At 32.6% G+C, this 72,089-nt stretch overlaps 4 protein-coding genes and 1 long non-coding RNA gene across 9 annotated transcripts; 1 reads left to right on the plus strand and 4 right to left on the minus strand.

Moving 5' to 3' along the window:
- Positions 1–1,045: 1,045 nt before the first annotated feature.
- LOC125056092 (leucine-rich repeat-containing protein 40) lies at positions 1,046–9,219 on the minus strand. 2 transcript variants are annotated; one of them, XM_047659028.1, is made up of 4 exons: positions 8,922–9,219; positions 2,087–2,230; positions 1,721–1,888; positions 1,046–1,485 (listed from the first exon to the last, which is right to left on the minus strand). In XM_047659028.1, exons 1-4 carry the CDS (start codon positions 9,079–9,081, stop codon positions 1,319–1,321), a joined length of 639 nt encoding a protein of 212 aa, XP_047514984.1. In that variant the 5' UTR covers positions 9,082–9,219; the 3' UTR covers positions 1,046–1,318. The 2 variants fall into 2 exon arrangements, with proteins under 2 accessions (XP_047514984.1, XP_047514985.1); XM_047659029.1 differs by lacking the exon at positions 8,922–9,219 and adding an exon at positions 2,511–2,794.
- Positions 3,922–4,672, minus strand: LOC125056093. Its single transcript, XR_007118004.1, has 2 exons — positions 4,401–4,672; positions 3,922–4,307 (listed from the first exon to the last, which is right to left on the minus strand). It is a non-coding gene; the product is annotated as an uncharacterized LOC125056093 (long non-coding RNA).
- A 3,155-nt stretch (positions 9,220–12,374) lies between the features above and the next one.
- LOC125056155 (PDZ domain-containing protein 8) lies at positions 12,375–31,783 on the minus strand. Of its 4 annotated transcripts, XM_047659124.1 has the most exons (16): positions 31,187–31,783; positions 29,803–29,881; positions 29,242–29,402; positions 25,227–25,409; positions 23,826–24,018; positions 23,547–23,757; positions 22,739–22,904; positions 22,237–22,437; positions 21,468–21,665; positions 20,642–21,261; positions 20,293–20,518; positions 19,091–19,199; positions 16,300–16,413; positions 14,692–14,815; positions 13,800–13,989; positions 12,375–13,674 (listed from the first exon to the last, which is right to left on the minus strand). In XM_047659124.1, the coding sequence occupies exons 3-16, from the start codon at positions 29,392–29,394 to the stop codon at positions 13,534–13,536; spliced, it is 2,829 nt and encodes a 942-aa protein (XP_047515080.1). In that variant the 5' UTR covers positions 29,395–29,402; positions 29,803–29,881; positions 31,187–31,783; the 3' UTR covers positions 12,375–13,533. The 4 variants fall into 4 exon arrangements, with proteins under 4 accessions (XP_047515080.1, XP_047515078.1, XP_047515081.1 ...); XM_047659122.1 differs by lacking the exon at positions 29,803–29,881; XM_047659125.1 differs by lacking the exon at positions 29,803–29,881 and having other exon boundaries at positions 13,546–13,674; positions 13,800–13,985.
- A 519-nt stretch (positions 31,784–32,302) lies between these two features.
- Positions 32,303–38,580, minus strand: LOC125055821 (phosphoglycerate kinase). Its single transcript, XM_047658446.1, has 10 exons — positions 38,400–38,580; positions 38,118–38,321; positions 37,787–38,013; positions 37,564–37,681; positions 37,144–37,282; positions 36,586–36,720; positions 36,215–36,336; positions 35,749–35,849; positions 34,278–34,376; positions 32,303–32,622 (listed from the first exon to the last, which is right to left on the minus strand). The coding sequence occupies exons 1-10, from the start codon at positions 38,459–38,461 to the stop codon at positions 32,582–32,584; spliced, it is 1,248 nt and encodes a 415-aa protein (XP_047514402.1). The 5' UTR covers positions 38,462–38,580; the 3' UTR covers positions 32,303–32,581.
- A 298-nt stretch (positions 38,581–38,878) lies between these two features.
- Positions 38,879–46,109, plus strand: LOC125055822 (WD repeat-containing protein 5). The gene is made up of 8 exons (XM_047658447.1): positions 38,879–39,233; positions 39,348–39,444; positions 39,973–40,118; positions 40,554–40,698; positions 41,152–41,254; positions 42,663–42,894; positions 45,177–45,367; positions 45,823–46,109. Exons 1-7 carry the CDS (start codon positions 39,105–39,107, stop codon positions 45,363–45,365), a joined length of 1,041 nt encoding a protein of 346 aa, XP_047514403.1. The 5' UTR covers positions 38,879–39,104; the 3' UTR covers positions 45,366–45,367; positions 45,823–46,109.
- Positions 46,110–72,089: the final 25,980 nt, after the last annotated feature.

A 72,089-nucleotide genomic window follows, 5' to 3' on the forward strand; every position in this document is an offset into this window, starting at 1 on the left:
AATAGAATATTTTTATTATTTTAATGAATTTAGGAAAATATATTAAATTAAGAAGACAAAATCTATTAAATTATTTTATTTACATAAAGTATTTTTTATGAACCACCATAAAATACAAACACATTCTTATAAAAAAGATTGTAATGCTTGATATTATGCCAAATAATAATAAAATCTACAAAAAGCGTGAATAATTCAGATTATAAACAAGCTATAACAAAAAAAAACTTTGTTAGTGATTAACTAATTTGAACTTAGTAACTAATTTTTGTGAGTCAGAAAATTATTTTATACAATATTATTAAAATAGGTATTTTAGAAAAATAAAATACTTTAGTGTACTTGTCATAAGCCATAATACTAATAACTTTCATATCTTTCACACTTAAAATAATTATTGACATCTTTCCCATCTTTATTTTAGGTAAACAAGGTTTCAAGTGATTGTAAAAATCTACGGGCTCTGAATGAACTCTGAAAATTGTTATAGCCTAGATGATGTTATGGTTGACTATTGCTTAATTATACTTATCACATCTCTTAAGTACAAAAATCTTTGAGCTTGACACATTAAATCTATGTAACTAGGATTACTATGTTCATTTACATAATCACAGTTAATGAGGACCATCCTTTCCTAGGAAGCACCAGGTTATTGTAACCTTAAAAAACTACATTTCTTGTTTTTGAAGTTATACTTCTTTAGGCGCGTTATGAAAAATTTATGAGAGTGAAATTTTACGATGCGCATGCGCGCGCACTTTGACACAAAATTATCAGTATGAAGTTGCCCACGGAAGATGTTACGGCATTGGACATAATTTAAAAACAACATTCGAATAATAATAGAATTTATGTTACACTTAATGTAAGAGAATAATAATAAATATTTATTTAATTTATCAAATGTAAACTGAACTTTATTGACGATAATGACTCCTTTTCCAGTCTTTGATTATTTAATTGTAATTAATTATTTGCATGCAATCAAAAACTATTTTTAATAATGCCAAAGAAGTATCACTTCTTACGCGCGTACATACACGCACCCTTTTTTATTTTTGTTTAATCACTTTGTAAAGAGGAACAGCTCAATAAAGCATGCTTAATATAATATAGCAATAATAGTTTTGTAGTCTGCCAAGCTGCAAACCACTATAGTTTAAATAATGTATATTACATTATTTGAATTAAAATAATATACAATACAAATATATCAAACATTTGTGCTAATGTCTAAATAACTTCATAAAAGCACAGTTTTTTGTTACATTAAGGTCACAATCTCCATATTATCTATTTCCATTAAGGAAAATTCTTAAAGTATAAGATCCTCTTCCCAATCTTCTTTCTGTCGCTCTGACATAGATAGGCGAGGGTGGGTGAGCTGTTTAAGTTCTTCATATGTCCGTGGTGGAAGAGGGTTATCACTAAGATCCACGTATTCAAGTGCCCGAGACCTCTCTAATCTATTAACATCAACTTCTGAAATTTGAAAAAAATACAGTATAATATACTGAAAGAACTATCATATTTGTTGGAATCCAAAGCTTATGTAAAAAGATTAGTTACTTTCCATTTCCATAGATAACAAGAGGTCTCTTTAAATGAAATAATCAATTAAAATTTCTATCATATAAAACAGTAGTGGGGAATTAGCTTAAACTTATAAAATATAATATGAATTTGAAGTATAATTAGAGTAAAGAAAATCATGTACCAATAATTTGATTATGATGTGCGAGTAGTGTATGCAGGCTGGGGCACTGGCAGGCTATGTGAGGTAGGGCCACAAAGGAGTTGTGTGAGATGTCCAGTCGTTCTAAACATGCCAAAGTACAGAGCTCATCTGGTAGTTTGGCTATTTGGTTATTTGCTAAGTTTAAGTCTGTAACAAGCCATGTAAAAATTATATAGGGTTTCCTAGTTTTCAGTTAATTAAGAAAAAAATGTCAAAAGTATGAGAAACTGTTATATTTTTAGCTACAATTAAATCCATAATCCTAATATGAACATACAAGAATAGGGCACATTGTATGGTACTTCAGATTTTAGCTATCTGCAAATATTTATAATTTTAACATACCTGTGATTAAACTAAATTTAACAGTAAACTTTGGTGGAATTTTTGTGATAACATTGCCACTGAGGTCACAGCTCTTTAATTCTGTGTGCCGCATCAAATGGTACACAGCATCTGGTACTTGCATTAGTTGACATTCTGATAAATCTGTAACAATATAAAAAAGAACATGAGTCATATTTAAAAAAAATTGTAAAGACATTACAAGAATTGTATTATTCCTCATAATAAAAATGTTAGTATTTTTAAGTTGAACTATAGTCATAATTTTTTTTTTACATTAGAAAGTGAAATAGAACTTTCAGACTCAATACAGCATTTTTCTAATTCAATTAAAAAAGATATTAACATACAAATCTATTGATGGTCCCAGAAAATTAAGATGCTTTTGCTGATAAATTTATAAAACAATATAAGAAACTGTTACCTAATATTTGTGTTTCTTGGGCATCCTCACACTTGAGAATCACTCTTGTTACAGCTAAAGCCATTTGTATTTATATCAAAAACTGTCTCGACTATTTCAATTAATGAAAAGACGTGTAGAACTAAATTCACTATTATGCGTAGTTCAGTTGCTTACGACTGAATACTGATCTATAAATATATCGACTCGTTCTAATTTTGTTATTTACAGACATTCCTACAAGGGCAACTTGGTATAAGTACAAACTAGTAAGACTATATAGATTTTGGAACATGCTAACTGGTAATGTAAAATGATAAATCTATTGACGTTAATGCAACCACAACAACATACCGCTTCAGATGTAACATTTAACAATTATAGAGTATAATTAGAAAACAGAAAAGACTATAAGTAATTGATTAATAATTCACTTAATTGAACGTACAATCTAATAATTTAACAAAACCAGAAACCCAGAGGCCAGCCGCCAGTCCTGGGGTTTTTTTTCCCCTTTTCTTGCCTCTTGGCCTGCACGACCTGGGGGCTGGCCGGCTGGGGGCTGGGGCCTGGGGGTTTTGTCAAGTCAAGTCGAAATTTTTTAGACACGAACTGTCATTTTCATACAAATTAAGTTTTCGACTTGCTACATACACTACTGTTAAGGCATCTTGTCTAAACCCACTGTAATTTGTACAAAAGGTTGTCGACACGAACTGTCAATTTCATATCTACTATACTTGGTCAATATATTATATATATTGGCATTTTATATTTGGCACTGGCCGGCTAAATTGATATTACTTTGCCTTTCCCATAAAGGGATAAATTTATATTATCATCATAAATTATTGATATTAGACTGTAGACAATTACAAATCTTAAACCCCTTCGTATGACTTTTGATTCTCGAACCTGTGTCAAATGTCAATGCTTCGTTTTGGATGAACAACATGATTTTCGCATGAACACAATGATACAAAAATTGTGAATTCTAACTCAAATTTTTTTATACAGATTGTCTCAAAGTATGCACCTAGAAAATTATCTGTTTGTATATTAAATTAAGAAATAGTAGCAAAAGCAAGCACTTTAATCTGATCGGGAAGTTGTTCAAGACCATACATTCTTATATGAAATAATAAAAAAAATTGTTATTGTAAATCATAAGGTCGCCAGCATTTAAGCTTGGTGACGGTTTGCAAAATTTTCACTAAGTAGGTATATATAAATCTTATAGACATTGAAACGTATGCAGATTTAATTTAAAATAATAGACGTTGTTTTTTTTTTTTATTCAGAGAAACGTAAGAAATACCTCAATTATAGGTCTACCAGGATCTGATGGCAAAAAGGGAAAAAAGAAATTGACGCTAGCAATACTGGGGAAATTGGAGTAAAACGTTTTGATACTTTTTTTTCCTTATAGCGGCTGATTCTGTGTGTGATATATGCAAAATATATAAAAATTTATCCAATGATAATTTTTGAAAATGTGGCGAATGTGGGGTTTGAAATTTAGATGGAAACTCCAATTACTCTGTTCATGAGTTTATTAATTAATTAAGAACTTGAAAATGGTTCCAAATACTGCACATCCATAAAAAAGTCTTCAACGCAGTATTTATAATAAACCTTTCCTCCTGCATCTCAATCTTGTTCTATGAACTGATTTTCAATTTTTATTACATGTTCACAAGATTTTCGCTGTTCATCGAACCCTATTTGAGAGAAAGAAACAGTGTAAAACTCATTTATCTTGTTTCTGATCAATTCTAAATCAAAACTATCCAAGTTTATTTGTAGTATAAGAAACCCCTGAAATAAACCAAAGTTTAGTATAAGTACATAATATAATACACACGAAGAATCCCATAAACCAAAGTATCAAGACGTGTCATTCCTACTAACCAGTCAACGCTTGCACATGGCTCAATATCGATGATTGTGTATGTTCTGCATCTTGTTGATCAAGTATTCTTTGATAAACATTGAAAACATTATGTCTTGCTTGCTATCGAAGAGGTTTCTTCGACATTTTCATCACTTTTTAAAGGAAATTTGAAGCCAAACCAAAAACAATTCCTCGAAATTTCAGTTGACAGATGAAATTTTTCTTTTATTGCCATATGAAAATCGCTAATTTTTAAAAATTTTTTTTGCCATCAGATTCTGGTAGACCTATACAATGCAGAATGAAACGAACAATAACAGCAACGTACTGACCTCGCAAATTTCACAATTTTTACGAGATATCTTCGTTTTTGTGTAATAATTGCGATAGTACGTATAAAATCTCCATGATTAAATTTGCAACTGCATATATTTTTTTTAACCAATTGCATTTTATGAAGATTTTAAAATATCGATTTAAAAAAAAATGCGACATGAGAAGATTATTTAACGTTATTAAAGTTAAATCTATTTATAAATCACTTTTTTCATTACATATATGAATTTTGTCATATATGATCTGTCAAATAGTGCTTTAAAACGGTAAGATAAGATAGATAAACCCATAGAAAGTAAGCTGTAAGCCTATTAAGTTTAAAGAATAGGTATGTGGCTACTTTTTAGAAAGCTGTTACGTAAACGCGGTCATTAACAAAAGATTGGGATCATTATGATGGAAAATGCGGTAGTTTGTCCACTAATAACCGGTAGGAAGTTGCGCGTTTTATAAAATCCGTTTTTATTACAAAGTTATGTCATACGTTTTAAACTAAAAAGTTATATAAATTGTTGCTTGTGCCTTGATCATGAAAGCAACAGCGCTAACAGGAATGATTAAGTTCCCTATGCGGCTGAATTTCAATAAACAAGAGCTTGATTTATGACTTTATACTTATTGTAATGACCATGTAATCGCAGACGTCGTCGTCGTAATAAAATTAGGATTCATTTATTTTTTAGGTAACGGTTTTTTATAATATCTACTGATTAGACATTTCAGTTTAACTATTTCAATGTACGGACAACGTGTTTAAAAAATTAAGAGTGGTTTCTACTTTATTCTATTTTGTCTTACTACAAAAGAGTTATAATTTTTGGAAAGAAATGTTAGACATAATATATACGCATAGTCTTTAAAAAAAATTGCATGCCTGGAAAAATTGTAGATTTAAAAACGGTAATTTATATATTGTACCTAAGTGATACATACATAATATACGGAAAAGAGAAAAATGCTTGACCTCGATCCATCGTTGTCGCAATAAAGCACGATATACGGCCAAAATTAATAATGTATCTTCAATCTATGATTATAACCAATCTTGGACTGATTCATATCTAAAGACCGATCTCCAATCTGCATGCCAATAAACATTTCTGCTATCCGATTGTTTATTTGACAAAAGATTGACAGCAATCTTTTGCGTGATCCTTGCCTCTCGACCGCGTTTCGTTCAATGCAATATGTTGTGTTCAAGCATACCAAAAGTTCGTGTTTTTGGAACGAAATAAAATAAGTAAGACTTAGGGTCTGTTTCACAATGTATGGATAAAGTAGCAATTAGCTATGCAACGTTTTGTTTGTTTTTTTGTTACGAACAAATAAAGTTACAAAATTCTATAGAAAAACATAGAACCTTAACCTTTTTGCTGGTCATTTAATATTACTTGTAACGAAACGGGCTGTCATTTTCATATGGTATTATTGTTTGTTAGGTTATTGAGTATTTTAGTACATATTATTACAAATATAAATTTTCTCTGAGTAGTTTGTGTATGTTGTTTTTGTGATTCGAGGTTGGTTCTTTAACTTAAAAAAATGTCTACGCAAAAACGTGAAAGAAGCGTCAATTTCAGCCGGGAAGACGTTGACCTTCTAACTTCGCTTGTTGCTGACCATAAAAATATATTAGAAAATAAAAAGAGTGACTCAGTCACCTGGCAGGAGAAAGAGCAGTGCTGGAAGACGCTGGAGGCGCTGTTTAATAGCACAAGTGGGGTAAACTTTCGCAGTGCTAAAGCTTAAAGAGGGCTACAAGAAAAAAGTCTGCCTTGATACATGCTGAAACATATCGTACAGGAGGTGGCCCTAGTACTGCTACTCCTCTTACCCCCTATCGAGGAAAAAGTCAAAGACATGATATTGTTGTCTGTCGAAGGAAATGAAAGTCAATTGAAAGGAAGAGCTTCTAAATAAGAGAAAGCAATGGGCATTTAAAGATGAAGAAAGAGAGCATAAAAGAGAATTCTGGGCCATAGAAAAAAATATATTGTTAAATAAATTAGAAAAATAATAGATTTTGTGCCTGGAGCGAGGATGTATTGTATTAAAAATTTGTATTTTTATTTAAATAAAAGCATTGAATTTTTATTTAATTTATCTCAAAAACGTTGTAATTTATAAAATATTATAGTAATAAAGCAAAATAATCACTTATAAGATTACTTCGCAAACTTGCATTTCCCACGTTGTCAATTGCGCTTTGATCAATATCATCAGCTTGTTCATCTACTTGTTGCAGTAGTTCAAAGTGTTCATCTCGCATATCAATAGCAATATTGTGCAACACTGCACATGCCACTATCACGGCTTGTACACGAGATACTTGAAGTAAAACCTTTTTTGACAAACCGATTTTGGGGAACCGATTTTTTCCAAACACCATATTATGTCCTTTCCACCACATTTCTGCTTCGTATTTGAGATTCGTTATAAAGATGTTCTGCTGGAGTCTTGAGGTTTTGCAGTGGAGTTAGTAGGTAGTATCTATAGTAACAAATATTTTTGGTTGTAGCTAATATTTAATTTTTTTTTACAAAAGTTGATGAAAAGATGAAACCTGCAAGAAGTCATATATGATAGACATCACTTTGTGTAAAAGTGTCTCCAAAGCTTCTTTTGTTAACCTAAATCTAAATGTGAATTCGGCTTCATTCAGGCTCTGGATATAATAAATTCTTGTCTTCTTATGTCTTCGCACAGAAGTACGTTGTCTTCTTCCAGCTTCAGAATTACTATCCCAATCGGATAATTGCATTTAAACTTCCAAATCACTATCACTAGAACTGGAAGATGACGAAGATGAATAAATTTTCCCGATGAATATTAAGTTAGGTCGCAATCCCAAACCCAAATCATACGAGTTTCACCGATAGCAATCCGAGATTGATTTGGCCATTCGAAGCAACTGTCAAAATGGACAGATAGGTTGTTGGCATGAGTAAACATTCATTTTCATACAGAGGGCAATCTTCAATCTCTTATCCGCCCTCTGAACGATTGGTTGAATAATTAGATTGGTATCTCAGTCCATGTATTGAATATTGGCATGCTTTTCTTTAGAAATGGATTGAATTGTCAGTCTATGACAGCTAAAATTGGATTGATATTGCATATTGGTTTTGGCCGTTATACAATACATAATGACAAGGAAGTGTTCTAACATCGAGTAGTCATTTAAAAATAATTGAATTATTTTATTATTATTATTCTTTTTAAACAAAAGCAGACCATGCCAGTTTGCAACCCTATAGGTATGGGTTGAAAAAGGACGTATTATTACAATTAATTATTATGTTCCTGTGTGTTTAATTTAAAAAAAATTGTAAGAATATTTAATAATTTATGATACACGCAAGATATATTGTACGTTTCTGATATCTATGAATTATATTTGTAATTATTAAAATGTATTATAAAGTGTAGGTACAGTGTAGAAAATAAATTCTCATTAAAATTTATAAATACATATCAAACGTTGACAGGTTTTAGTCATATGGTCATGTCGTCTTAATAGTACTAAAGAATTTTATAAATAATCTGTGTCCAATACGTAATAACTGTCAAACTGCAGCTTCTTTTTTTAGATTCAATAATTTTTCTTTGACAAATTTTTTCCTGTGCCACAAAATATGTAAACATTTAATTACATATCTACACATTTGCGCTGTCTCTCAATACGCAATAAAATTGAATTTAGGCCTAACGACTTGTCTAATTACGCGCTGTGGGTCAAGGTCGTATATGTCAGGTCATCGAAGTCCATTCACGGGCCACATTTAGAAATTAATTTAAGTAAGCGGGTTAATTAAAATAATGTATTGCGCTATTATCGTTATTGCTCTAGTTTCGTATGAATGCAAAAATAGGAGATCGCTACAGCGTAGATTATTAGATAAGATACGATGTACTTTGCATAAGTAGGTAAACGAAACATTTTGTTATTGGAAACATAATTCGTACTATACTGAACAATCATATATTTGTAGATGTTTTATTTTACAGCTTTGTTTTACGTATAAATAGTTTTAGGATTACTATTTACGGACAAAAATCTTATTGTATCATTATATGTATTTATATAAGGCCAAACTAAATAATATTTTATATCTATCTGATATCTCATAACTAATTTACTAATAAGTACACTAAACATAAATACCATTTACCGAATCTTTAAAAAAAATTGTCTAACGTACCTAATTGACTGTTTTCCTGTGCATCCTCACATCGTCCAACAACCCTTATAATTGCTCGTCCAGCTAATCTCGCGCAAATCATCATAGCAGGAGCCCTAGTATCTCCCTGCTCCGCCTCAGCGGGCATCCTGGCGTCATTGTATTCCGATGGGGGCCTCATCACTGCACTTGTCACTACACTTGATGTCACTATTGCACTTTTCCAAATTAACTTCGTATTACATGAAAATAAATGATGTAGCAAAACCGTTCCGAAACGCGTAGCGCCTGGCTGAACGGCAACACTGTTAAATTTGAGCGCGGCCTCAACCTGCCTTTATATCTTCGTCAAAACAAAGAAGCATGGCGTGCGAGCGAGAGGCCAATAATAACAAATGTCTATCCGTCTGCTGCGTAGTTGATGCAAGTTGTCTTTTCGCGGAAGCACGTGGAAAATTAATGGAATATACATCGTTTCACAATACGAAATATTGCCCCCTTATCAATAAACAATGAACCAATTTAGGTGGCCCCATTGTTTTTACTCTCGAGAGCTCAGGATCTTATTAATCAGATTGTCTTTGTTTATCGCCTAATCGGTGATTAAATGTACTATTGTTTCGTTTACTGATTGTGATGTGACGCTAGGTACAAATTTCCTTTTAAAAATATAATAAATATTGGAAACTTTAATCAAATAAACCGTGTATGATATTAATTACTAATAATCGGTGATTTATCACCATCTTCGAGGGAAGATTGTTTACGACTATGTGTTCATTTGGAAAATCTTTAGTGATGGTCTAGGATGCTAATCCTAATAACAAGATAAATGTTTTAGTTTTCTATTAAATACAAATACGAGAATATACTTAATTTGACATTAGTCGTAGTTTAATTCATGTATTCAACTTCTACCGACAGAAAAATTGTTTTTGTTCTTCTTTTGTTTAGAGGTTTTAAACAAGAGAAGGTGATGAAGCATGCTATGACGTCACATTGACGTTCCAAAAGTTCGTTCAACGCAATGTTTTGATGTCTTGGCCAAACAGAGACGCAGATTTTCTTCTTTGGAAACCTTGAAGCTTTGCCAAAAACCAGTGTATAACAAAGTCCCGTGCTCCTATTTAATTCCATGTGATGTCTATTTATTTAAAATACTAATAAACACGGCAATGCAGTAAGGATAAACAAACGCTTTATTATTTGGTATTGCGCTTTAGTTTCTGAAGCCTGTTTTTAATTAACAAATTATTTAAATAGAAATTTAAGTACATATGTGATCTGTCTCATAATATTTGTATCTATCCCTTAATTCAGACCGTATAGGATATCGAGTAACTAGATGTACATAGATGCATTCTCTCCATTCATATTTTTATGGTGATTTATGACGCACAAAAAAGACCGTACCTACCAAGGTACTTCCATTCACTTCAATCCATAAATTTAATTAATGTACAAATAATATACGTTACGTATATAATTATGATCTAATATTATTCCGAATTTCATAAAAACCTTGGCTCTATGAAAGTGGCTTCCTCCTCTCATGCCCCAAATAACGTGTCAGTATAAATTTTATATTTCACATATTGCGTTTCATCATTTAAAGAGAACGACTTATATTTTGAAATGCACTCACTTCATTATTCATGATTTTGCTAAATCATGGTTTGTTAACACAAAGCGCATTTGTTCATATTGCATGGTTTTAGCAGATATTTATTTATTTACACAGTACCTTAAACATACATTAACATACATATATAAAACCAGTTACATAAGTTATTAGGCAATAGGTGGCCTTATCGCTAACTTGCGATTTCTTCCAGATAACCCCAATATGAAAAATAAAAAATAAATAATTATTAATGCACTTCTTGTACTTTACCCTCTGTAGGTGTTACTTTTTTATTTATCCATCCTAGGATTGCCTGGAAGAAATCGCTTGGAGCGATAATACCGCTAGTTATTGCCGCCTAATAACTTATGTAACCTGAATTTTTATATGTATGTTTTGTATAAAGTAACAAAGTGTAAATAAGATATTTTTTTCGATTTCAGTACTAATGTGTTATATTAGTACTGAAATCGCTGCATTAACTCCCACGCTTTCAATTCAACATGCAAAATCTGTGAAGTAGATCTTTTAATCACACGGCATGCTTATGCTAGACATGCTCACGGTGCCTTGTCCTTCTATCCTTATTAATCTATTTCGTAAATTTTACCATATTATCGATTCTATAATATATTATATTCATTCCACATTACCTGAAAGTTTATAATCAAATATTCCATTTACATTCTATATCACATTTAGGACAGCTGATTTATTCCGTAAGGTTTGAAGTCCTAGCGATTAGGTAACTGATGTTTAGTCTGTCCATGTTTGTAAAGAAAAGTTGTTAACGAAACAGAAATATACCCTACTGGCTACTACCTACTACTGCTTTTGTTCTCTTATTTATTTTGTGTCTCAATAAGTAATTATACGTTGCTTAACATTTCCTTATTTTATGTGTTTGACTTACATGTATATTAAATATATATGTACCAGAGCCGAATAAGCGCTAAAAAAAGCTATTTAAATTTGTCTATTCGTAACGGGATGTGACATTAACAATTGTTGGAACAAATCTTTGTTAGTGACGCACAGAATTTTCCACCGTAACGGTACGCTGACATTTCGCAGAAGTTTTTCATCGGTGTATCCTTTGTGCTATTTCAGGAAAATCTGGAAAATGGCCAAACAGCGATCTTCAGCTTTGTACAGGAAAATATTATTTGTTTCTTTACATTATGGGCGGAAGTTGAGTAGATGCCCATTAATTTTTAATTTCCTTTATTTAACGACAGGACGTGTTTGCAAATTATTTTAACAATTTTATTTTTCATACTTTTAATTGAATTTAATATTTTTCCCACCGAGCAACTTTTGTCTCTAGTTGTTTGCTTGCGACTTTATTTACAAGGGTATGTAGCGTTATTGATTGGAATGATCACACCAAAACATTGCATTTAATAGGTATAGTCATTTTAGTGTAGTGACTATCTAAAATTTTATCGAAATACGTTTAACCTCTTTTAGTCAATTTTATATAACAAACTAGCTGACCCGGCAAACGTTGTTTTGCCATGTATTTTATTTCTAGGACAATTTTTTTTAGTTCAATAAAAATAGGGGTTGATCGTAGGGGGGAGAAAATTAGGGGTTATATTTATTTTTGTATGCTGTATCATAAAAAAATAAAAAATTCTAAGTATGTAATAAAATTTTTTAAAGTCACTTAGGGAGTTGAAAAATAGATAGCCGATTCTCAGACCTGACCTACTGAATATGCATATAAAATTTGATAAAAATCGGTCAGAGAAGTATGGTAACTAACATTGTGACACGAGAATTTTATATATAAAAAGAAGATATATATACAAACTTATAGGGAAATATAAAGCATTAAAACAAAGGAACACAATGAACAATGCATTTAATGTATCCAATTGTAAGAAGTTCGAGATCAGTTTGACCCCGCTCTCCTCACAATGAGTCATAACAGCAACGACAAGCAAAATTGCACCTTAATATTAATACACATAGTTCGTTCTTCATTAACTAATAAATAATTTCCTATTTACATTTTTAGGCAAATAATACCTTTAAGACCGTTTTTTCTCTCGTAAATTCTAACTTTTAGGTTTACTATAAGTCTCAACAATCATGCAGATTTCGTGCTTTGCGATGACGTCTTTATAGCTTTATTTTAAGGGTGGTTTTGGAATAAAAAAGTAAATAAAACTGCGAGTCTTTTAGTAAACCTTGTATATAACAATATGTAGTTAGGGCGGACTTCGGCATCTGAGACGACTTTAGAATTGACTAATTGACCAAATTCTAGTTAAAACCTACACTATATTGTATGCAATGAACGGGTCCTAGAACCAGTATTATAATAATCATAATTCCTAGGGTAGGGTAGGGTATCAGAAACGAATCTTAGCTTTAAGTGTGACTTCGATGCGCAAAAAATTTAAATTTAATGTCATATTTCACGCAAACTAGTATCGTTTCTGAATGTAACCTCTAGCACCCGTGTTTCCTATTTTCTCTCGTTTTAAATCACGGAATTCCTAGTATCGTGGATATGCCTGTCTTACTAAGGAAAAGGGATATAAGATTTTACTATTCGACGATATTGCGTATATCATCCCACGTTTACAAAAGGAGTATTAAAAATCCTCCCGAGACAACCTAGCGTGAGTAACAAACATTTAAAGGACACGTTATATATTAAAGTCAGTTCGGGACCTCACCCCCTCATCTTTGTCTAAAAGGTTTTTACGGGTTAGTTACCCCCTTTAAGGGGAATAGTTTTAACTATTAAAGAGGATATTTACATGATTCATCACTATACAAAAACTATCGCTTTCATAGTTAAGAAGTCTTCCGCAGAATGTTTGTTCAATTGACTTAAGGTCCAATTCTAACGACAACGTCAGGAGCATCTCGCAAGTGAATTTAAACCGTAATGTAAAGGAAAGAAGGTTCAAAATTATTTAAAAAGATCCGAGGTTATCGTTATACGTGATAGTTTACGCTTAATCGATGACACTTGTAGTATGGGAATAGGAGTTAAGTGTTATCGGGCCGTTGTGCGAGTTGTGCGGCGGCGCAACAATGCAGCATAAGAGCTGTAAGCGCGCAGGCGCGGCCCTCTCCTCCCTCCTCACCACTTGCATCTGAAGCCGATAGTTCTTCGCGTACGGCTTGCAACTAGAACAATTTATTATAGTTAAAAACAGCGGTTATCGCCAATCGAAAATAATCCAATTTGTTATTTTTTGTACAAACGTACATTAGTACAATATAATTTTTTAAATCTTATTCCCTATACTTACCATATCGTGTATCTGTGCGGCAGTTAGAGCAGCGGCAAGGGCGGGCGCAGAATCTCGGGCGGCTGCAAGTAGTGCGTCGGGCGGCAATTCGCTCCGCACCACGGGGGCCAATACCGCCCCAACCTCCCCTTGGGACAACCACGACGCGCCACACCCACTGAACGGGTTGCCTGACTCCAGGGATCCCTTCCTGCCCGATACAATGGTTCTAATTCCGTACACAAATTGGACTAAGCTAGAATTAATTACTGGGTATATTCGTAGTTGCTAATTTGTAAACGTACTACTAAGCCCCAAATAGCTGTTGAATATTTGTACTTATTACAAATGAATAAAGACAAATAAATAATAAAAAAAAATTAATTAATTATTAATTGTTTTAAATTTTTTTTTAATAATTTTTATTATTACTTTGTAAGAAAATTGTAAATACAAATTATACGTATGCATGATTAAATGAATAAAGTCCAGTTTAGACAAGCATTTGATTCACGACATCACTTGGGTATTGTATAACTTTTATGAATTTTTTCTGTTGTAAATAATACGCCCAATTTTTTTAATAATACCTATAAACAAAGAATCCGGTTCGGTTGAAAACAATTATGGAAAGTTCAAAAATGATTATCAGTGTAAGAACCTGTTCTGTAGGTTCCTGACCTTTATAGGAACAAAAAATATTGAATTGATCTTAGCGACGTTCCTAGCCAATTTAAACTATAACTAGCATTATTCCTATAACCGTAACATTACGTGGTGTTAATAGATTAGTATCTACATAGATTTACTTTTATGCGCCACGTATTTACGTGAAAATAATTTTTCCTAGTAGCGGCGGAAGTAATTGAGCTCCTTTCCCATCCATTAACAAATATCGTTTTCAATTCCTAACCTTGGTGTATGGCTTGGTGATGGCGGTAACGATCTCGAGGATGAATTGCTCTTAGCCACACAAAGGGAGTGTGCGGAACCAGCTCTTCGAAGTCCTGCAACCAGCGCACTCATTGCTCCACCGCCTATCAACAATATACACAAGGTCTAGCATATAAACAAGAACCTTGAAATATTAATATTACTTTAATTTACTTTTCGTTTTTTTCTACTTTCTCTTTGTTGTTTGTGCCTGCAAAATGTCTCGGAAATACTTCGAATCTGAGTCACGTAAATATTGAAAAGTTTTCAATATTTTTTGAAATTTACTATCGACCAATTGTATTTAATTAACGAAACAAATCTAAATAATCTATTAAATTAATACATCATAAATTAATAACATTTGTATATTTATTAGTATTTTAAAAACGATTTGCTATTAACAGTATTTATTTGGGTATAATGGCAAAAACGAAGGAGACATCGGTTCTAGCGTTCGAAAGCGGTCAGAGGAAATTAGCTGCATCATGATTCATGCATGAGTCATGCATATAACACATTAGGTCTTTCCCGCGCGTCTTACCGCTACAGGAAACAGGAAAAGATAAATATTAATCAATATTAAAATTTCACCTATGCTTATGTCAAGGAATAATGAAGCTTCATACAAAAGATAGCATGTTTAGTTCGATGGTTGCAGTTATTACTTTCTTTAAATCTCAGATCCCTTTGTAATTTATTTAAATTACCATTTTACAATTTGAAGAAAGCTTCTAAAACGTTTGCAAAATATCAAGAAATCTTGATAACAATCACAGTGCACCGCGATCTAGTTAAAAGATCACACATTGCGTAATTAATCCTTGAGGTTTGAATACTAGTACAATAGACTGTCTGTTACTTAAGACGTTTGGGTACTGGTACAATTAATCGTTACATGACCTAGTGCATAAGGTGTGATAATTGGATACACATCAGAAAACACGGCAGAATTGCAATGCTTTTCGTAAGGGTTGGCAATATTACAAACTGTACGTGGTGGTTCATAAATTATGAAGACGGAAAATTTTGTGGGTTTGGAGAAATAGGCGTTAGAAATGTAAAAGGAATTCGAGTGACTAAGTATATTCAAATAATTGTAAGGTAAAGGATACATTTGAATTTTCATATATAACACCCAAAAGGAGTTTTATAAGGAATTGTTAATTAAATTGATTACAATATTCGGGACAGCCCTAAAATAGGTTAGCACGGCACAGTGAATAAAAACCTGAATCAACCTGCATGTTTTGTAAATCCAGGTGTTAACTCTTAGCTGGCTTCAGTATTCAAATAGCTCGTCTGTACAAAGAAATAACCTAGTAAGCAAGTTATAAAAATATGTTTATTTGTTCGTGTCTAAAAATTGTAAAAGTTTCAAGAGAACTGAACCATGTATATAGTAATATAAAATTCGATTTGCCAAAAAAACTTAAATCTATTTCGAGAACTGTATGCCAGTCTGACTACAATAAGCCTTATGTTTAATTTGCATTGGCCTTACATTAAATATCTTACATTTTTGTAACGTAAAATTCTTCATGAAAGACAAGATATGTGAAGGAAAACGTAATAAAAATTATAGAACCTTCTTCGTGTACGTCTAGGGAATCCTTTCTTTCTTCTTTCTCGTCTTCTTCGGAGTCTGGATCGACATCGGCCTCGGTCGTTATTAGCTCGGGAGGTTGAAATCCAGTCGTTTCTACAAAGACAAACAGTATTAGATAATGCAGCAGTAAATAAATCTTAAATTTTGACCTGGGACCTTTAAATAAAGTATGAATTGGGTGGCGAGTCTATACGGATTAATCTGAATTAATTTAGCCAGTGTCAACGGTAAGTTATAACATTAATACGTTATAAATAATGATGATAAAGGCTATTAATGTAATCTGATTCCATAGCTGACAATGAAAGGTAACATTGCACATGATAAGAAAGATAAAGAAAAAAAAATAACTGCATAGATTAACAGACGTTTTTAAGTGTAGATACATTGAGTAAGCTAACAAAACTCTGCTTCTGATACTGTAAGAAATAGTTAGTCTGTTTGTAAATACATATTTTAATGTATTATTGTTTAATATTGTGTTGTTTTCTTCTATGTGTATGTATTGTTTTGTATTGGCGTTATCTGTAATAGTAGCTTATTTTGAAAAAAAAAAAAAAACCGTACATTATTCATTTCTTAATTAAAACTTAACAGCCTATAATAAATATTCAACCTATACTTCGGAAAGGAGAATAAAAGTATACACACGAACTTATATCCTACCTAAAACAAAGTAAATTTATATATAAGTAAAATATATATATTTAAGTTAATAAAGAGTTGAACGTCAGAATTAGCATCAATATCACATAATAACGTTACAAAATCCGCATTACACCAAGGTTAAACGAAAGGTTTAAATTGAAGTTTATAAAATTGTAAATATTTCACACGATTGCGATACAGAGATATATCAATTTCATAAGTGGAGCGAAGTAGTTTTCCGCAATTAATTTACGTAAGAGGCTTATTTAATACTGATATAGTATGAATCATTATTATTCACACCACGTAAAAGTTTTTATTGTATTCGCCTACTAGGACACAGAGGATTATAGCGTGGTACAAAATATGATAAATATGTGAGTGATACAGTTATGTAATATGAAACAAAAAATGCAGTTTCCTTGTTCGATGGTTGCGCTTCTTAACCCTGAAGTCAAGCGTTAGAATTCCTTCCGTGCATCAATGTGTTTCTGTGTGCATTAGCGTGTACGTTCTAGTTCGCATGGGAGGCTTAACTGGGAGTTGTTAAGGATATAATGAAAAATAATTAATGAAAGGTAGTACAGGTGTATATATAGATTATTATAGAGAAGTGTGTGAGAAAAATCACTTTAATATAAAAGTGATTTATCTCGCTTAGCTTAGAGAAGAAAATTTAATTTACGTGAGTCAACAAAGCATGCCAACAATAAGAATTATGGCCATCTTTAAACCTGTAATTAAACAGCTAATAAAGTTTATTTTGACAAAGATTCAGAAGTCAGTGACCGAAATGGAAACCATGATTTGGCTGGATGAAGCAAAACAGTTGGCAATGGCTCAATATGTATTTTAAAACGGCACGTGCAAAAACATGTCCTTATGTAGCATAAAATGCAATTACGTATTGAAATATTATTGAAATGTATAATGAACATCAGATAAATAACTATTCAGAGCAACTATTTGGACTATGTTCATTGGTGCTTGGGATATAAAAACAAAGAAATCGAAGCAGAAACCCGGGTTTAAAGAGTCTGTGCGAAGAGAAAACCGGCGTGGCAGTTATGCGAACTAAGTAATATAATTATTTGCTTGGCATAGTTCACAAAAATTATATACTATTATTTTTCATATTAAGTATCAAGATGATTACTATCAACATAACAAAAACAATTTAGTACTGCAATGACCTCAAATCCCACGACGTTTCTTTTCCGCACAGACTCAAACTCTACCAGATACATTTCTCTTTATAAACCCCCTCGTTCGCGGTAATTAAATACAAAGAAGATGTTAATACGACTGAGCTGGAATATTTTTAATAAACACCTGTTTGATATCATAATAGAATAATGAACTCGTAACAGTAGCGCGATGTATTAAAACACTAAAGCAAAGCATTGGATAATCTAATTCAGAACGATCATTGAAATTCTTATTGATACATTTCAAATAATTAGGCAGTTTAAGTTTAATTAGGGAAATTGCATCAATATTATCTTAGTACTAAGAATCTCTGTTTGATCTCTTATTTTAACTCTATTATAAAATATCAAATGTTAATCAAATTGTCGGGTATACCTATGCTATACAATTATACATATTCCTAAAAAATAATTGAAATTTTCAATACCAATTTATTTTAACTATTTTGGAGAAAGTAGAGATTACAGTAGCTTAGTAGTTCAAGAATACTTGGGTCGTGAAATATATATGTATGTTTGAAAATAAATTAAAAAACCTTTGTTACGAATAGTTATGACTTTTTAACTATGGTTAACGAAACTCGAACCTGGGTCTTTCTTTAGCGACCATTTATAATCCACAGACCACATGGAATATACATTACCTAGTATCGTTCTCATTATAATTAAAATAATAAAAATACTAACAAATTAGAACGTGGAACGAATACAGCGCTTTTCCGCAATCCTAATTTTATTGTTTCGCAACTTCTAGTATTTTGAAAACCTCGCGATGTCGCGTTCGCTTCTATATTTACCTTATTTAAGATTTCCTATTTAAAACTACTTTTGTTTACGGAATCAGTCGAAATACCCCCTATATTATATAAGAAAGTATTTATCATAAGTATGATATTTATAATAAAAATACATACCTCGATTTTGCTTGGGTATGCATGGTGAGGTCTCCTGACACTTGGTAACACATTTCTTGTGACAACACAATCCACAGTTTCGACATTGCATTGCGTCTTTGAGCCAAATCTAATGACAAGAAAAACCCGTTAACTAAGGAAAAAGTCTCTGAAATATCAATTATTATTTGTATTGGATTATAATAGACAATACACGCAATCATTCAATTTCCTTAATACATAGGCAGCATAGCTTTTGACCAGTGTCAGTGTCTCTCTTTGAGAATGCCGTCTGCTATTATTGGTACTGGTGATTTTTGCACCACATGGAAACATGCAAAGATTATACGAGACAATATGTACTTTATTAAGCTTTATAAATTGATAATCACTATTTAGTATTTATCTTTTATTAAATACCTTTTTGACTTTACAGGTTTTTTAGAATGCACATAAGTAAAACCATTATCGTAAGTCATGTTTAATGAATTTTACAAGAATTGAATACAGATTTCCTTCCGTCCCAATTAACTCCTAATTAGGTACAAATCGTGAAAAATAATAACCGATATTTATCTCAAATAGTTATGATTGAATATGTAACAACTGTAATAGAACACGCACGTGCGGACCAACTCAATGCCAAATTTCTAATATATTTCTGTAATAGATAAGGTAAACATCCTTACCTGTTTACAGAATGGAATTTTGGAATCTTTCATCACTAATAGTATTGATATTATAAAATTCTTCTAGTTTGTTTAAATTCCATTGATTGACAGAACTCGACAAATTTTAGTGTAATTTTGTATTTTTCTATTAAATGAGTAATGATAGCCGTGAATTTTCATTTCACTTTTATCTAAATTATATGATTAAAAAGAAACTAACGTTTATCTGCGAATTTTTGTATTAGGGATAAAAAGTTGATTCACTAGAACTTCGTAGCTTTAATCAATTTTTGGTTTGAAGATAATTAATATACTAGTCTGTTTTAATACACTAAATAAAGACCTTTGTAGTCTCTGAAATTGACAGGATTTAATTTTTACATATACGAGTTAAGGTTTATAACGGCAAGCAATGTATGCAACTTTCGTAACTTGAAATGGCGACCATGTTTGATGTTCAAGACCAAAGAATTATAATTATTTAAAAGAATACATAGTGTTTGTTTTCTTCTGTAATTTGAAAATCTATCATTCCAAAAAAACATATCATACCTTTTTATTACAGAAGTCGCATTGTGTGGACCGATGGAAGTGCGTACGTACGAAGTCGTGTGACGTAACAGACGTAGACACCACAGGAGCACGTGAGGGGACTCTAGTTGAAGGGCGGGGGGAAGAACGAGTGCCCGTGACGCCTTCCCACTCCCACCACACTAATGCATCTCCAAAACATAGGCACGGTTCGAAGCCAGCGTGAGATGAGAGGTTGTGGCTTTTGCTGCAAAATAAGTAAAACGTAACAAGGCTTAATGTGTTAGTAAAATTTACGTCTATAAGAACGTTATAGAAATCCTAACAAATATTATATCTTAGTCTTACTTCTTACACGTGTGCCAATTACCTAAATTTTATATCAACGTCGGGTGGTAGAAACTGGTACCGTTTCATGTGATGAGGAACAGTCGAATCTTGGCATTCAGACAATAGCGCCGCAAGTGGAATGTTAAGGTACCCTAGTAACACCTCATCTTTCTCTCCCGGGACGGTCACCCAAACGTTTATATTGAGGTATTTATGATTCTCATTTAGCTTAAAATCTGTTTCTTCATCGAAAGGAATGATTGGCTTTAATTGGACATTCTTCGTCCAAAACATTTGGCATATCTCAACATGCTCCGTCTGCCTTGGACCGCCAGCTTCGAAGAGTTCATCTTCTTCATTCTCCTTTTCAGAAACCTTGCATTCGGTTTCTGTACGTATAATGGGTACGTCAGGGTGTTTAACTGTCTTATTGGTTGTAACTTGGCGAAGTGGTGTACTAGCTCCAGAAGCTGGTGGTGTGCTTCCAGCAGAACTGTCAGAGGATTTGTTTTCAACGGAACACCTTCGTTTTCGTAGCCCGAAATTACTAGGTCCTATAGAATCCGTGGATTTAGTAAGCTGGCGTGCTATTTCAATCTTTTGTTTTCCCTGTGTATCGATGTCGTTTTGCTCAACTGTCTTTGCTGGAGAATCTGAATCCTGTGTTAAATATTATTCAATTAATCCAAAAATCAGTAACAGTCGTATAATAATTATAGATCTTATTCTCAGTTTGTTTTATTATTATGTCTTTTTAATACGTGTTTTGTGATATTCAATACACAATAATAAAGTTCTAGCAATTCCATGGACCGTAGTTAATAATATTTACCTAAGTGTGTTTTCAAGTCGAATTTTAAACTTACTTGCACGTTAGTCTTAGAAGCAGACCGCATTCCTTGTAATCCCTTGACTCCTTCCATGACTTCTGAAACCCGTCTAAAGGAGAAGTTAGTCCTCAATCGTTTTGGTTCGTCATCTCTTCTTGTCACACCTCCAGCTCCACCCCGCCGTACACGGACTGTTACCGCACGACGCTCAACGCTACGTAGGAGCTTGGCAACCTACAATTTATATTTAAAATGCTTAAACAATTTTTGAATGAAACTGAAGGATTTCTTTTTTTAATAGATTTCAATTCCATTTATAAAACCGATCATATTCAGAATACTGTGTCCGCTGTATATTGGAATTTTAATTTTAAAAATGAATAACAATATTTTAAGTTAGGGTTCTACTATATATTTAACTGTATATCGATCTATCATTCCATCTATCCTTACATTCTTCGGACACGTATCCCGGCGTGGTGATCAGTCCATAGAACGCCTTGTCGTCCAGGGGAAGCTGGAAAGCACTAGACCGCGCGGAAGGTCACCTACGCGTTGGACTGACCAAATCAAGCCAGCCGTAGAAGATTCACCCAATCAGTGCAGCAGGATGACCTCTAATAGGCAACGATGGCGAAACGTCGTGAACCGCATCACATCTGCCCCATTTATTACCACTACTTCATAGCGATTACGACCGCTCAGTCAAGAGTGCACCGGATAGGAATAATTTCAATCGACACATTAACAGCTGGTTATCTTATTGTAATCCTGTAATCCTGTAAATTAGGACTTTTATAATTACCTGTGCTACATTAGTAACAGGCTTGTTATCTATCGCTAAAACCACGTCGTCTCTCCGAAGATCAGCTCTGTATGCCGGTGACATAGGTACAACCGTGTCTACTAGGACGACACCAACACCTTGACAGCATACAAGGCCTAGAGGGCCATTCACTGCTGGGAGTACTATGTCGAGTACAAGAATACCACGTCTTAGGGACACCTAAAACAGAGTTATCTATAAGTCTATCTTTATTCGTTAGTTAAATTCTCAAAGAAATATAAATATTAAACACAGAATTTTTTTTAAGGGGTTGTAGGAATTATAATTTTGACCTACTAGATAATTTTTTAAATATTAGTGTAATCATAAATCTCTAATAAAGAGATAGAGTTCTTTATTTATTTGCACGGCAATGAAGGTTTTACCGCAAATGTCGTAACTGCAACTATAATTGGATATAAAATATAAACGATGAATTCTTTACCTAAATCTGTATATATTTACTATTTCCGTAACTCACCCAAGCATGAGAATCTACAGCTAGAGCGGCTCGAACAATGCCGATATTTCCGGGCCAGTACAGTCGACTCACTTCTACCAGCCTGACGGTGAGACGGCCCTGTGGTGTAGGACCATCTTCGCCTTCGGTACTGCCAGGTTCTGACTTTGGGAAGAATGGCTTATACCTGTAGGACAATAGTTTTGGCTTTAGGTTTTTATATACTTTAATATAGTTTTTTAATGTAAGAGAAATTATAAGATTAAAAGCTGTTTCATGCTATGTTACGCTTGTTGAAAGTGATTAGGTAGATACTTAAGAAAGTACAGTATAATGGCCAACATTATATGGCCGCCAATAAATGGTTGGATTAAATTTGAAGCACACAAAATGATGGACAGCTTTCTTTGGATTAAAATTAAAATTATAAGACCGTCATTCAACGCGTGTTTCAATTTGTTAAAGCTTATTTTATGTTAAATGTTGTGTTATACTTGATTAAATAAAACTTTACAGAATATTTATATATTTTTTTAAATCATTTATTAATATATTATCACGGTTATACCAGCGTTAGAAATTGAAATTCGGAAAGTAATGGCAGAATTAGAGAAACTTCAATTATGAATAAAAAATATAATTTAAATACAGTTTAGGAAAATAAATATCAGGCTCATATAAAATATAAACAGAATTGAAATAACAAGAAAGAAAATTTAATAAATCAAAAGGCTCAATAAAATACTTCGAAAGATTTCCTATACGCGGATATAGAAATAAGACCTTAACGCATGTTGTTTAGAATTATAGGACCATATAGGGCACATACCGTATCTTGTAATTAGGAAGTGTATGTCTCTGTGCAACCGCTCGCCTTATATGAGCGGCGACAAGGGCTGCCAATCTTGGCTTGAGCTGTCTTCCTTGGAAGCGACCTCGTACTCGGAGCTCAAGTTTAGGCTGGTTTTCGAAAGCCAGCGCCCAGTGCGTGTACGGCGTTCTACGGAACATCACACGGACAGTACCACTGATGCTCTCGACTGAAAATTTAATACAAATGTTCGTAAGAAGTTCCATACTATTTTTTTATTTTACCTAAAAAACTTACCCGTGATAGATATGTTAGCGATTTTCCCCAGTAACATAACTGCGTCAACTTCAATCCTGAAGCTGCCGTCGTAAGTTAGGTCCAGTCGTAAATCTAAGGATCGGAGTCTCGCCCCATCTTCCTCTAATTCTCCGCTCACTACGCGGAGGTTTGACAAACTGGGAAATTCTGTTCCTACTTCTAGTGAACGTAACTGTAACAGAAGAAAATAAGACTTAAGAGCCTGATACCCGGAAGTGCTGAACAATCAGCTTCTTCATAACGCTTAGTAGTTTTGTTAATATTGATGTTTTTCTTAATTTTGCTTTTGAAATTTAAGCCACTTTTTAACTATTTGTGATCAACGCACTACCTGCCGCGATGATTTTTGTATAAGGTTAACGAATGTTGGGCATACAAAAAGTGAACAAGCAGAGTTTTTCCCTAATGCAAGGTAAATTTTCTCTTTAAAATTTTTGTGTTATACTTTAATTCGTGTATGTTAATTGATATATGTTTTAATAAACGTTAAGGAAAATAAATAAATATAGGGCTGTCCGATTAAACGAAAATACTTAATAGATATATGAATTGTGTTAAATTTAATTGTGTCAGGGCGACAAATACAAAATCGAACATTATTGACCTCATTTATGTATTCCGTGTTAAGGCATCAAGTTAATAATATATCATTACGAGGCTCTACAATCTAGGAAGTTGATTTTTGTAATCAATAAAGAGCATATTTCAATAATATTATAGTAATCTTAGGAATATGAACGCGTGTATAGGGTTATTAAATATGTCCATAATAAATAATCACCTTATACTTCTATAGCGTAAATAAATCGATATTGAGATAGTTGAAGTTATGCTATGTCCCTCCTACTTCCTTAGTCTATAGACTGTGTAGTGTGTTGTGTGTAAATATCGAAGATATATATCAAAAATTAAAATGTATTTGATTTTTTTATCAACTGTTGAATACGTTAAAATTTTGATTCCCAGGTAATTAGAAAATATAAGTAGAATACGGTGCAAATGCCTGCTGAAAATTCTATTTAGATTCAAGTTGGGTAAATTTATAACAAATGGGTAATATTCATATTGACTTTACTAAGTATTAAATATACATGAAACTGAGTTGATTTAAACTACATGGATCTGTTGTCTCTGTACCTCAACAATTTCATTTTAATGTCGCGAAAGTTCACACCATGTAACAAAATAAAAATATTATATATAATATACCAGTATTTAATTAACATAAGAAATTTAGAAGTAAATCGCCTGTGAGTTTTACAGAAACATAATAATTTCTAAAGGAATAGAACTAATGACCTGGTTAAATGCAATGTACAATTCGCCAGCGTGTCTTGGAATATACGCCATATTTACGTTGGTTCTATAAACTATAGTTACCGTAAGAGATTCAAATATCTTTCCTGATGATGTCTTAGCAAGTAATTCTGCCAGCTCATTCGCCATACGTCTTCTTAACCATCGCGTGTCAGCCGTACTTTGCTGAAAGATAAATTGTAGCATCCCATTCAAGGCTCCCTCTGGAGTGCTGCCGGCACCATGGCATAATTCATTCAGAATTTCCTGTAATGAAATAATCGACAGATTTTTTAATTCAACAATTAATAATAATTAAAGTGTTTTAAGTATTTGACATAGAGATAGACACTAATTAATATATAATCAACTTTATGTACTTATGACAATTGTATATAACTGCTATAAACTTTGAAGAGATAGATATATGATACGTTGAAGAGAAATGTTTTGTGGGCTTCAAATACTTTATTAATCTAGCAATATTACAAATATAGCGATATTCTATTATATTACATAGATCTTTCGATAGATAATTATAATTATATAAATTAATGTAAGGCTAATCTCCTCAACAGTCGTAGAACAGGAACAAATAGTTAGTGAACGTCGTCAAATTGAAAGTTGATTGATTTAAGTAATTTGATATTTGCGCAGTGCTTCGCTTCGCTCCCTTTTGGATTACATTAGCCAATACCAATGTTTGTACATCTGAAGTTGTATAATTTTTTTATGGAAATAAATATAATATTTACTTAAGTTTAATACCTATGTAAGAGGCAGAGGCATTTGTATTTGAGTAGGTAATTCACCAAAACAAAATTGTAACAGGTAAAACTTGCAACGTTGTTTTAGTAAGTAAAAGTTATTTTAAAAACTCGATTAGTGTACACGTGCAAATTTTTACATATAAACATTATTGCGTGAAACACATTTAAGTAAATTAAGCTATGATACACAATTTTAGCCGTGTCCTAATCAGTAAACTGTCGGATTTTTTTTACTGTATATGCTGCAGAGCTCAGCCCATTCGAAAGAAAGAAGTATCTATGTGTGGGCCCCACTGGAGTTTACTATCTATTGTTATGTCTGTTCTGTATCACTGTCCTTAACTTTCAGTTTACCAATATCTCGCTTTATGCTAGTAGTTGTAATCTTATACATTACATAAATTAAATCTAATACATTTTGTTTTATTCTCATTAAGTAGTAAGTTATTTACATTAACTATACGTTGATAAAGAATGGGAGGTCGTTTACGTAAATCAGGAATAAGAAAGGCCCGTGAATCAAGGCTTGGGGGACGTCGATTGACACATGTGAACCCTGAGAGGTTGACATTCACTCTTTGGATCCTTCCCTTTAAATATGAATTCATCAGGCTGGAAACTTTGCCATCAAAGCCATAGTGTTGAATCTTTCCAACCCGTATATCAGGATGAACACAGCCTTTGACATCTCACAAATGACGCCGACTCTATCTATGTTTCTTCCCAGGCTTTTAATATGTCTAAAATCAACTTCCCAGCGGCATCGTTTGTGGAGCGACCCTTAGTAAAACTATACTGTTTATTATGCAAAAGGTTTTTTTTGACGTGATAACGTCTTTGAAATCGTTTTAGTCGGGTGACATGTTCAGAAACTTGTGTCACACCAAAACCTCACGAGCGCGATCGCAGGTATAACGAGAGAGAGACGGACCGATCTCCCGTCTCATCTCGAGCGCTGCCAGTCATTCCGTGAATGTATGAAGAAAAATGTATATCATAGTCGAATAAGTAAACTTGTCATTTTACACCCGAAATTTATCATCAAAAGTGTGAATAAAACGATAGATGTAATTTAAAATTTGAAAAAATTGTTATCTTCATTAATTCCTTACTTCCCAAAAACTTATATCACCAATAAGACGTTATCACGTAAACATCTCGATCGTAAACCTACTTTACAAACAACCAATATTTTTTATTTAAATGTAAAGAAATTTAGCATGCATTAGCTTTTCAAAAATTTTGCTCTACCTGAAACAGGTCTAAAGTTTGACGGACCAGACTTACTACCAGCGTTGAACAATGGTGTAATCTTACTTAATTTCCGGAATTACTCCACAATTAATACATCAGTTAAAAATTACAGCGAATTCAGAGTTTATTACATCAATAACGGAATTTAAAATGTCTGTTGACATATATATGTATATTGTATACTATTTTTTAAATAAATAAGCTTAAAAGTTTTAAAAGCAATAAATGCGGAGTCATCGCGCGCACATTTTTGCCCTGCCCCGCAGTGAGTCAACGTTAGGCAGTCCCACAAAAACATTGTTCTAGTGACGTTTTGGAGCGCTCCAACGAAACTTTGAAGTCAGCTTACGTGATGCTGATTTGGTGTCACGTGACTGAGGCTAAATTCTTACCTTTGTGTATTTTGTTTATGTTAATTTATCTTCAGAATGTATTAATACTTTCTATACAGTCTACTTAATTACATATTATATAAAGAAAAATCTAATCGAAATACTCTTTTCGGTAGAACCCATTTTCCGGACCGTTTGGTATAATAAATTAACTACTCAAAGGTGCTACAGTTAGTATTGTTAAAAAAAGCCAATTTAAATATAATATACTTACTATACCAAAACCTGACAAGCAAATGATTATTCCTAAATGTTAAAGTGTATTTTACGTAATGTTAAAAGTTAACTTTTCAATTCAAAATCAATGAAAGTTCTAGTCTATTATAGTTAAGTTTTGGAAATAAAGGCTATTATTATTATTATTATACTTTGAATTCGAAAATGGTTTTGGGGAAAAGACAAACATTATGAAGATTTTTAAGTTCGAAGTTAAGAAACCGAACGATTACGTGCTATTAAATTTTAGTAAATTAGGGCGAAAGATTAAAGAGCTTACAATTGAAGCGAAACGGCGTCGTTAAATGATAAGTTATCATGTTTCCACCTCGTTTTGCCTTATATTAAAAGCTGTAACCATCCCATAACAATTTTATGTCGTTCTTTAGTCATTACTCGTTTATTGGATTTTTAATTATTTTTCTTTTTGGCAATACGTTTGTGTCTGTTATTAGTGTTTTAAAAATAGTACATAAATACACATATAATAAATAGTAATAGGGTAAATAAAATCTTGCAAATAAAGTTATTATCGAAAACAATAATTTTAAATAATGGTGCATATTATTAGGAAAATCGTCTTGTTTGTTTATTAAATAAATGTATGATAAATAATAATTATTTATTTACTAAGAACATTTTATGGAAATAACTTCTCGCTTGTGGACTGTACGATAAATATTTGATGTAACTTTCGACATATTCCTTGGGGGCAATAGCTTCTAGTAATATTATTTTCGGTTACTTCTCTGCATATTACTTTTATATAAAGAGTATGTATAATATTTCACACCTGACATAACATAGAGTTCTGAATAGTATCATCAGTTTTAACTGAAATTCTAATCACACAAAATCCTTTTTTCTTACAGATTAATTTTTAAATTTATAACCTATAAAATATATAGTGTGCTTATTCGGACTTTGATACCTTTTTTTCTATTTTTATGTCCAAGGAAATACATGTACGCGTCCTCCATCCTGGTGAAGGTTTTAGGGATATATACATCTCTATTGATGAGAGAACCGGGTGAACATCCACTAGATCCAACATCGGATAGTACCAACACTGCCGCATTCCAAAAGCCCTTGAGATCGCTTTCGCATTCTACCGGGGATTCCGCGTGGTCACCTAGCTCCACCACATGTTTCAAATATTCAGGTCAGTAGTAAAGACGGGCGTACCCTCTCTAACTGTCATGGAAATTACGTGCCGTTATCTCTCTCGTTCAGCTGATGCCTTCTGTAACATTTCCAGTTCACAGACCACAGGGCAGAGCGAGGTTGTCACCCAGAACAACAGTATGGCGTAGTATTGACCATCACGGACACTAAGCTAATGTGTATTGCGACTAATTCCTATTAATCGTTTTGCCGATAAACATAATTTATCGATATTATATTTGCATGCTAAGATTTTTTCTGCTAAAAAAACATAAAAACCAAAATCTGCGTGGAAATACTTACAGGAGGTAATGTGATTGGAATGCTAAAGTCTTCATCTGTTTGGTGTTCCTTCTCAAACGGTCTAAAGAAATAAAGCAATAATGCTAATGGAATTGTCAGGGCTGATACGGCGCCAAAAATGGCAGCCATGAACAGCCACCACCAGTCTGGCATTATAACACCTAGAGGAAAACTTAAGTTATTTCGGATTACCCTATCTTACCATAATTAACATTTGCTATGTATAACAATTAAATAAATAGTACATACAGTAACGACACATCACAAAACTGAAGAGAAAGGGTCTAGAAAACTAAGACTGAGCAGTAATAAAGTAGGATTATATTGTACTTGCTTGATTACTTCTCAGTAATATAATAAACGAATATTTTAAGAGAAATGAGGGTTATATTTTAAATGTATCCTGAATCGCGTTCGGATAATCAGATTCTCTATTCATTTTGAGACCAGAGCGACCCGGTGCCGAAGTCAATATGTACCAGGTAAGTAACGGCTTTCCCAAGGTAGATATGTACCAAGGTTTACTATCTTGTAGGTACGTACATATATGCTTTTACTAACTTTATTTTCGTTTGTGTATCTTTATTGCTGCGTCTCCAAGGCCCGATAGTGCCATCAAGTTTTCGTGTATATTTGTTATCTTAAGGTGGGAACTGACCAATGTTACGAGGTGTAATGTAACATGTAATGTAATGTTGTACAGCGAGCATTCGTGCAGTCAGTACGTCGTGTTACGTTGTTTTTCCCCGTAACACGACATACTGACTGCACGAATGCTCGCTGTGTAACATTACATTACATGTTACATTACACCTCGTAACGTTGGTCAGTTCCCACCTTTAAACACACGAACATATATTTAAACTGTATTTATTATGTTTTGCAAGGTTTGAACTCATCTGAACAGTATGAATTGTAAACGTTGTGATATAATAATAATAATTTGAAGTCCAAAATATATATGTATGTACATATAATAATTAGCATTTCTACTAAACTCTTGTTTAGCGTATGTGCGGATATGGAACCTCCCTAGGATTTGAGGCAAAGCAGTGCTAAATCATCTTTTTCTATGTTGACGACACTGTTATGAAGTATAAGATCGACGGTAATCATCTTAATACTTAATATGAAATAAATAAATTTATATAATTTTTGTGAATATAATAAATATCGCGTTGTAAATTAGAAATTTATTAGTTCGCATAACCGCCACCAAAGATCCTTTTCCGCACTGACTCTTCATGATAAAGGATAATAAACTAATGAAAGTGGAAAAAAATATTTTTTAGAATAAATGAAATGTTAGTGATGAATTTTATATCCCTTAACATATATTTTCTGCGCAGAACTCAATTTATTTTAAGTACAAAAGTTATGTTAGGTAATTTTAATACTTAATAAATAAATAGTATTAATGTATTGCGTGACCGAGCACTTCCGTAATTGGGTAAAATTTAATTAAGTAGAATCATTGTTATTTCACTAGAATTTGGTCAGTTTTATATTTACTGAAAATATTATGTTTATGGTATCATGTTAATATTGACTATTTACTAAAAAACACACACAACTTTCAGATTATAAATTAAATTTTGTAACGTTATCATATTTTCTGTTTACGTACACGAATAACTTTTAAATGTATTTATTTCATTTTCCTTTAATTATGCCTATGATTTTGTAGTGATATATATTATTTTGTTCTGTGGGTGAATGTTTCGTTCGTTATGTATTTTAATATCATTTAAACAACATCTAATCAAAAAACTAATGACAGTGTTAAAAAAGACCCCAATTATTTAGGAGCTGAGTAACAAGAAATAAGCTTATCACCGCAACAGAACGTATAAAATCGGTTAAAATAAATAAAACGGTTTAACCAAAACATAAAATTTATTTCACGTACTTATAATAAATATCAAAGAAAAATCGCGTCACTCACCTGCTAACAGATTTACCTAAAAACAACATTCCTTGCATTAAAATCCATTGTCACCCCAGCAATTGACAAACAACTATAAACTATACATATCATTTTATATCACTATATGATCCGTGGCGGTTATTTCACATTAGGGACATTTTGGGCCGACCGGCAGCGAAACTTGCGTCACGAAGACTACATAGAAAATTATTTTGAAATGCAACGAGCATGCGCGAAGGAGCGATCAGACTTGTATCTTCAGAGTCTTTTAATTGTCTCTAGCCTACAATTAACATTTGATTTGGAAATGGTTATGTTATTTACGATCAGTTTTGTCGTTCTAACAACTGACTGTTATAAGTCTTGTTGGTGGCCATGAGGACGCTTGCGCGTGTATAAAATCGATACGGGTAACAGGTAGAAATCAAAGCGATAGACATACGTTTGACAGAGATGGATCTAAATTCTTATTGCAATATTGTGATACGTATTGAGTATTGATATATAAAACTAGGTTGTAGGTAGGTGGTAGGAAACATGGGTTACATGGCACAGGCGATAGCGGTTTTCATGACTTTGTGTAAGTTGTATCATTGCTTACACGGAACATGTTTATATATCCATTAATATTAAATGATTGATATTTTAATGATTTTTACAAGTGTCTTCCTAACTTCCAGCCTTCGTCTCTACACATTGGTTCGTTTTGAAGTGTAAGGATAGGAGGAAAGTTACAGTTGTAGAATTTGTAAAATACTGGATTACTTTAGAAGGGATGTCAAATACGATTCGTTGTAAATATGTATTATATTTTAGTTAGTCGTTCTTTTTTGTAAGGAAGGGTGGAAAATTGCTTCAATTAATACCTTTCTTTATGCGTGGAACTTCTTTCAAATGGGAGGAAGCTACTTCGCACTATAGGATTCGACGTTATTAAACAAAGCTTCTTTAATAACTCGGTTGATGAAAAGATCTAAGCGTACACACGACGGGAGGCGAGATTGTTTTATATTATGTAGAACTCGGTATTAACCGAGTAATATTACCGGTGTTAATCGGTATTATCCTGTATTAACCGGATGGAATAGATTTCATATAAACCTTAATTTATAAAATAAAATATTAAACAATACACTTGATTAAGCAACATTTATTCATAACAATAAATATACACATGACACACTTATATTATTATTTAATTATTCGCATCAGCGCTCTAATCGCATACGCCGTTAAGCGCGTAATTTTCTATAAATAATTTGTATAACCTTTAACTATCTACATTAACATCTCACGGCGTAAAGGAAGTTCTAAAAAATCTCATTTTCATTATTAGCAAGATCGTTTTGAGTAGTGCATTGGTGACACTTGTGACTGTTGAATATAATTGTGCAATTAAGATCTGCTAAGGTCTTAGGCATCTGTAAGAGCTGCAACACCTGGAAGAACTTTGCCTGAAACAAACAATATCTTATGAAACTATACCTATACTACTATTACCTAGGATCAATTATAAAATCAGCGTTTTTTAACAGGCATGTAAATTCCCGTGAGCCTATAAGGGACGAACAAGTATTTCATTCATAATCGTGTTGTCGATGTTGATAATTTATGGGTTCGCTATTTGAAAAATATTTAATGTGTCCACATTGTTGACAAAGTCCCGGAAGTAGAAAGACATTTTAATATAACGTAACAATGTTATCTGTCTTCCCTGAATATCAATCATAAGATTTGTGAGCTTATATTTAACGTATTATAAGACTAAACGGTGGTTGTGGTGGTAGACAAAACATTAATAATTGATTATATCCTTATGAATACGGAAGAAAGTGAATTGAAACTATAAAAATTGGAAGGTTTTATAAATAAAGGTACTTCCATATATATCGCAACAGAAAATACTGCTGTTCAAAGCAAGAAAAATCAGAAAAAATAATACGATAAATTTAGCTCGATAATTTAAGCGAGGTGAATTATAAACAAAAAACAGTGTCGCCTGGAGGGCTCAAAATGCAAATGATTAGCGTGACCATATTAAAAGTTTACCATATTAAGTTTCACGATATTTCCGAACTACGTTGCTTGTTAAAAAGTGTGCAAGTTTTGTTATTGAATTTTCGCAATATTAATTAAAAAAGTTTTATGGAAAACCAATAGCGAAGTTAACGCTATGCAGATCCGCATGACGTAACTGCACTATTTCGATCGCTGTACGTGGTATGAGTACGAACATTGGCATTATATATATTAGTTAGGGCTTCCAACTTCTGTTTAAGAAATATACTATATATCCTTAATATACTAAATATACTATATAAAATATAGACTTCTTGACATTTTTAAAAACTTATACTTGGAGCTTGTAATAAGCTAGCTATTTTTAATCATTTACTACTATTGTTTTGTATATGCCGTGAAATTAGTATTTCGTATTAAAAGTTGGTATTAGAAACCCTAATATAATGACAGGTCGGGGCTCGCGATTGTACACGCTACGACACACAACCTATAATTTACACTTTATACCGTGCTCCCTAATGTTTTTTTTCGCTGATATACACATATAGTTGAGTAGATAAAAAAACTCAATGGTACCAGGCTAAATAAAGCTAACAATCCGTTACTAATGTTAAAAAATAAATTTTATGGAGTATAATGTGTAACGACACAAAAAAAACAATTGAAAAATATATAAGAAAAAAAATCAATAAATAACACACGACGTCGCGCTATGGAAAAAATTTTAAACCAATTTCATAAAAATTAAATTTTTAGTAAGTTTTAATAAAATCAATAATTCGTTGCGATCTACCAATTGTTTTAGGCTCTGAGAACAAGACAGATACAACCTAAAGTAGAAAACAGTGTCGTATTTATAGATTTTTTCATAGTTCCTACTCGAGAAGTATAAGATCGATTTCGACGCCATCATTTCTTTTCGATAATTTACAAATGTCATAGTTATATTATAGCAGAGAGTTATCATGAGTCATGGCATACATTTGAACTTTTAAGTATAGTAAAATATAGCTTACTATAGTCATTAGTCACTTATTAGTTTATTCTTTAATTAATATTGCTAAAAAGGTTATTGAAATGTTCTTACCTTCGAGCAACTCCAAAGAAGCGCCTCCACCCGTAGACACGTGAGATACTTTGTCTTCCGTTCCCCACTTGGCGCAACAAGTTGCTGTGTCACCTCCACCTAGCAAAGAATATCGTGATAAGGTTTTGCAATGATTTTTGTACATACAGCTGAAGAGTATATATGAATGCTTCGATCATAGACAATAGACAATTTATTTTTTAATATTATAATTCTTGACAGTTAACGGATCGTCGACTAGGGTGGCAATTAAAATACTAAACGCTTTATTTTTAATGGTTAACAGCATCTCTAGTCTAATCACAAACACGTGACACAGTCCATCGTCCCGTATTCCCCTGATTCTGTATACAAAATACAATTAGGGCAAGCCACAGAGCTCGCGGTTTGGGGCCGTTCATAAAATACGTTCGCATACAAGGGGAGGGGAGGGGTCTGGCTGAGTGTGACAAGGGGACGGGGGATATACGGCAACGTGACGTTCGCCATTTATTATTTTTTGACATAAGCGCTGGCTCTGTGGCGCGACTCTAGCGGCGTTGCGATCAACGCGACAACTGGTTTCTTTGTTTTTCCAATACTTGAGAGAGTAACATTTCCAGGTACCCTGCGCTTTCGATTCAGTAGGTAACAAATGAAAATGAAAAAACAATGACATCGATAAGAGGTGAACTCTATCAAAAATTATTTAACACTTATAAAAGATATTTATTAAAATTTTATTATAACTAAATAAATATTTTTAATTTTCATAATTTGTGTACTATCATTTAAAATTTATCATACTCAGCATTGTCTTAGTTTTTGTGACAAAATATTTCTAGGGTCACAGAAAGTGTGACACAGCGTGACAATAGGGGGTCAAAAAAGCTGATTTTAGTGTGACGTATTTTATGAACGGCCCCTTTCAAATCCGGCTCGAAGGACTACAAAGATATACGACGCGCCTGGTTGTTATACGATACGACGAAGTGCAACACGTTCACAAGCTAACACACAGCAAATCTTCAGTTATTCCTTGGGAAACAGTAAGGGCTTATCTAACTAATTCCCTAAATATGTTAATATACGAGACAATAGTCGAAAGCATGTTACTTCAAAATAGTGTTTTAAATGTAAAACGTAGGGGTGACATGTAAATTATGACGAAATGCAAATCATCTATTTAGGGAGCGTTCAAGTATTACGTCACGCAATTTTTGGAGATTATTGACACCCCCCCCCCCATGTAACGCGCCGTAACATTTTTCTCTACCCAAGTACAGTACTGTACCCAAGTATAGTAAAACGTTTCGTGACTCTTTATACCTAAAAGCTACCATTATGTGGTGTAAAGTACTGGAAAATCTAAAATAATATTAAAAATAACGCGTAATTCAATCCCCGCCCCGCATCGTAACGTTTTACAAAAGGACCCCCTCCCCCCAAAATTCGTTACGTAATACTTGAACGCACTTAGTACATTAATTACCTATGATAGTAATAGCTCCAGCAGCGGTGGCCTTCACAACGCCGTCCATGAGGGCGCGTGTGCCTCCAGCAAATTTCTCAAACTCGAAAACACCTGCTGGTCTGTAAAATTAATTATTATTACTAGATGCCCAAGAATCCGCATTTATCTACTAAAATATTAATAACATTTGTTAGTACACATTTAAATATCTAGATTTGGATCGTGGATTTGAGAGAGTATTGTTGCTTTACTATGTTAGTAATCCTATAAGCTTTTTTTAATTTTATTTTTTTTAAATTAAAAACCCTTTAACCTTAATATTATTGTTTATCACAATTTAACAATAATAACAAATTCAAAAGCAAAACTGCTTGCTTGGCGGGGACCTATATATCAGAGATATGTTTTCTAGATTACATATCTTAAGTGCTTTTATATACAAAACGTTATATAGTTATTTATAAACTTAGCATTAATATCTTACCCATTCCATACAATAACTTTAGCTCTTGCAATTGGGTCAGCAAAGAGTTCCCTTGATTTAGGCCCTACATCTAGACCCATCCAGCCTTCTGGTATACCAGTCTCAACGTCTGCAGCACCAACCTAAATATAAGCATATTTTCAAAATATCCATATAATATAAAATGTTTGAGTAGAAGAATATTGGAAATTTTTATATATATATTTTTAAAAGAAACAATTTCAAGCAAATAATACATTGTTTTATATTTCTTGTCCATCTTACCCATGCTTCTCAAGGATTATTTTTTATTATTTATTATATGTTACACCCAAAATAACTAAATACTTTAAAAAAAAAACATTAACACTTATTTTATAAATCATACCTACCTGTGCATTCTCATCAAACTTATCAGCAGTTACAAAATCAACAGGAAGGTGAAGTTTAACATTGTTTTTAGCTGCTTTTTCCAATAATTTAGCGACAATTTTAGCCCCTTCCGCATCATATAAAGAGTTGCCAATCTGAAAAGAATAGTATTTTTGTACTTTTAAACATTTTTAGTATAACATAATTGCCTCTCCTTTAATTTAAGCAATATTGCTAGTGTTCCATTAACATGTATAATAGTAACTAGATTACATATAAATAAACAATTTAAAAAAAATAACATTATTTTTATGTAAAATTGTAATAATTTTCTTTGCAATTGAGTAAAAAAAATTAATATTAAATAATGTTACGGACATTATGTGTCTACTCTAGACTGTACTAAGTATACATTTTTTACACACATAAATTTGGTTTATGGAGTGACCTGCCCATTCAAGCTATGTTCCAAATTTAAATCCTTATTAAAAAAAAATAGAAGCTTTTAAATGATCAGTATGCTAAGTGTAAACTTAAATATAACTAAAAGACAATAATATAAAAAAAATTATACTCACGGCCATACCCTTTGTTTCCTTCAAGAAAGTATAAGCCATACCTCCACCAATAATCATTTCATTCACTTTATCCAGTAAGTTCTCTATTAGCAGGATTTTATCAGCAACCTTCGCACCACCAAGGATAGCCAAGAAGGGTCTTTAAAGAATAAGGTTATGTTTTAAAAATAATAAAAATGTCAGACTGTAAATATATATTTCATTTTCTCATTCAAGAGAATAAAGTTTTATAAAGATTAAACTTTCATGTATTGTATTTACTTCAAAGTCAAATTTTGCGATAAAGAGAGAGAGAGTTGAAGTTCTAAACAACATTTAACTAACTTCCACGAATAGTTAATTTTGTATGACATGCCATTGATATTTGATCTTATAATTATCTGCTATGTTTTTATTGTAGTTATTGTTAATAAATTGTACCTTTCTGGTTCATGTAATGCTTTAGCAAAATATTGTAATTCTTTCTTTAATAAGAATCCACTAGCTCTCTGTTCAAAACCTTCACCCATCATTGAACTATGTGCCCTGTGTGCAGTACCTGTACGAAGTAAAATTATGTTAAAGGTTGATATTGCATATGTGATAGGATATTCAAGATTATATTTGATGATTGATGCTTAATTTAAACTCTATTAATACTTACCAAAAGCATCATTTATGTAAATATCTCCAAGTTTCCTTAAGGTTGCTCTAAAAGCCTTCACTTTTTCTGGGTCAGCTTTAACTTTAGACCCACTAGCATCTACACCTTTTCCTTCCTCCTCAATATGGTAGCGCAGGTTCTCTAGCAATATTACTGAGCCAACTGGTGGGTCAGCACAAGAAGCTTCTACTTCAGCACCAATACAGTCAGGGAGGAATTGTATATCTCTAGAAAGAGATTAAGATTTCTTGAGATTAATAATTCAAAGCACAATTTTGCATTTGCATACTGATATCTCATATCATCAATAAACAAAATGAAGAAATTCTACCTGTTTAAAAGCTTTTTCAACTCTTCTGCTACAGGTTTAAGAGTATATTTTGGGTTTGCTTGACCATCAGGTCGACCAAGATGTGACATTAAAACGACTGACTTTGCTCCCTTATCCAGCGCATATTTGACAGAATCCAACGCTGCTACTATACGTTGGTTGTTGGTGATTACTCCATCCTTGAGGGGAACGTTGAAGTCAACCCTGTAAATATAATAATGTTATTGTATTCCATTTTTATTGTCTAATTTCCGCCCGCAATAAAACTAGTCTAATTCTTACCTCATTAAAACTCGCTTGCCACTTAAGTTTACAGCATCTATGCTTAATTTATTTAGCGCCATACTGATTACTGAATTAAATTTATAGGGACAGTAAGTTAATATAAATTCAATTTGTCGGTAAAAATTTTAGGCTACCGCAAATCAAATTCGACCTTGGGATCGGCGAATGTCAAAAGGGTCAAATAAAATGAATGTTTACCCTATATAAAAATTTTAATCATAATATAAATTAATTAATCATTAAACGCTCATGTAAACGAACGTTAATATTATAATTGTAAACATAACTTAATCATGTAAATTTTTCAAAACCATTCATTATTTTTATAATTTATTTCATAGACAATTATATTTTCGGTTTGAAAATGCTTGGCTGACCGATATAACTAAAAAAAAAAAAAAATGTTTGGCAACGTTGGTAAGAGAAAATCGCGGCCCGCTGGAGGCGCGCGGGTGAAATGCGGGAAGGAAATTTGTTCGTTACGGTTGCCAGCATTGTTCGTTCTTCGCGAAATGAACGCATCGAGACGCTCGGAAGAATGTTCTTTGAAAATCTACGTTAAAATTTATGGAACTTCTCGCGTTCATGATAGGTTTTGTTGTGTGTGTGCTAGAGAATTAAATTTAAATTATAACTCATTGTGTATAAGTGATTGTAGTGGGTGACGAATATACTAAGGATAAGTGCGTCGAAAGTTGAAACATGGTGCCGCTAGGGCCCGGGCCAGGCCATACTGCCGCTCATCAAACGCACGGTGGGCCTTCAACAAATTTGTCCGGCCCAAATTCGTTATCACAGAGTTCCTCACAGTCAAACAAGTCATCGGTGGCGGTAAGAGTGCTAAATATTGCAGCATAAATTGTTATATTTGCGGCTCGCACATGTTTATGTAACTATAGAGCCGAACACGTGCGATTTCGCGCTAATTTTTATAATTGTTTGCAGAAGCCGAATTATACGCTCAAATTTACGCTTGCGGGCCATACTAAAGCTGTATCATCTGTTAAATTTAGTCCGAATGGAGAATGGCTTGCTAGCTCTTGTAAGTTCTTTTCCGTATTTTTATCACTGATAAGTTGTTTGAATTAAGGTGTAGGTCAGGTTTCACAATCTAAGCAACCTACTTTGTAATATTCAAATTGTTTGTTAAATTGTTTAATCCACTATTATTTGGATCAAACTGGGTAATCTTACAAAAAAAGGCCTTGATAAAATTTATCTTTTAATCACACTTATATACTTTTTTTTATTGTGAATGTAAATTTTTATTACATGAAATTGTTTCGTTTTAAAAATCAAAACTAAGTAACTACATACAGTTTTGAGTGGATGTAGGTCACAAATCACTTTAAATTTTTATTAAATAAGTGAGGTGATAATCAGTTGTTGAATTACTCTCACCTAAGTTGTGCAATGACTCAAGGTTGCTAGTAGACACATAATATTTTTTTTATCTCTCTTCTACATACATCCAAAACATCCAAGAAATTTTAAATAATTTATCCTTTCTGGCTTAATATTGATAAGGGTTCTTTACACTAATGCTACATAAATAAAATATAATTTTCAGCTGCTGATAAACTTATTAAGGTGTGGGGAGCTTATGATGGCAAATTTGAGAAGACTATATCAGGACATAAAATGGGCATCAGCGATGTGGCTTGGTCTTCAGATAGCAGGCTAATTGTTAGTGCAAGTGATGATAAAACCCTTAAGGTCAGAATATATTTACCTATTAATATTTTGCTAATAAGTTAATGTTTTAAGTCATAACTGTATATTATTTACTACTCTTATTGTAAACAGTCTTTATTGGAAATGTCTTTGTTTTCAAAAAGTTTACTGGTTAAGCTTGTAGTTTTGTTACAAGGAAATGTTAGATATGGATAATGGATAAAGTTGTTGCCTTAGTAAATTTTGGTATATTTATGAAATACTTTTTAGATAAGAATGTTACTTTAAAAAGGGGTTCTCACGGTTCTCGACCTCTTTTATCAATTAAGATAAGCAATATAACCCTTTTTAAGATATATATAGATAAGAATGTTTACTAAACTTTATTAACATTAGAAGACTATTTTTTAAATTGCTGTTTATTAATACTCACATTAATAACATTAGTTTTATTAATTGTAGTGTAATTTTTTACAGGTTTGGGAGCTAAGTTCAGGAAAATGTCTAAAGACGCTTAAAGGACACAGCAATTATGTTTTCTGTTGCAATTTCAATCCACAAAGTAATCTTATTGTCTCTGGTAGTTTTGATGAGAGTGTTCGGATATGGGATGTCAGAACAGGTACTGTTTTAGTTATTATTGTTATGTTGGGTTTAAAGACTAGTAACTTACTTCTAAGCATGAGAATTGATGATGTCTATGGATGATGACTAACATAATATTTAAAAAAAAAAATATTTAGTCACTCAACAAATAGTGCTTCTATTCCTCGAACAAGAAATTCTTATACTAAAATGTAAATATTGAATTATAACATTGTAACATAAATGTATAGGCATATAAAATTTGAAGTACTGTGAAAGTCGCAGTTGATATAATTAACTTTTTTTTAATTTGCATAGCTTATCTAATCAAACAAAATAGAAGTTAAATAAAAAGTGCTTAAAATAACTGAAGGGAGACATTAATATAAATGTGAAACAGGTAATGTCACATTTGAATTTTATCAGTCATAAGAATCAAATAAATAAGCACATTAAGGTTTAAAAGCACTAATAAGATTTTTTATAACAGGAAAATGTTTAAAAACACTACCAGCGCATTCAGATCCAGTGTCCGCAGTGCATTTCAACAGAGATGGAAGTCTTATTGTATCTTCAAGTTATGATGGTCTATGGTGAGTAGTAGTCTTATAATTTCAGTAATAATTTAAGAAAAATAGGTTTCCGCTCGTATATTTACAACAAGTGAAAATATTTATAAGTAATTACTTTTCTTGGAAATTAAACGAAAGAATTCTAAAAAGATTTATTTCCTTTTTTGTGGCATTGTGTGGTACAACTGGCATTTGTATAAAAGCGCCAATCGAGTATCAAAACTCAAAGAGTTACACCTTGTCTCAATAGTCTTATTGCTAAGTAGAATATTTTTAAAACCTTTCTGTAACCCATGTGTTTCAAGGCTAACGATCTAAAAATAAATTACGACAAGAAGTCGCAAGATGAGTCAGCAGCGGTAATGCGTAATGCTCTACAATTACTAAAAATATTGCTAAAAGTCTCATAAAATTCATTTATTCAGATATATCAAGGTCTGATGCAATTGGATTTTGTGTTTTGAAATTATATTCCTGGGTTTCGATCCCAAGATCACACGAGATATTTATACTAAGAATTTGAACACATGTACGTTAATAGTCCCTACTTGAGTGTTAATAGTAAGGGGGCGTCCATAAATTACGTGAGGTGTTTTTTTAAATTTTCTGTACCTCCCTCCCCCCCTGGTGAGATGTCGTGAGATTTTATTCAACCCCCTCCCCCAACCCCCAATCTCACGTGAGATTTTTCAAAATGTGGGTTTCTTACGTAAACGCGTAAGAAGCTATCTTTTTGAGCTCGAAAAAAAAGGTCACTATAACACAGAATTCGTACTATTGAGCTCAAAGAGCTTAAAAACAAAATAAGTGAAATGTTGAGCGTTTAGGTATGAAGTTAGCGGGAAGTTGCAGAGATGGCCTTTAGGGTCAATCGTTTTCCAAAATCTTTTTTTTCAATCAGAAAAAAAATTGCGTGATATTTGCCGAGACCCCCCCTCTCTCCAACGTAAGATTAAATGAGATTTTACTCGACCCCCTCCCCCCCTTAAACACCTCACGTAATTTGTGGATGCCCCCTAAACTACCGTTTTGATTAAATATTGCTCAATTATTGCGTGCGTACTGAATGACGAATGAATAATTAAACACCTCTACAAACCATGGTTATTTATGTACATGTATGAGACTTATATATATTAATAGATATATTTATTGTAAAGTATTTCGATTATATCGTAGACCAACATTAAAATAAACCAGATGATATTATTTCATAATGTATGTTACTTGGGGCAAATAGCCTGTACTTGCCTTATCTATAATATAACAATTACGCATTTTTAATATGCATACATGTTTATTATACCTCATACACACCCTAATTGACAGTATAGTATAAAGAGACTGGGTCTCTTTTTCAATGGAGACTGATCAAACAAGAAGGTTTTATATGATTTATCAATATTAATTATGAAATTTCTGTTCACAGCCGAATTTGGGATACAGCCTCCGGTCAGTGCCTTAAAACACTCATAGACGATGACAACCCGCCAGTGTCCTTTGTCAAGTTTTCACCGAATGGCAAGTACATTCTAGCGGCGACTTTGGACAACACATTGAAACTATGGGACTACAGTCGGGGCAAGTGCCTCAAGACCTACACTGGACATAAGAATGAGAAATATTGTATTTTCGCAAACTTCAGCGTTACTGGCGGAAAGGTATGTAATTTTTCGATGGTGAAAACCATTTAGTTTAGTATATATATTTATTTAGAGATTTAATATATTTGTTTCGAGATTTTTGTAAATATTATGTTAAATCTAGTATATGAAATGTATATATGTACTAGATTTAACACCCAAAATAAAGAAATAAAAGAAAATGGAATTCTTGCATAGAAAATTACCTTTATCAATAAGTAATGGCGCGTCTAAACGGGCCATGTTTTGCTGCAATTGATGGCTGCACTGTTGGCCACTAATTGCCCGGCCATTACAAAAATATTTTAATGCAGCTGATGGCCGAACAATCTATGGCTGGGCAATGTGTTGCAATAGTATGGCCCATGATGCAGACTCCTAAACGGGCTACACAAACCGGCAACAATGGCTGACGAAATCACACTTTTCGCAGCAGCTTATATTGTTTTAAAAAAGAAACAGAAAAAGAAGAGATTGTGGATTCGACCTTACTTAAATAGGCTTGAAACTGTAGACAATTTGAGTCTAGAAATAAGTCTTGATAATAAATTATTCAAGAACTAGAATGTCAAAAGTAGTAATTTTTACGTAGTAATCTAACGTCAAATACAGCTGATCGCAAAACACAGAATAAAGCAACAGGCACACTTCACTCAACGCAAACGTCATGTCGCGTAGAAAAGGATACACTATGCCATAACAAAGAGAGTGACTGACTGAAACAACAAGAGAACTGGCTGTGCAATATTGCAGTTGAATTCGATAGCCTAGCGATCGTCCGGCCACCCATCGGGGCAACATCGGCCATATGTGGCTATACAAAACATGTTTGGCTATATGGCCGGGACATTACTGCAATATTGCATAGTGTGGCTGCTATTGTTTGCAATGTTGCCGGCCACAGTGCTGCAGCCATCAATTGCAGCAAAACATGGCCCGTTTAGACGCGCCATTATGAAAATTAGGCGCATTTAGATCTAGTGCAGTTAAAAGCTATGATAAAAGAAAGTGTTGTGTTTTCTAAATGAGCTTCCTGGTTGAACAATCGGACTTATCTGCTACCATGCTTTGAATAAAAAATAAAATAAATCAGTAGTGCTAAAACCTTTTTAGGCCTCAGATTTTTAATATGTTTCATGATCATTTGTCAATCAAGGCAAGTAGGTGATCAGCCAGATCCTGTTACTGACACACACCGTTGACTTTTTAGGTCTAAAGGTGGCCACTGACGATACGTCCATTTAGTAGACTTCCTTTTGGATGCATCCAAATGGAAATTTATCGAGATACGGTACCATTCACAATACTTCCATTTGGATGCATGGCGTCACTTCAAACTTTGCAATCGTACGGAAAGGAAATAAATAATACTATGGATAGCAATACTTTACTGGTGGCAGCAGTTGTGTGTATTTTATTAAAAAGAAAAAAAAACCTAAGAGAAGGTGGATGAAGGATTGGTTGAAACAAAGAAATATTCTTATTTATTTTATAATATAAATATATTTATTTAAAAATAGAAATACTTTTATATTTTTCTATTACTTCAAACACAAAGTCACGTGCGGACAAAGACATAATAAAAAAAAATTATAACGCTTGACAAATACACAGCACATGCACCACCATCGACATCAAAACATAAACTGAAACAAAAACCTCAAAAAAATGGACGCCGTTTCGCCCATTCACGGACAATTCGGACTGCTTCCATATGGCGTGGCGCACGTTTCTGCCATTGACGGACGGCCACGGATGACGTCCATTTGGCCTGGACGCATGGATTTCAATCCTTTTGGAAATCCAGAGCTGGCTGACGTCCATCCAAATGGAATACTTTTTTACCATTCATGGGACGATTTTGGACGACGACTACTCCATTCGGATTAATGGACGTATCGTCAGTGGCCGCTTTAAGGCAAGCCGGTTTCCTCACTTAGAGTGAATGTTAGATGCGCACATAGATAGAAAGTCCATTGGTGCACAGCCGAGGATCGAACCTACGACCTCAGGGATGAAAGTCGCACGCTAAAGCCACTAGGCCAACACTGCTTAGAATACTTCTAGATATTTACAGCATAAAGATGCCTAAAGATAATTATATTATAAATACTAACTTACTAAACTACATTTTTTTTAATTTATACTTAAAATTAACTTACATTCTTCTCTCTCAGTCTTCCCGAACCTATCGCAAAGTTCAGTTCTGGAGCAACGTTTTCCGATGGCATGTTTGCTTTTTGTCGCCATAACGTATCGATTATAAACATAATTCTTAGTTAATTTCATGTTTATTACAGTGGATAGTATCAGGCTCGGAGGACAACCTGGTGTACATATGGAATCTGCAATCAAAAGAGATTGTGCAGCGACTATCGGGGCATACAGACACGGTGCTGTGCACGGCTTGCCATCCCACTGAGAATATTATCGCCTCTGCCGCACTTGAGAACGACAAGACGATCAAGCTTTGGAAGAGCGACACCTAGTGGTGAGTTGTACTGATACAGTCCGTGAATTGGAAGAGTGTCATCTAGATATGGACCTCAGATAATTCTTATGATTTTTTAAAATTTAGAATGTGAAAATACTTTCTTGTTTGAAAAACGACACCTAGTGGTGAATATATGAAAGAATCTCAGGCGTTAGTTGTGTTTACAATATAGAAACGGACAGTATTTTTTAATTAGGGTTTAATATTTAACCTATGTTCTTAATCAGTTACTTGTTTTTAATGAAAATAATTGTGCCATAGTTTTACCCTTTTAGATGAAATGCATGAATAATTAGACTGCAATTAAATGTAGAATTAAACCTTTTTGGTTCCCAAGGAAAAGATGTTTGAGTTTGGAAGGCACACTTGTTAAAAAGATATCGGTAAAATGTCAACCACATATGACCCTGGTTGGTAGAGCAGATGTTTAATGAAACTTTATTTATTTTCAGAAAGTGTGATTTATAAGTGACCTGCATATTGTGGCTTCATATTGTGAGCCAGGCCCTTTGGCTTGTGAATAATTTATTGAATAAGTTCAAATTTACGAAACTACGGACAATCGGACATGTTTCATTTATGCTAAGTCAATCACGAGTGTGAGTTTTCATTTGTTTACATATTTTTGTACTTGACATACAAGTGAAAGAGATATTTAGCTATTTACGAATAAGTATTGAGATGTTAAGGATCAGCTTAAAATTTAACTTGTTGGATGCAATTAAAAGTATAGTAGTTCTTTGTGTGTCTTATTTACCCCTTTATTGAACACTAGCGACCCATCTTGAAAAATTATGTGTAGAAATATATATTTAAACCTTCCTCCTGAATCATTCTAAATATTGGTGGAATGAGATACAGATAGACGCGGCGGAGGACTGTTTTATATATAATATAAAAGTTCAAATTTTCCGGGTAATATACTATCTGAAATGTAAGTTTATTTCGTTTCCTTGATAAAAAATAATTAGACGGGTCAACGATCTTAAAACTTTTGTGCAAATAGATGGGAAATATCAATATTACTATATTCATCCCCTGCGTTGTTCTAATTAAAAATAAACCTTTGACCTAAATCGAATTGTCGCTGGGACCGAAATTGGTTATGTAATTCCTCCATGCGCAAGTGCGGAATCCTTATGCGCGCGTATTAATCCTAAGTTTTACGAATAATGTGACTGGTTAAAACCCTGTATGTATTAATAATTGATGTAATAATCGTGGTAGTAGCTTAAGAACCTATAAGTAGACATACCGATAAACTAGGTACACATAATAATTGTTTGCTAATAACCAAGAATTTTCTTAAGTTTCTTAAGTTAAATTACCTAAAGTCAGTAAACGCCTAAAAACCCAAAAAGGAGTAAAAACCTTTTCGGAAACAGCAGTAAGTTTCTTACTAAAACCTTACTACATATTTTATTTTCTCCAAAAGTGCATTTTATTCTAAAGATATGTAACATATAATGTAACAAGAATAATCTTCATACACAAAATAATCGTCGTACATGCAAAAAGAAAGTCGACTGACTCTTTTGTTATTATACGTTATCCTATTAAAACAAATTTTGAACAATGCACAAAATTCTTGGATTTCGCCGACAGCTCTAGTTCAAAGCAAAAGTCGCTCGCCGCGCACCGCTTCGTGCTTTGTAATTTACATCTAGGATCTATCTTTTGTGTAATGATCACATCATATTCTCCTACGTATGGATTTTACATTAAAGTTTATAACGTGAGTTGAACCTATTTAATTTATTTAGGTATATAACTTTTTTTTGAAACAGCTAACTTTAGGAAATATGCATGGTACATACAAGGGCGGTTCCAGCTTTGGCGCCAGGAGGGGGTCACATAGTCATGGTCAGGTCAAGAACTTATAATTTACTTTTGATAAAAAAAAGTAGGTATTTTATTAATGTACGTAAGTACTATATTTATTCTTTTGGTAGGGGAGCCCACGATGCTAAATGGGGATTTACTCGAGCGTCGTAGAGACCTATTGGGATGCAAAGCTTAGATAATAAGAAGAAAAAAATGTTATGTGATATATACCTTTTCATCGGTGGGGGAAGCGGCTATAGATTGTTAAATATGTAAAAAAAACTGTTGCATGGACATCCTCGAGCGCGTCAGATATTGATAGCATCAATGCCCTACGTATTTTTAATAATGTACGTATGTTAATCTGATCGTTTGGATGATGCGGGTGGTTGTATTTAAGGGTTGAAAATGAAAAAAAAATAAAAATTATCGAGCGCGTCAGATTTTCTAAGGGAGCGTTAAGTGCACCAAAAAAAAGCTCTCATTCAATAATCTGACGATTTCGATGGGACGCAAACCCACGGCCATTTTCATAATTTGCAAAAAAAAATCGCAATTTTGAAATACTCTAGCGCGTCAGATTAAGATATATGTGGTTCATCTTTATGTTCTAAACGTACTGTCTCATAATCTGACGATTATCTAGAGGGATTCGCCTGATCTGACAAAAAAAATTTAGAAAAACGGTTCACCTAAAGGGCCATCCCTGCAACTTCCCGCTAATTCCATTCCTGGGCGCTTAAAATTGATATTTTGAGCTCGCTGATTTCAAAGAAATAACATTTCTATGCATTTGAGCTCTCCCAGCTCGAAAGTCTGATAGAAGTTTCATAGAACACTATTTTTGGAATTTTAATTGATCGAACCACAAATTTAGGAGTAATCCCGAAAAAACACTTTTTCGGGTTTCTTTCGTTCACGATATCTCTCGAACTAATCAACCGCTTTTGACCAGCTTGGTGGCGATCGACGTGGTTTTTCAAGCTCAAAGGCGGATTAGTTTTTGAAGTTGATCGATAAAGAAACCACTTAAAAAAAAATATTTCTTATTTTTTTAAGATTTTTCAAAATTTCTCAAAATCTATCGGTCCGAATCGGTTCAAATTCACAGGAAATGTAATTTTGAGGGAAATATTTAGAACGCCGTTTAGTAGATTCCGATCGGTTTAAGGAAATGTAGGCATCACGCAGCTGCACGCATTTAACTTTATCGACAAATTTTTGTTATTTCGGCTTGCGGAAATCGTCAGATTATATATTTTTAATTATTCTTGAATTATTTCCTTCAAAATAAAAAAAAAATTAGCTACGCTCGAGAATGTCGAGAAGACGTTTTTTTTTACAACTTTGTTGCCCTCCTCTTTTTTTCCGTCACTCTCAAATTGTCAGATTAGTGGAATATACACTTTTTAGGATGTAATTAACTCACCCTACCTTAATCTGACGCGCTCGGGAATTTCTGATGGTCAATTTTTTTTACTAATCTGATCCTGTCTCCTTCGCGGGCGGCCTTATATATGGGCCTCATATTTTTTTTGGAGGTACTTAACCGGGTACAAGGTATCCCCCTATATATTAATCTGCCGCGCTTTAGTAAATCCCGAAATCCCCTCTTGGGCTCCCCTACCATTTATTGTACACTTGAAAAACTTAACACATACTAACTTGTACATTTCTTGTAATTAATGAATTTGCAGCAACAATTTTTAAGAATACTTATAAAGGTACACGTATAAACACATTATAGGTATTTCTACCTATAATGTGTTTAAAAAAAAATTTTAGTTTTTTAACTTAACTATGTTATGGTATGTTGAAGTTTAGTTGCTCCTATTCCGATTGAGGTTAGGTCTAGGTAGACGTTACGTAGTCGACAAGCGCGCGGAAGTGGTAAAATTCAAATTTTCGATGCGTTCGTTCCCAAACGTTCACCATCATACAAAGTTATTATAATAAATAAATTAAATATTGAAGGTATAAAATCTGTATGGTGACAAAATATATAAATTAAATTATTATGTTCAATTAGTGGTCCATGACACCCCCACAATCAATCTCACAAAAATTGTGTTAAATTTATCGACTTATCTTGCCCCAATTTGCGTGTATCGAAAAATAAGGTTTTTACTTATTAATATACATATTCCTTGTACTTTTACGAAAATATGTATATTACATCTATAGCCTTGTTTTATAATAACGATTTTTCCACGTTGTATCGTCCATAGACAACAGACATGACGTGGCTCTCTGTTGGTGAAGAAATTCCCCTAAAATGCTAAAACTTCACAAACTACCTCTTTAAAATGTAAGTTTATTTTATATGGATCTCAATGCTTAAGGATTGTTTAACAGTTGGAAAGGTCGTTTGAATAAGTTGCCTACCTATTCAAAAAATTAATCACCTACTTCCCTATTGAAACAACAAATAATCACGCAGCCTAGATCTAAAAGGTGAAAGGTTTTGAAGGTAAAGGTAAAGTATTAATAAACGAAGTATAGCTGATAAAAAAGTAACGTTTTTTGAACATCAAAAGAACCATAGCTTCTATAATCGCGCTGCAGAAATTTGATTTCAATAGAACAGGTAAAATGTGTACATAAAATAATAAAATATTGTTTAGGAAGGAGATTGTTATCCTTTCTAATTTTATACGAATCCCATTACTGAACTAAGAGTGAAAAAATTAGGTCAACACGCTTGGGAGTATTGTAGTGTGTAGAAAATTTCCTACCATTTATTAAGTTCCTAATTGGATTTAACATGAAAAGGATATTCATTTCTCTATAAATATGATGTTTAATAAAAACATGAAATGCGAAGTTGATTCCTGTTTCTAATATTCTGATAACTAAAAACTATTTCCTACGAGACGCTGGAAATTGTCTGCGAGCATCATACTTATTTTTATCCCGTTTCCTTTCCTCTTTCATTAAGCTTGTCTCTGGTACGACGTAAACATATAATGTCGCTTATAAAATCTATTTTTTTATTTATCTCTATATCGAGTAATCGTTTTGACTAAAAGCACCTGTGAAATATTGGATTTCGTAAGTCAGGTATATTACAAAAGGGTTTCTATTCAAAAGTCCCTTTGTATACTCCATCTTTCCCGGATAATCCCCAATTTGTGGACAGGAAAATACTTTCATTGAAACGCTATTGTGTTGTACGTAAGGATACATTTGGATGTTGGATAATGAAAGATATTTTAAAACGCTCCATATCAAAGTGCATGTATCTACTTAAAGTAATGTTACGTATTTTATCCTTAAGACATGTTGCTCACGAGGCACTTTATAAAAAAATGTTTAATACAATGCGCATGTAATTTGTATGTACATGGTTTTTTGTAATAAATGTTAATTGCGTTTCTCTAAATTAAATTGATTAATTATTTGTAACTACAGTTTTTATACAATATACACCCACATTTTTAAAGGAAAACATTCAAGGATGAGTTTCCTTTACATATAATAAAACAACACACGCGCTTGACGAATATGATCTATTTAAAAACCTAATATTTTTTTTAAACCCCCAATTTTTACGAATACAACAGAAACCAATTTCACTGACAAATACATAAAGTTGAAATTTTATTAAAAAGTACTTTGTTTCTTAAATGAATTCCCTTATGTATTTTGTGCTTCTTAATAAGTTTAAATGTGATACATATTTCATAAAACCGGAGATATAAACTAAGTTCAACATATAAATAAAAATAAACACAAATTGCTAATTCTATGGATTCGCTGTAAAATTATTGAAATAACGCCATTCAAACTTGTTAAACAATATCAAGGTTCTTAAATTAGCAAACGCATTTCGTAATAAAGACAAAGTAGATCAAAGATTTTCATTAGGTAAGTGAGGTACAGTATCGGGCTATAAAGATTGAAATACAGCCTGCGCTACGCCGAGGTGCGTTAACGATAATAAAGTTATAATTATGGTCCTTTCCAACATTTAATTAAACTCATTATATCTTAATTTGCTAAAGTAAAATATTAAAAATTAGGGTCCCTTTTTTGTTCCTTTGGGAACCACAATAGAATATACCACATATCAACATTAATTAAAATATTGCTACAGAAAATGTGAAACTGTGAATATGTACCTATTGTATCGTTATGTCCAAGCACTACGTTAACGTATTTTTTATGCCTTTCTGGCTAAAGTGTATATAACTGTTAAACTTGGACAAACAAAAAAGATTAAATAAAATTGTATATCAAACGGTTATATGGCTTTTTCTCCTGTCAAAATTAATAAATTTTTAACGTAAATTTCCATACGAGTAAACGATTAAGCAATAGTACTCTCTTTTTATCTCGGGACTCGGGACTTCATATTCACCAACCAACACAGGTACGACCAAAGTGTCAAACAAGAGAGAGAAGGGTTTTGGGATTGTATCAGAGATACCAAGAGATGCAAAATTATCGAATAACAAAAGATTATTATGTTTGGGGACTATAATGTGTCGGTAAAGAGATAGGTATGAAACGGTTTGATGCAGTTTCGGTTACCCTGGAGTGAATGATAATGGATGGAAATTGCTGAGGTGTGTCTTTTCGTGACGAATATTATGTTGGATCATAAAACATGTATACTTGGGAAAGATGAGATATGATTACTTTGTTGAACTAAAGAAATAACGTATGTGGAATTACTGCAAGATATAAACTTGCAAGCGGAAATAATTTAAAAAAATAAATAAAATTAACTTCTACTTCCTTTTGTTGGGTTAATTTTGATCGGACAATAAACAGTCATATTTTATAGTATTTATAGTCATTTTTGATCTTGTTTTTCCGTTGTCGAATTATTGCGAAAAATAACTTTTTATTTTTTTGTAACCCTAGCCGGGGATTTCAGACACTAAGTAAAACCTTTACACATCCTTTTTTTTCATGAAAACTACATTATATCAAAAATGAAATCTTGAGTTGTAAAATTGTGATGTAGAAATTTAATAAACTGGACTATAAAATGTATATACCGCCTCGGAACTTGCGTTTAACCTTTCCTAGGAAATATACTCATTCAACCCTATTTTCCTAGGAAATTTATTTTTAATCTTAATTTCGCAAAGTTAAAATAAAATAAGTAAAAGAATTCATTTTCAAAGCTTGCTTTCACGAATCACGGTAGTTTCCTCTGTGGAGCTCAACTCAACTCTACTCAAAGCAATATATAGGTTCTAATGTTTCATAAACAAGTTATGAATGTAAGGAAGTTATAATATACCTGAATTAAATTCCTTTGACAGCAAAGAGTAGTGTCTCGTTTGCCGGGGCTCGTAGCTAGGTAACGTTAAATTGTTTTATACTGAACTGTAAACAAGCATAATACCTATATACACCATTAGTAGTTTTTCAAGGTTTTTATTGCATTTTCTTTGTTTAATATATAACAAAGATAGCTAGTCTTTTGAATTTATATAAGTTTAGGGAATGAGACATCAATCGTCGCATCTCTAAATGAATATTAATGATAACGATACAGTCCGCATGCAATCATACTGAAATACGCTAGACGCATAACACGTAATAAAATAATATATTCCTTCACGTCAGCGTTTCATTATGATTCAAATATATCTTTCTTTGGAGTAATTTAGCTTCTGCACCTGCAGCCATTTTTCTGTGCGACCGCTACTTATACTACACGTGTCAGATAATTTTAACCATTAAAACTGATGTTGCATTAATTAAACCTAAATTAATTAATTAATTTAGAATTAAGAATTATGCCTGATAATCTAAAATAAATAAAGTTAAACAACTAAAGTGGATAGGATATAATTCCCAAACACTAATGCTCCTTAACATATCCGTTCATTTACAATAGGCTTTATGTTGAGTGGAACGGGGTGGAATGGGTTTTCCAACCCACGATCGTGCATTTGAACCCCAGCTGTGTGTCTATTTTCGCTATTAATACAATAGTATTATAGTAAAATAATATTCTCAATACTTACGTAGTTATGCAAACAAGAATAATTATTTGGTTGCCTGGAAGTGATCGCTCGATAGCGATAAGGCCGCCAGTTGCCCTCCTTTTCATTTGATTATGTCAACTGTATTATATTTCTGTATGCACCGAAGTGTTAATAAATAATTAAAAATTTACGCAAATCTGTGTGAAGTACCGTATTTAACGTAGAGCGATTCGAATCGTCGACGACCAGTCACTTTCCGAGCGGCTTGATCCCTTGGCGTTGCGAAGAGATGTGGGGTGTCTCTGCATCTTCTATCGCATTATCATGGAGAGTGTTCAGAGGAGTTGCTCGGATTCATACCTGCTGCTGCGTTTCATTATCGGAAATCAAGGCAGAATACGAAATACCATATCACCTCGACGTCCGTCGTTCTACAACCAAGGGTTTCTTAAGGCAGTTTCTGCCGCGCACCGCCAGGCCGGCAACGCATTCTGGTAATGGAAGTGTCCATGGGCCGTGCGCGGCGATATCACTTAACATCAAGTGAGCGTTCTGACTGTTTGCCCCCAGTTATATATATATAAAGTACCAGTTCGAAACAGGTCTACATAATTGCCTCTTATAAACTCTCGCAACATTGTGATCAAAAACATACATTTCGCATTTTGTCGCGTAATTTTTCGGTATATCCGATTTTCGGGGCTCCTGTCTTTTAAACTTACTTTTTTTTCACATAAGAATACGTTGGACATACGTTTAGAAGATGATATACTTATCCACATATTCCCAGTAAATTGCTTTGTTATAAAGAAATTGTCCAATAATGGCTTCATAGTAAGAAAAACAATTTGTCACACTAAATAATTCAAAGGAGACCAAATTACTATTGTAGCTTACATTCATTTTCAAAACAGCTCTTTGTACTTTTTAGTTTAGATAAATAACTGTTAACAATTCATGAGATTCCTTTTAACTAAAATTTTAGTGTGAAAACTTATTTAATTATTTACATAAATAAATTATTAATTATGATTATTAGGATCATTATGCTATTGTATTGCTTTACTATGAATAATACCTTTGAACTGAAAAAGTTAATTTAGACATAATGAAATGAAAATAAATTGTGTATATTACATTACAGCTTTCTTAAGTATCGCAACTGAATCGTATTGTCCTATAGATATAACTAAAATAACTACTATTAATCTACAGCTGATAAACGCTTTTATTACAAAACATCCTCAAGTTATTGTGAGATTACGGGAATTCAATAGAGACGCACTCGACTGAAAATAACTGCAATTGCACGAGTTGTTTGCCGAAGGATACTAAGAAATACGAGCGTCGTTATAATGAGATTTCGATATTTAGTCTAGTCTATTTCTCAATATTGTTAAGCTTGAGCTAGGGAATCGGATGGAAAACGCCGTAGATCTCTTCAAGGATTTATTTTTAAATAAATTAACGAGAAATTAGTTTATACTAAAAAGACGCTAATTACGTGCAGAAAACACTAATAACTTCAATTACGCGCACTTCACACAGTACTTTATCACTTATCTTCACTATTCGCACTTTATCTCTTCGATGTTAATCTCTTGGAATCACACTCGAAACTGAATTGATGGGTCGCATTTCGGCTCGCTTATATATTCCTGGGAATATTCGAGAACTTTCTAGGCAGGAGTGGTACTGAGTAATTGGTCTATCCTTATCGCACAATTCTAGAACGTATGTACTCTTTATCTTTTTCGGACGTCCCTCCGTCTTTGTCATACAGAGTTCTGGAATGTTCTCTTTGGCTTCGAGAAGATTCCGATCTTTCCTCTCTTTCGCGTATCATTCCGTCCTTATACGTATACGTATCCGTATTATACCTAGAAAGTTCACTCTAGAATATTCCTTCATCAATGGGGTATAACCAGTCCTGAAAACGTCTGAAATTGGGTTTCCTGAAAACTTTAACACTCGAATACACTTGCACTGAAGCAGCCTAAAACTAATTTTCTCCTGAAAACGAGGGTAACAATATGCAAATTACAATTTTCTAATATGTTATTGACCTTCTCCTGAAACTGTCAGTAATAACGTTTCAGCTAGCTAAAAACATCTCTAACTGGTGGAAAAATCGAGAATCATTTCAGACGTGTTGATCTTCGTAACAATATAAAGATATCAGTAAAACATTTATGTTGTCGATTAGGCAGTTAACCGAAAATACAGTAACATTACACTATATACATTTATCTAAATTATTTTATTTACAATCAAGTATACAGTATACATTTATTGATTTCAAATAATTAAACATTCGTTTCACGTCGTTGTTAAAATTAAATAAATAAGAAATTACTAATTAAATAAAAAATACTGTGAAGTACTAGCTAAACAAAATCGTTTTTCTGTTATTAAACTAACTACTAACTAACACAGTTTAGTTAATCGAATGAACTTTCTTTCCGTAGACCATCTACGCCGTAGCGGACGTGAATTCTTACCGGCGACGTTATGAAATATCAAGACAAATCCACGAAATATTGAATGACGGGAGCAGTGATTATATTTCGCTGGGCAGTAATACTTTCTGACGGAACGTCATCAATCATGGTACCGCGTAGTCGCACCTGAGACGCTTATTGTTGGAAGTTAAATATTTTGTTTTATGATTAATAGTAAGGGAATATTTCAGGCTACTTTTGATGGCGATTCTTTTTAGTGGGTGCTGTAAGAATTAATTGAGATGATTGTTTTCTTATATGGACATGCAGAACACATGTACAAAGTTATATTAAAATGCTTGTACTCATCTAAATTCATGGAAATCTTAATAATTTGAAATTAAATTTAGTAAACGGCCTAGAATTTAAATTGCTTTAATTACGCGTAATTTAAACTCGTAATTATAAAATTAATAATCGTAGAATTTTAATTAAGAGCCTTATTCGGTAAAGTGAAATTCTCTTATAATAGCTTCACGTTTCCAGCCGGAATACTAATGTCTAAACTAGGCATTCACTAATGTCTAATGTTCAGCAATAATAACACTGTTGTTCACAAGTACTTGACCTTTAGAGTCTATTTTGCACTATATTTATAGATGCAAAATAACACTAGCTTCAAAGGCTTAATCCGTTTAAGTTTTCACACATATTCTCACTAACGAAGATATTAAAAAGAATAATTTTTCGACCATTTCCAATATCAAGAAAATAATTTATTGTGAGAAATATACTATAATATATTAAAAATCTGAAAGAGGCCTTTACTTTGAATAGATCCTAACAACTAAGGATTTACTAGTATTACGTTTTCTTTATTTTATACTAGCTGGCCTGGCGAACATCGTACCGCCTAACAGTCGGTTCTTTATTTTTTTTAAATACTTATTCTGCTATTCGGGACACCGGCCTAGCTAGTAAGATAAAAAAAGAAAGTTGATAAGACAACAAATACATTATGTCAAAAAATAAAAATTTACCTTCCCGGAACCCCTCCACTAACACTTGAACTTTATGATATGGTATTAAAGTTCAAATTGACTTTTAAGTATTATTACGAATAATAAAAAATATGAGAAAAGTGTTGTTTTTAGACTTTTTCACTCATTTTTTTAATTTTTCTAAGAACCTCTCCGTAAGAACCATCCTCGTACTTCAAGGAATATTATAAAAAAATAATTGGCCAAATTGGTCCAGGCGTTGTTGAGTTATGCGCTTACCAACACATTTTGCGATTCATTTTTATATTATAGATTAGTTAAATATATATTTTCTTCCATCATCATTTAGGTTGCCTGTAGAGATCATTCTTAGCGATAAGACGTGGAACCCTCCTTATGATTTATACCTCATCGTTTAGTATTGTTATGGAACGAAATGTCAACCATTTTATAAATACTATGTTAAATAAATCTTATATATTATATGATAAATTTGAAACTGAAAGTGTTTTAAAACGCTTTTTGGTCTAAATTTATCAACCCGAATAGATTATGCTTTTATTCTTTGTTTTAAATAAAAAAAGTCAAGACCGTAATCTCTATGAGTTGTATCCATCAGACAAATGCACTTACCATAGTATTATAACACTTACATTGGATAAATAACCTGGATGTTAATGTATGTAAATGTTGTTTCTATTTTAATAATTAAGTTTTTGTTTTCAGTATAATATATAAACACGCAAACTGTTTATAACTATTATTATTGTGTTCCAGACTATCTAGAAATTATTTCCCAGGACATGCTTAAGCTGGATCGCGCATCCCAGCAATAAGGCAGTTGATGTCATGATTTGTAGCTGCTAGGTCGCGTACACACTTCAATGTCCACCTGCGAGTGTTGTATATAAGTGTATGTGTAAAAGTGTTAGTGTGTGTAGTGTATTTGTAAGGATGTAATTGGTAAGTAAATAGATATTTATATTCGAAATTTATGATTGGACTTGGAATATTGAGCGTCTATTAATAATGTTAAACTTTAAGAAATCATATTGTTGCTTTAAAAAAAAATATTTTACACAACACATACACAACTTATTTTATATTTTTTAATAAATTCGTTGCAAAGTTCAAGTTTTTACAAATCAAAATTTGAGAAATATTCATGGACATTAAATTTTTTTTATTTCGTGAGCGATTTTAATTAATACATTTTTGTTATTAAACGATACCAACTGTAATATTTTATGTAAATTTTCCTCGTATCTCGAAGAGTCCACGCCACGAAGAATTAAGAAGTTAAGCAACGCTCATTTTCGTTAATGATCTAAAAAGCTCAAGAATCAAAAAATCTTTTATTGCATTTGTTACTTGCAAAGAGTAACGCGAGTGACAAAGACATAACAATAAATAGCTTTAAGCTTGTAGCTCGTTTATAAATAAGGGCATAAAGCTCCGAGCAAAGGAGGTGCTATTTCGTTGCGTCTATTATAACATTATTATATCTTTAAGTTGGCAACATCTTGTCATAATTAATTTTGCGTGTTGCCTACTCAAAATAAACTTAGTATTTAGTTATGATAATATGTTTTAGTATTCCTTAAAACACAAAAAATAACTAGTGAACAACATCTTTTTAAGGTGTGGATTTCTATATCTATTTCGTGATCATTTATTTTTTCTAATAGGCAAGCTTTTTGTGCTTAACACATGCCGTCGACTTTTATGGGTTCAAGCAATGCCAGTTTCCTCACAATGTTTTCCTTCACTGTACGAGCGTTCTAAATGCGCAGTTAGGCAGAAAGTCGATTAGTACACAGCCGGAGTTCAAACCTACGTCCTCAGGGATGAGAGTCGGAGGCTAGAGGGGTCAACACTGCTCTCTTAAATCCATGTATTACTTATTGTTGGCTGCCTTTTTTCTTTTTCTTTATTGATTATCTTGATTTTCTGTATTTTGTCTCATTTCAGTTGAATAAGACAACGCAAGCAAAAATTATTCGAAACTCTTTATTGTTTAATAAATTAACCTAATACATTAAAATAAGAATAACTTCATACTTTAAAGAAAATAAATCGGGAATAGACAATTTCTTCCCTCTTTATACTGAATTACAAAAGTTTCTTTATTAAAAATTATGTTGCATTAATATCATGTATGTAAATTTCCTTTCTTATATGGTAAAAGATCATTTAGTTCACACAACATATGAACTAAATACTGTATGCAATTAACATTACTACCGTTAAAGCTTAAATATGTAAGTGGCTGTGGCTTTAAGATTGCAGAAATTATTCAGCAACTACTTATATTAGTAACTTTACTAAGGAGTTTTAACTGAAACCAGAGGAAATATATCGTTTCTATCATAGACTAGCAGATATAGAGACACGGAAAAATCAATCCCCGTTTAATGTTGGCATAAAGACATAACGAAGGCAAATAAAATAACAATCATAATAAGTATGCAATATAATTATTTTATAGAGTATATTTAAGTAATATACCTATAACGATTTGAATTTTTGGAATTTGTAAACGCAAGTGAATAGAAAACGTATTTGTTTCTAGAGAGTACTTATACTTGTCTATATCATCACACTACGAGCGATTATGAAACTGCCAAATGATTATTTTAGAGTAAAAGTCATAAGTACAAGAATTTTCGTAAAGTACACAGTAAATCAATAAATTCGATTTGTTTACCGTTAGATATTTACGTAGCACAACGACACTTGTTAATGGTGATTGACGCCGCCGTCGAAGTGTTTCGATTAAGTGTCAGCCTCAAATAAATTGAGTATAGGCACGCCTTATAAGCTGCCACCCTGCGGTAATTGTCATTACGAGGTTTGAACGATGATTCATGTTGCTCTGATGGTGGGATGAATTTTATCGTTTGGGTCATTTGCTTTAGACATATTCATAAGTGCGAAAATACCCAGCAGGTATTTATTTCAAAGTATAATTTCAATGATTAATGTATATATTTTATTTATCTCTGTAAGAAGTCTTGTCACACCCTCACATCCCAACATACGGGATCTTATGGAACAGATACATTTCTACGACTTATATTTTTAGGGTAATAATAGTTTTCATAGCCGGCTTAACCAACACAAAACAAATATTATTTCGCCGGAAATCTTATAAAACTAAACTAACTCCTTGATAACCATTTTAGTAAATACTACCATTATTTATGATTTACTCGTATAAGATGAATGTACTTTATGAGCTTAGAGCTTTATGCAGGATTTTATTTGCCCATTGATTTTCATCGAGCTAAGCTTTTGAAATTCCAGCTCGAAATTTCATGTTAATTAACGGCTATACATGCTCAGAGACATTGTGAAGTGGAATTCGGGTACCGGTTAGAATTTGTGCTAGTAAATAAAATTATTATTATGAAATTTCATTAATTACGTTACGCTGTATTATTTCATTTGTTACGTAATTTGTTTACTGTGATATTATATATATATAATATTTTCTTTTACAGTAATATATATTTATTTGAAGAGGTAGGTTACCAACGTTTTCAGTCTAAATAAAAAAAATAATGTTAAAACAAGCGGTGGCTCGGAGAATATATTTGTAAATAACGAACGTTTCTTAACATTACGCTTTGATAACAGCTCACAATTTTTGGTTTCGTTAAAAATCGAACGCAATTGTGCACGCCCCTTAATTTTGACCGTGTGGAAGCAAAGTATGTTGCTTTTTGATAGTAATTGATACAACTCCCACGACTCTTGTGTGGCTTATGCCTAGACTTTGTTGAGCTCAACGTAATGTAAAAGTATGAGTGCAAACTGATTTAATTCCTGGTAATCCATTCAATATACATAAGTTACTTGTATCGTAAGCTAGATGACTAGCCACTTCGCTGCGGGGTTGGGCCTCCCTCCAAGTGGGATGATCAACCACTTAAGAAATTAGATTCGCTCTAGAAGTCTCGTAAATAAAATTTACAATTTAATTTGTACCTGTTAAGCTTCAGCTCTTAAGATTTCTCATTAGAAGTTTCTAGCTGATGCTCGCGCCCTATATATCCAACAAAAACCTAGGTTCTTAGTAAAATAACTTATATGGCCCCAACTATTAACATGAGCTTCGTGTAAGATCATAACATAATAGTAACCTTTATTTAATTAAATTGACGTTGATAATTTTTACAGATATTTACTTTGACTGCGTTTGTCGTGGCATAAAGAGTCGATGTTCAGTGGGCATTATTGTATTTCAGTAGAGTTAAATGCGTTTCTTTCCAAAAAGTTTTTATTAGATTTTTATATTTTCTTGAGGCTGAACACTAGCTTGTCTATTGAGAAAAAAATATCAGGAAATATATACCAATATCTGAGACCAAGAAGAGGCGTTTGTAGCGCCACTGGTCTTTTTTATCTTTTTCCATGACACATACTGCTCTGAGGGTTTATATGACCCATAGGTGTCATATCATTAATTAAAAAGATATCATATACAGTATTTTAAGTCCTACGCATTTTAAAATACATGTGTATTTTTTGTCATTCTTTGATTCTGTCATTTTGAAAATGGAACCAGTTGTTCACAAATTCCATAGTCACCTGTTATCTATGTTTCTTTAGCTCTGACTATCAGTGGTGTTAATGATGGCGGCCGGTGCACGCAACTATTAGATTAGATCGCCCTATTTCTTGGGCCGCAATTTCCGGCCCTTACTCCCAATATCGTGTTTCGTGCTTAAAAAATTGGTGGCTTAGTGATTTTTGGACTTACGTAATTCGATAAATTACCTTCGTACGTTTTCGACGTTAGCTGTATGGTTAGAGATTTTCGGACAAAAAATTTGATGGTCAATTTAGTGTAACACAAAGAACGGTTCTGTGGCCGTTGATTCACAATATTATACTAGAATAAGTCCTGAGTAAATACCTCGTTGTAATGTCTCCTTACTAGGAAGAAAGGCACACAATAACGTAAGGATTTGGAGAAATTGTTAGTTTGGGAACAAAGAGAGGTTAGACTGATAGAGTACTTTGCCTTACAATAATAGTTCACAAACCCGCACAAAACACTCACTATAAAAGTGTAAATTGAGCACGTAACTATTGATAAAAAATAACAAACAGTATATACAAAATTGCATCTAACGTTACCCGAGTAAATCTCAAGAAAGACTAAAGAAAAAATGTGAGAGGATCGGCCGAGTAAAAAGCTTAGTACTAGGATACAAGCTCAGAAATGTACAAAGTTCTTGACAATGATTACGTTCAGATTTTCATGACGCCCTAAATACGGTTTTCATAGTTCTTTTAGTATATCCCAAGCTCCCATCATAGCTTTAAGCAAAACAGTGCCACCTGACAAGTCACGCAAGACATTTAATGTGTCCATAGACAGTTCACATGCTATCTCTGATTCACAAGACGACAAAGACTGGAAACTTCTGTTTCGTTATATAATATAAAGCAAAGACTAATAATCTTTATCACAACAATTTGTATTATATCTCTACTTCTATACAATTTGGGTTTGCGTGCGAGTAGGGTTTTACTTGCACGTGACGGTTACAACCATTAATATTATCTTTAAGACCAGAACACGTCATCAACATAAGAAATATTTACGTATATTATTTATTAACAAGAATATAAAATGTAAATAATTTATTTTTTAATAATAATAATTCTTCAACGTGCGTCTTGGTACTTATTCCAGTTCCAGTGTAATCTTTCTCAGACAAAGTAGGTCTTGTTTATTTGTTGATAAATTTAATTGACTCAATAAATATGATTTTATATTTTCATTAATCTTTGGGGCGTGGCTAGACTGACATATGATTGATTCTGTTTCTTTAAAAATACTTATAATTTTTTGAGCCACCGAGCTGAGTAAGTACGTAACGTCTAGTACTTAGTTATTAAATATTTTGCCACACTTATTAATTAGAAGTTGTTTAAGACAAACTTCTATTAGTAAATATTATATTTTAGAGTTTAATCAAACAACACAACAGATACAAAAACCATTACCACACTTTATATCCCAACCTTATTACAATATAGTACCTCAGAAATAAAAATGCAGAGTTAAAATACTGTATTAAATAGATTTAAAAATAATCTATTACTCGGGCGCTATTCTAAAAATGTTAAACTTCTAAATAGGTGCTTAAACGAATACTTGTCTGAACAAACGAGTTCCTTTAAGTTAGTTAACACAGCAATTTATCACACGCGCCCCATGTATTGAGATACCGGAAGAAAATGTTTTCAATGGAATAATTATTTTTTTTCTTAAATAAGAACCATTATGTTTCTATTAAATATACAAAAGTAATTCACCTGAAACTAGTGGAAACTATAAACTTTTTGGTTATTTGGCGTTTTGTTTTAAGTTAATTAATAATTTTTAAGTAAAACTAAATTAACAAAAAAAAATATTGATATTAAATTTAAACTAAAAATTATTACATAAATCAAACAACTATAAATTATGTATAACACAAACAAAATATTTTAATCAGACATCATCTTCATTTAATTCTTATTTAAATATATATATACATCTATATACATCCTGTATTCGAATGATATTTCTCGTCAAGAACAGGTTTCTTGCATCGATTATCTATGGAGCGTCAATGTTTCATTCTGTTTGTGCAATTTTAATGGTTTAATGGTTATAATGTCATAGTGTATATGTCACAGGCCTTAGTATATAAGTTAATTAATTAAATATGTTCAACGTCCTGGTGGACACAAAAACTGTGTCCAGTTTGTGTTTCCACCACACCAACTTCTTTACAATTTAAGATTATGTATAAAATAAATATATTTTTTTATAACAAATAAATGAATAATTTTTGAATCAGAGATTGATGAGCTTCTATAAAAATTTCCTCAAATCCTTTGTCTAGGAAAATAATTAACATAACTTAAAAATGATCCAGATAACCTGCCAGTTGCGATGTTTACTTCAATTGACGTAGGCGACATGTAACACGGATACGGAAATAAGCTGCACAACTGGCGCATAAATAAGTATAGAATGTACTGTATAAAAAGCATATTTAATTTACATTACTGCATGGATAAAGAAAGCTGTATGTGAAAATTTGATTACTAGCACAGTAGATCATATAACAGAAAATGTAAGAGTTCGGTTTATAAGCTGTATTATGAGTTTAAGGGTATCAAACACAAAATATGTTAGTTATGCGTGTACCCTTTTAATGTCGTAAAAATACTTTAGGTATACGCTACTAAACCATGTTTTGTGTAACTCGGTGAACCACATCGTTTGTGAATTACTTAATCATTGACGCATTAACCCTTGTGTCAAAAAGAACTTCTACTTGCTGCATGACCTCTGATCACAAAGCTCTCGTTAACCGTGAAAGTATCAATTGCACAAAAAAAATAAAATCGATTGGTACACCGCCGAACCACTCAGGATTAGGAATCGTACGCTTAACTGGGCTAAGGCTGCTTGTATCCGTAGGGAAAAGTAAAATAATTGTATTGCCTATTAGTTCCGTATTTTTCTTATCGCACCGATCTCTAATCCTATCTTGATATTTCTAGTTTGTATGCATAAAAGCTTATCGATTTTGTTATTTGTTATATAACTAGTAAACCTTTTAAAAGCGATTTTTTTCAATAATTAATATAAAGGTTGAAAAGATTGGGGCCTTCTTTGGACCTTAATTTCTCAAATGATGTACTGGCCCCTGACACCCTGGGTAGACTTGCAGTCCTTTTGTTGAAACATCCCTGTGCTCCAGACACACCTTTTTTATACTTGTATACAAAATTTAAAATCAAATTATAACTGGTATCTTGATGATGGTACTCTAGGAGGTACCGCAGATTTTGTTCATCAGATTTTATTTCAATATAGTTGGCTACGAGTATAAAAAGCAACAACTTTATTAATGTTTACCTTTGCTCAACAAAATCAAAAATAATCTAGTAGTCAATACCAGATTATTAGATTGGTGCTATTAAAATATAACAAATACATAAAATACATTTTTAGATACAAAAAACCGATGGTCTGTGAATCAGCAAAAAGGCAGTCTATAAAAAAAGATAAATTGGAAAATAGATATCAATCTATGGAACTTCACACACATACACTTCGGTTGAACAAGCGTTTGAAAAACGCGTTTTGTGTACTAAAACTTTGGGTCGCACCCTTCTTGTAGCAATTATTCTCTCTCATATATCAAATACACATGCGTAAATGCAATTTGTCACTCCCACACGTAGGACTCGGCACACCGTGGTTCTTCAAGGCACACAGAAGAGATTAGAAAGAGCCAATATATTTTCTTTAATAACAGCTGCGCCTTCATCTGGCTAGTTAGGAAACTACCTATTGTTGTGTTTATGTATTCTTTTCATTGGGAGGTGTTTTAAGGTCCAGGGGCCTTAGTCAAGATGCCTTAACAGTAGTGTATGTAGACAGTCAAAAACTAAATTTGTATGGAAATGACAGTTCGTGTCGAAAAGTTTTCATACAAATTTAGTTTTCGACTGTCTACATACACTAAGGCATCTTGACTAAGGCCCCAGTTTATTTTTCTACCGACCCCTCGTTTTACTTACATATGCAAAATGTAAGAAGTATGATTTTTAATCATATTAAACACTCATCTACACAATTAGTTTGCTATATAGCTCTTAGTTTTAATAAAGAAGCTTAAAAACTTGTTTTAAATTTATACCCAATATACTTTTTACTAGAGAAGGGACAAGTGTAAATACCCATAACCGGACTGCATGCATGGTAAACGTAATGAAGATGGATGAAGCGAGAGGTATGTACCGTAGCAAGCGGAGATGGTCTCCGCCTACCCCTTCGAGAAAAAAGCGTGAATATAAATAAAACTTAATACACTCGTAAGTTAAGAAATGTTACATTACATTAGACTGTACCGATTACGGTCGATATTCAATTATTATGTTCGCTGTTTGGTTTCGATTGTTTTGGTTCTTAAAGTTCAAGAGTTTTCAGCTCGAACATGAGAGCTATTGACTTGGCTAGCTTGGAACATTATTATAGATTGGTGCGGATAGAATGTTGTTTATTTGAATATAGAATCAATTTTATATACAACCGAATCCGTTATATATTGTTGAATTGTGGCAACAGACGTTTTACACTCACAAAAATAACATGTGGCAACAAAATAAGAAGCTACGCATACATTGTAAATTGCGAAAAGTAAAGCTTTGACGGGTTAAGTTAGGTCCTCATGAGAAAATACTTAACCGGATTATAACACGTTCTATTAACACAATTTTACATTGACTCATTTTGATCAAAATGAAACACATTTTGTCCAGAGTATTTATAATGTATCAACGTGTATATATTTTATAACCATTAATTAACAAAAGAAGAATATTTGTAACAAAAGAGAATCGATCACATTCGGAATTCAGGACAAAAAGTTTGCAGTGGAAGATTATATTAAATGTTTAATTCTTTTTTTTCTGTTTTTGTCGGTCACTTATTTATTAAAACTATATAATGGGGAGTTAATTAAATCGAATCAAGAATGATTTATCTAATCGGAAGAACATCACTGAAGTAGATAAAGATCACATCTTCAAACCTATAATAAAACTACGTTATTTTCACTATGATTGTGTACAAGAGAAACATAAAGTCTATGTTGGATTCGTTCCTTCGTTTTCAATCACTATTCAGACCCTTTGATGTGGGCCCAACTTAGTTGAATCACGTACTGAATTGAATAATGAAGGAATTATAATACAGTTTCCGCAGGATATGGTTTACATGTAATATTTGCAGATAAGTCCTACCAGCAAGATAATTATTATTTTGGTACTATCATTAAATCAAATTTAATTATAGTGTTTCCTGTCTGAATTATTTATACTAAACTAAAATAACTTACAAAACAACTTAAAACCGCATTATTCTAATAAAGAGCAACAAATGCCTAAACGTTTTAATAATTTTAGCAAAATGTAATTAATCCAAATTCTCGTTAAGTTTGTTTTTTTTATTTGCAATGTTTCATGTTCTACCAAAGTGAAATTGATTTGCCGTCGAGGAAATTGCACGGTTCAAAAACTAAAAAAAGTTCGTTCGCGTTGATACAGTGCACTTGAAACAGTCAATCTGAAATATAGTTATAAAATAGCCTTGATAAGTAGGCCTTTTTGATAGTGAAAATGTACAGGAAGCCTTAAATGGTAGGTCACATCAATAAGAAATAAAATCACTCCCTATTTTTACCTCGCTAAAAGTATCGATGAAATTTGTTATATTTATTTATGCTTTATTACCTTATTCACAAACATACACATAACAAAAATAAAAATACAGGTTACAAAAGTTATAAGGCAATGGGCAGCCTTATCGCTAACAAGCGATTTCTTCCAGGCAACCCCTTATATTAAGCTAGCTTTGCATATTCACGGATTTGTTATTACTATGGGATTTATATGTATGAGTCACTAATTACAATAATAGCTACTATACCATACAGATAAAACGTAGAAAAATTTAAATAGCTGCTTTTGACACGAATGACGTTAATTCAGTATTGAGAGTTAAAAAGAAGTAGTAAACAAATGAAGAAAGGATACAGACAATTTTATCAACAATAAAAATATGTACTTCATTGTTGGTGAATTCAAATATTCCAAAACGGCCTTCGTAGCGCGTTCTTTTATAGGGTTAGCGACATGTGTATAGCGTATATAGACTTGTCATAGTTTCAACACATTTCACATGCACGTACGAATAGGATAAATAAACCAAATGTGATCTAACATGTACTAAACATACATAACAGTTTCAGTGTATGCACTTCAAGAGACGTCAATTATAAATAGCTAATTATATAAGTGCAAATAAAATAATAAATTGATATAAAAAAATACACGTTGTGAGAAAAGCGCTAACTTTATAATAATTCCAATCAAGGACGTACTTAGGTCGTTAATATCTGCATTCAGAGTCTCTACTTGTTGAACGAATACCTCTTATACACGCTCATCACTTCCACGAGGTTCCAGTTATATTCAATTTATTTATTGACTCCACTCATAAGTAAATAAAATACTTCTGTAGATAATACAGAGTTACATTCACACTACTGAGATAGTAGGTTAAAGTAATTAAGTTTACAAACAAACAAAACCTTTTTATACTTATTGATCTTTATATAGATCACTCTAATCGTAATTAAAATGTCATTTTTATAATTCATATTTCTATATACATATCAGTTATAATAATAATATAACTAAATAATAACGATAATAATTTAATAATTATAATTATATGAAATACATTTTGTCTATGTCCCGTAAGCGAGGGAGAATCATTTAGAAAGAGGATGCCATGATATATGATATATTATTGATGATATTTAGATGATATTTATTTGATGAGATGATATTTATAATATACAACATAACATAAAAGTTACAAGAAGATATACGCGAAGTAATCTATATATATATAAATAAAAATGAATCCCTATTTCCCTTGGTCACGGCATCACGCGTGATCGGCTGGACTGATTTCGCTAATTATTTTTTTGTTGTGTTTGTTATTGTCAGGAGAAGGTTCTTATGAAAGAAAAAAATAAGAAAATTGCGCGAATAATTAGAAAATTTAAGAATACTGAACCACCATACAATTCAAACTTTTTTGATGTAACCTTATGGCGTTTGACATAACATTGACAGAATGCATGCTGCAAATATCGTCAAAGAGGATGTAAGAAAAATGAATATCGTTTAAAACAAATGCTTCGATCGCAGTTATTATATTGATAAAATGCATATAAAATAATAACCAATAAATTTACTTAAAAAAGGTAAAATATGTAATAGACTATACTTATAACTAGATCAGCACACTACATCAAAAAACTTTTAGAAAAGGAAACAAGAAGAAACTGTATGACCGAATATGTAGGTATATAATATCTTCAATCTTTATATATATATAATTCTGCTGTATGTGTGTATTGTGTATGTCACTGAACTCCTCTTAAACGGCTGGACCGATTTGAATGATTAATTATTTGTATGCGTTCGGGTGACGCCCTGGATGGTTTAGATTCACAAATCAGCCCAGATGCAGTCGGTACTATCAATATTGTTTCATATACTAATCGCTTGAAATATCATGCAGGACAACGTCTGTCGGGTCCGCTGGTAATCTATAAAGAACTTAAATAATCTACAATGTTTAAAATTTCTTGATTTTCTTAATAATTTAACACGAACAATTTTTTTTTCCGCTGCCTTTTATGAATTTCTATGAAATCTGCACTCACATTAAGAAAAATTAGTAACTTAACAAATTGCAATATAAAAAAACTGTGTAAACAAAGTGAATAGGCTATATTCAAAGGTTAGTCTGTTTAGAAGTTACAGGTTAGTTTAGAACTCCATCGGATTTCACAAAACGTATCGAAGTTTGTTGTACCCTTTAGTTTGAATGATGTGATGCGTGAGTGGATGAACAAATATGGCCTACAATCAATAAACCTGAGAGCATCTTTTAAAAATATATAAAACCACGATTTCGATATACGTGCTAAAAACCTTTTATCGAGATGGATCAACATATATCTTAAAAACCCTGTAGGTGCGAAATAATAATGTTAATTTAAGTATTGTAGCTTATGTACCAGTTGTGTGTATTCGGAAAACATATATATCGTATTTAGTATTCGTATCTAGTAATAAATATGCAAATTTAAATAAGTGGTAAAAAAAATAAGCGATAGAAAAAAACCCACTTTACTACTATAACATTATCAAGTAAAATAAAAATGTCTTTATTTTAAATATCTCTTTGTCTTTTAACTTTCCAATTAGTATTGATTTAAATACTGAGACAGAAATCAATGCAAAACCATTAGAGACAATCACAAAGGAAAACCATTTTCCGATGAACGTCGGGCGGAATGGCATATCCTGGAAATGTATTTTTGGCGCGAGCGCGATTGAGACGCCCTAGTCCCTGCCAGCCAGTGTGGGACGGGACCTGTTGAGGTGAGGCTGGCAACCCGCGCGATTCAAAATTCGAACGGTTTATTGTATATGAAAGTTTTATTTTGTGTCAAAGTTTGTAGTGCTTTGTATTGTGATTACTGAAATGGTTTTTTTGTGGATAGTGCAGGTAATATTTTTAATTTACATGCTACGTGCTAATTATTTTTACATTAATATTGAAAATTATTTTAACATAATAAAAATGTATATAACGTTAAAAAATTTTAAGCATTTTTTAAAATTGTATTTATGGAAGTGGCGAATAAAATATTATATTATATATATATACATAAATATTAATTATTAATAAGTAAAGACACATTAATAAGGTACAAAACAAATAGAGCTTATATTTCGAATATTTTTGAAGAGGACATAGGAGATAAGGTTTATTTATGTACTGCGTGTAAAAGCGTCATGATAATAAAATACATTTACATTTTATTATAAGGTATAATAAAAGCTAGTTCACAACAAGTTATTTAGAAAAGACTCTATCTTATCGGTTTGTATGAAGTACCATCCATAATCTGTGATCATGAATGATGTATTTTATTTTAAAATATTTTTTAGCATCTATATTATTATTTTTTATTATATACAAAATGATGTTACACTAACAAAAATAACTAATCTTCAGTAGTCGAGTCTGCGGCGCAGGCCTCCCTTAAATCTCATCCATCTTAGGACTCAGCTCTGCGCAAATGTATCTCTGCACCTCCTCTTTGGTCTACCTTCTTTTAATCCGCCTACCATATGTATAAGCATTTTTTATATTACAAGACTTGAGTATGAGGACTGGATATACATATATTGTATTTCTTTAACTACAGCTTAGAGCTACATATCACAGATAAAGCCATATTGCAGCCTTTCTAAAAATAAATTAATTAATCATGCATAGATCATGTCAATTTGAGTCGCACATCACTACATATAAAAATACTAGACACAAATAAGAGACGTTTAATACTGAGCTTATTCCTTTAACACTAACATGTTATTATTAAGCAGAGTAATCGCCTAGTGGCTTCAGCGTGCGACTCTCATCCCTGAGGTCGTAGGTTCGATCCCCAGCTGTGCACCAGTGGACTTTCTTTCTATGTGCGCATTTAACATTCGCTCGAACGGTGAAGGAAAACATCGTGAGGAAACCGACATGTCTTAGACCCAAGAAGTCGACGGCGTGTGTCACAGGAGGCTGATCACCAACTTGCCTATTAGCTTGAAAAATGATCATGAAACAGCTTCAGCAATCTGAGGCCCAGACCTAAAGGTTGTAACGCCACTGATTTTATTTCTTTTAAATTTCAATTAAATTTTGTTAATATATTAATAGGAAACCTGAACTGGTTTACACAATGTAAGTGTATGCATTTAAATAAAAATCATTCGATGACGTAGGGAGCGCGTGCAAGGTAACTCTTGGAGCCCTACTACGGGTTCACTAAAGCGTCAGGGTACTCAAAACTATCGGAAAGAATCACCAAGATTATTAAATATTGGGTCTTGATATATTACGAACATATAAGATACACCACTAGCTTTATTATCTATGACGTCTTATGATCAACGTTTACATATTACGAGTTCCTCGATATTTGAGAGGGGTTTAACGCCCGTCATTTCATTTAAAAGATCTTAGAATTCACTTGTATATACCGAATTGAAATCGACAGGCAGAAAGCTCAATCGAAGAGTCATCAAGGCTTTTAGGGGAGAACTTTTTTAATGGACTTGGCCCATTGATGGTGCTTTTGTTAGCTTACAAAATTTTGTTTATGTTCTTTCTTGCGAAGTAAATTTCAGTATTAAGTGGCTAATATCCTGTTAGATGTACATTAGTACAAATATTAATTTGAGGAATGTGTTTACTTGTCCCGCCCGAGTTTATTTATAGTTATAGCTAGCCGCCCCCGCGAACTTCATTTCTCCTTAAGGAGAAATTACAGAAGAAATTACATTAATGTAATTTTACTTAGCCTAACTTTTGAGTACAAACCCACTTTTCCGGTTTTCCGAAATGAAAACTTTTTAGGTTTTTCTGTGATTTTTCTGAGTTCAAGTTATAACTTCTTAACTAAGAAATAAAAAATAGGGGTTGATCGTAGAGGGTAGATGAAAATGAAGGGTTGTATGTATTTTTTAATGCTGTATCATAAAAAAATATCTAAAAATTAAAAAAAATATATTTAGGGGTGGACTACCCTTAGGGGCATGAAAAATAGATGTTGTCCGATTCTCAGACATACCCAATATGCATACAAAATTTCATGAGAATCGGTCGAGCCATTTCGGAGGAGTTTAACTACAAACACGAGAATTTTATATATTAGATAGAGATTAAAAACTAGTTTAATATTCAAAATACCTCAATGACTAGTATTTACGACTGACATTATGGAACGATGAGGTAATTTTCCGACGGATCGAGGCGGATAGATACTAGGGTCTTCTA

The sequence above is a fragment of the Pieris napi genome, chromosome 14 (genome assembly GCF_905475465.1).
Source record: "Pieris napi chromosome 14, ilPieNapi1.2, whole genome shotgun sequence".
In the NCBI taxonomy this organism is placed as follows: domain Eukaryota; kingdom Metazoa; phylum Arthropoda; class Insecta; order Lepidoptera; family Pieridae; genus Pieris; species Pieris napi.

Bases quoted from the DNA above. Each gene is read 5' to 3' on its own strand.
- LOC125055821 (XM_047658446.1), bottom strand. From the start codon at position 38,461: ATGGCGCTAAATAAATTAAGCATAGATGCTGTAAACTTAAGTGGCAAG. The intron at 38,322-38,399 runs GTAAGAATTAGA...TTATATTTACAG, and splicing joins GGCAAGCGAGTTTTAATGAG to GGTTGACTTCAACGTTCCCC. The intron at 37,283-37,563 runs GTACAATTTATT...TATTCTTTAAAG, and splicing joins GCATTACATGAACCAGAAAG to ACCCTTCTTGGCTATCCTTG.
- LOC125056092 (XM_047659028.1), bottom strand. From the start codon at position 9,081: ATGAGGCCCCCATCGGAATACAATGACGCCAGGATGCCCGCTGAGGCG. The intron at 2,231-8,921 runs GTACGTTAGACA...ATATTGTTACAG, and splicing joins ACAGGAAAACAGTCAATTAG to ATTTATCAGAATGTCAACTA. The intron at 1,889-2,086 runs GTATGTTAAAAT...GGCTTGTTACAG, and splicing joins TAAATTTAGTTTAATCACAG to ACTTAAACTTAGCAAATAAC.
- LOC125056155 (XM_047659122.1), bottom strand. From the start codon at position 29,394: ATGCCAGACTGGTGGTGGCTGTTCATGGCTGCCATTTTTGGCGCCGTA. The intron at 22,905-23,546 runs GTATGTGCCCTA...ATTGTCCTACAG, and splicing joins CTTCCTAATTACAAGATACG to GTATAAGCCATTCTTCCCAA. The intron at 14,816-16,299 runs GTTCTATAATTT...TATTGTTGATAG, and splicing joins CCTAGACGTACACGAAGAAG to GCGGTGGAGCAATGAGTGCG.
- LOC125055822 (XM_047658447.1), top strand. From the start codon at position 39,105: ATGGTGCCGCTAGGGCCCGGGCCAGGCCATACTGCCGCTCATCAAACG. The intron at 39,445-39,972 runs GTAAGTTCTTTT...TATAATTTTCAG, and splicing joins AGAATGGCTTGCTAGCTCTT to CTGCTGATAAACTTATTAAG. The intron at 42,895-45,176 runs GTATGTAATTTT...TGTTTATTACAG, and splicing joins TCAGCGTTACTGGCGGAAAG to TGGATAGTATCAGGCTCGGA.